Raw genomic sequence first — 72,089 nt, 5'->3', positions numbered from 1 at the left:
TCAAAATTTCCCGAGCCCTTCATGACGGCGCCTCTCAAAGCTTGAATTGCTTTGTGACGTTAAACCCTCCATAATCCAGATGTTAATGGACTAAAAAAAACCTTAGGTGCTCGAATTTATCCGGTACCCTCCAGTAAGGATTCCTTCTCAGCCTGAGTCGTCATGGGGCATTAAACCCCCTAAAACAACCTTCCTTTTCTTGACAAGGTAAAAAACAGTTGCATAACACCACACCAACAGGCTGACAAGAAATGGTAGAAAAGTCTCTTTAATGTGACTTCTTTGTCAAGAAATACCGTAAATTGTTTGACATACGTCCAATCTGATTACAAGCTTTAAAATTTGAAGTCACCCACAAGTACACGATTAATGATGCGTGCATAATTTTACACAAGACGAGTTACTAATAGTTAATAGGAACATACGAGCCGCCGGAGAAAACAATTTAGCATTCAACAAACGCTCACAGCCACAGTGCTGAAATAGTCTGTATCATTTTCCTTGTAATTCAACTTTCTAGTGTTAGCGAAAGTTATCAACTATTCATTAATTTTAAATTCTGATGCTGTTTCCCGGCTCAAGGAAGAACACAGATGGAAGATTCTAGTAGAATGTTGTACGCATCGAGTTTCGTCACTAATGGAGTAAATTGAAAGGCTAAACTACTTAAATTACCACATGTGCCACTGGAACTCATTGCATTTCTCAATGTTATATGTATGCCGTTTATAGGCAATTCACTTAAGCCGTAATAAAACCCAAATAGAAGTTTACGTGCACACACTTATTACTCAAAAACTTATTACTGTAATTATCCGCCTGTTTGTTCTCTGGAGACAGGAAAAAGGGCAACAATTTAGGTGGTAAGGTTTTTAAAACACTTTTCATAATACGACGGTGATTTCATCACCTTCCTCTGGAAGAATCGTGGAACCTTAATTTTTTTTTGCTGAATACACAGCCGAACACAATATGCTTTTGCAGGCCAAGCCAACATGTCTCGCGCTTCTTCTCAATGAATCTTCTGGTTGTCGTGTCAGCGTGAATGGCAAGCTTCACGATATAAATATTTTTTGTCGGATATAATTTTCACTCTAAATTTCGGCTACCTATAAAGAGCATCGTCCCGAAATCGAGGCGAAAATAGCGTCGAAAATTTTTCAGGGCATCAATCCACACTGCCGCTGTAGAAACACCTGCCCTGATTAGCGGAAACACCTAGTCTGTCTTAAAGTGACCATAATCGCTGAACTACGGCTCCTCTCTGCTTTTCTCCGCTTTCTCTCGGCGAGCAACTCACATTACAACACTGGCGGAACACAAGGCACTAAAAGGTGTAATTTAAACAAGCCCATTCAACTAAACCTTTAGCCATAAAGGACTAAAAGTGTCAATAAACACAATTATGTTTCATCTCATAAAAAGCACTGCAACTTAAATGTATCAGTAAAGCTTATCACCTGGTCGTTGGTATTCATTTGTTCGCTGTTCGGCATCTAAGATGACATCATAAACTTCTGTCATGTGTATGCATTTTTGTACCGCAATATATTAAACTATCCTCTCATTCATAAAAACCAACATGACTCAATGCGGTTTTTTTTCATTGATCAAAGTCGTTGTGATATGGCAAATGACGTAAATGCCACATGCAGCTTTTGGTCAGATTCATTATATCAACTTTTTATATTGCATTGCACAGCCGTGAGTGAAAGAGGTTATGTCCGGTATAAATATCTATATAAAAACATTGTTCTGAAAGTGCTTCTATATGCAATATTTCCACCTCTTCGCAAAATTTCGCTGTCATTCGCTGTAAATGCATGCCGTGGATCCTGCAGGAAAATTTACACGAGAGAGAGAGAGCGAAGTGGTAGAGAAAAGGCAGGGTGGTTAAGCAGTAAAATGTTCCTGTTGGCTACCCTGCGCTGGGGGAGGGGGATGAGAGGTGCGTAAAAGAAGGAGAAGAAGAGCAATGCGGTGTTCACACGAGATTATTACAGAAGTGTGCACTATGAACGGCCGGAATAAAGCAGAAAGAATAAAAACAGGTTGATGTGAACTTGTTAACACAGTTTTGCCTTTGTTTTGTCTTTTTTCCTTTTTTTGTCTTTGTTCTTCAATGATGGATGCTTTTCTTAGGGCTTTGGACCGTCGGATGGAACGGCTAACAACGAATGAAGATCTGATTAAATACGGGTGGTTAATGGCATTCGCTTTTTCTCGTTAAGATAAAATATAGCCCACAAATCAAGGTTTCTAACCCAAAGTATTGAATTTTTATTCTCACTCTTCTCAGAAAGTATAAAGAGATAGATCAGCGCTCTATGATAAGAAACGTGCTTCTTGATAAGTTTTGAGCTGTGCTACCACATTCACGAAATAAAGAATGCTAACACAAATGACGCTCACGCCTACAGACATCGATATGAATGCCACTAACAACTGCGATGTGGAGAAAAAAAAAACCCAACAGTCAGAATAGGAGGGGCATATTGAGGCAAAATGTGGAGCACTTACAAATTCGTTTGAGTGGTTTCTTTTGTTTTAAATTTGTGTTCTTCGCAACATGGTCCAAAATTTTCTCATAGAGCATTCCTTATTACTCTTTGAGTTTATTACTTCTAAAAAGTGTCGATGTCTTCAGATTTATTATCTCAGAGTTTGGACGACGACGGCGCTTAAAAGGCGTTCGTTCACTGCCTGACTCTCTCCAGATTCGCGCGCCGTAGCTCGAAATTATTGGCCGCAAAGAACCTCCTATATGAATGGAACTGCACATTACAAACTACTACATAGGTTGGACTGATTGATACCACGTATATTACGGGACTGCGTATACATCTCTGTCGGTCGGAAAGCAATCGCCGTGCCCAGCACTCAGAAGAAGGCCTAGGAAAGGCGTTTTCATGCTCTGTATCTGTACATAGTTTGTATTACCGCCCTGCCCCTAACCTTTTTCACTATCGCTCCGAGTGTTCTTTTGGTCTGCGTGTTCTCTCGCTGTCCTTTTATTGCCGATAGCCGCAGCTCAGGTGCTTCAGGTTTCGATGAAAAATTCACGGCTAGAAACATCTTTTTGTCCATTGTTATTTGTATTAATGAATAACCGCTAAAATCAACTTGTTTAATGTGAATAAGGCGATCTCATGTGAAAATTTATTGTGCTTTCACGTAATGATTGTCGGGAATAATGCGAGCTGACGTTTGTACGAATGCTTTAAAATAGCACGGGCAAGAATTACCAACCGCTTCAGGAGTCCCAATTGCGTTCCTTGATAGGGCGTATTGCAGATATATTTTGACCGGCAAGGTACTCCAAGTATTTTCGAGTGGAACGCCGGTTTTGTAACGTTTGTCCGGTATGCTGTTTTGTATCCATAGTTATTTATTTGCGACATTGTGCCTGCTAGAGTAAAGTCTTTATCTACAGATATAGGCATTCTTAAAAACGCATTACAAGTTCATCATGAACAAAGCTTCATTGTATGCGCCTCTGTAACGCCAATTCAGGCAATTATGACAACTGAATAGGAATGAGCATATGACACTTTTTTTCCAAACCGAATGGAGTCCGAATAGTGTAGTTATATATCGATTTGAATATGAATCGAATACTGATATAACGGAATGAAATATCCGTCGAATATTCTTACTAATATTTAAATCGATATATAAATACACTATTCAGACTTCATTCTGTTTAAAAAAGCGTATTATATGATCATTCCTATTCGATTATCATAATAACCTGAATTGGCGTTACAGAGGCGGATACAATGAAGCTTGTGAATAATAATATGCCCAACACACAAAAATGTTCGCACAGGATTAAGAGAAACGGAGGTAGACCAGACGAGAAATGTAGCTTGCCACTTCTCATTGAGGGAAAAGGGGTGAAGCCTTGTAAGTCTGAAGGAGGGAAGGAAGTTTGACAACATGAAAGGGAGTATGTAAAAAGAAGTGTGCATGAAATAGGAGCGTCATCAAAGGCAAACTTGTGGTACTCCAAAAAGATTCGGAGCCTGAGAGAGCAGTTTAGGTTGTCAACAGCTAAGAGATGGTTCCTCATAGAGATCAAATTTTCCCCGAATGGACTTCAGTAACAGATGGCAAAAAGAAACGGGGAATAAACAAAAAATGTTCTGGCAAAAACGGGCTGTACTACGTGCTGGTGCTGCTTTCGCGGAAACTCTAATGGGCTGGTGGAAATTGTTGTGTCGGATAGCATGAATGCCATACAGAAGCCTTCTCAAAGAAGCATGAAAGCTACGTTTCTCAGAGTTATATAATATAGGACCTAACATTTCAGTTATGGTAGGTATTCGAGACACGTTTTTTGAGATGAACAAGAAAGGATTCTATTGAGCAGATATAAGCACATTTTTTAGGTAGCGTAATGCGGAATCATGTATGAGATGAGTGTACACTTTCTGAGTGAACGAAAACTGTGGAAGAGGTGCGCTTCTTGATCTGTTCTCGAAATGCACGCTGCGAGTAATGAAACCAAACGCGGTCGGTTCTTTTCTCAAGATACTACCTCATTGAATGCTTTATTATGGGCTAGATAATAAATGAAACAAAAACATTGAAATACAAAAAGCAAATTTCAAAAATCTATGGTATTTAATTCAAAAGAAGATAACAGTTTTTTATATACACATAGCTGTAAACCTGCGAAAGAGTCAGCAACAATATTTGCCTAGCTCTTACAAGACGAGCTGAAATATCGTGCAATTTCTTGTGGAATAACATGCAGTTTTTCATTTTGAGGGGATTTTTATATTTTTCAATGTTTTCTGTTATGTATGCGAATAGTGAGGAGAAAAATACAACTTTATTTGCTCCGATTGTTTTTCTTGTTTTTCGGCGATTATGAAGTCAATCTTGAAAGGTACATTGCATTTCAGTGTCCTGCTTCCATTAGAACAAGGCATTTTGAAGTATTCTAAATTTAAAAGAGTTTTTAAGACACTCATTTTTCTGATACACAAGCTTTTCAAACGTTCTTATCAAATTATGTATATTTTGATTTACGCTTAGTTATCAATTCACAATTTTGCTCTTTCGATTTCTTTGTCAGCTGTCAGTTCACGTGTTAATTTCTATAAACTAAGTCAACAAGTAATTTCAAAACTGCGGTGACGTGAACAACGTTGATATTATTTGCCGATAAGAACTAGATTTGCGTGTTTTTATAAACTGTGTCGTTTTGTGCTGATCGGTGTGTAGTGAGCTATTTAACTATGTACAAAGAATAATTCATAGCAGGATTTTCGCTTGCAATTGTGTGTATTGTTGCTTTGTAATTTTTTTACAGATATACCCGAAGCTACTATGCCGTCATTCGCTCATAGTGAGAATAAGTGAATGTATATGTAAATAATATAAATTATGGCTAGAAATACATTTAATCCAATAATAAAAAGTATTCTACCCATCTATTCTAAGAACTTAAAATGAGTGTTTTAAACACTGTTCTTAAATTTATTGGTGTTATGTGTTTGAAATGCTTTGTTCTGGTAGTAGCAGCACACTTAAATGCAATGTATCGTTCTAGATCGACTTTAAAATCACCTTTAAACACAAGAAAAAAAGGATTCTTGAAAATGCAGTGGAATTTGTCGCTTCACTGTGTGTACAAATTAAATAGAAGAGGTAAAACGATATAAAAATTTCAATCTAAACAATAAACTTTTTAATATTTGCATGCTATATCAATAGAAATTGTATGATCTGTAAGCTGCTCTTGTAGCGGCTAGGCTACTATTGTTGATTATTCGTTCGCAGGTTTAGGGCTACGTGTATGAAAACGACTGTTATTAACTTGCTTTGAAATAAATAGTTTCCATGATTGAAATTTGCGTTTCGCATTTATTATTTATGTTTCATTTGTTGTCTAACCTATCAAAAAGTCTTCAGTGAGATAACGTCTCCACGAAAGAAATAAAAGCGGTTTGCTTCATTACTCCAAGTGTGAAGTACAACAACTTATCAAAAAGCGTACTACGTCTTGAACTCTTTCCGTTCCCTCAAAAACTCAGTTCTCGACTCATACATGATTCCGTATTACGCCTATCCAATAAATGTGCTCAATTCTCAACACAATTCAGTCTTGTTCATCTCAAAAACCCTGTTCCGAAACCTAACGTAACTGAAATATTGTCATATGATATGCCTCTCAGGGAGAACCGTATCTTCCTTAAATTCAAGTCCTTCATTGAGAAGATTTTTCGTAGTCATTCACTCTTTCCGACAAAATTGTTTGAACCAGCCTATCAAGAGTTTCCGCGACTGCAACATTAGCACCCAGTAGAGACTCGTCTTAGACAGTCTTTTTTTTTTCAATCACGTTTCTTTTTGTTGTCTGTAACTCGTCTGTTACTTTTTGCCGTCTGTTACTAGAGGAAATCTTGGGGCCTGTTAGTAACCAAGACTTGCCTGTTGACAGCCTAAAGTGCGCTTTGAGGTTGTGATTGTTTTTGGAGTACCACATGTTTGTCTGTACTGACGTCCTTATTTCATGAAAAAATTCCTTTTGCCTAGTGATTTCAATATTCTCAAACTTCCTTCTCTCCTTCAGTTCTACATTACCTCGCCACGTTCCCCTAGTGGAAGGTAGCAAAGTACTTTTCTCCACTGGTCAGTGTATATATATATATATAAACACACACACACACACACACACACACACACACACACACACACACACACACACACACACACACACACACACACACACACACACACACACACACACACACACACACACACACACACACACACACACACACACACACACACACACACACACACACACACACACACACACACACACACACACACACACACACACACACACACATATATATATATATATATATATATATATATATTGTACCGCGCCGGCGGACCCGTCCAGATAAATAGACAGGAGGACACAGCATAAACACTACCGATTTGTGGTGATTCTTTATCGCCCTCTCTCTCGCGCTCGCTCCTCGCACTCCCTCCGCACCTCGCCTTCGTCGATGCAGTGCACTCGTGCGATGGTAGGCTGTCTGCCGGACGCTCTATCCCGTTACATATTTCCGCCGAGGGAGAGGGGGATCGTTCCAAGAAAGTCCAATGCAAGTCCGAAGTCAGTCCATGTCGAATCCGCGTAAGCCAGCCGGTGGGTACGCCAGTCTCAAGTGATGCCGTCCCACGGCAATGGTCGCAGACTGCAGTGCAGCAGGGCATCGACGCTTTGCAGTAGTTGCGTAGTGGCGCTGCACTCCTTGAGAAAGGCATCGAGCATTTCCAGATGAGCCACTCGTAATTCCGGGTTCAGGTTCTCAGGAGCAAAGCTTTTTTCGCGGTAGGCATCATCACGCGGTGATGACGTTCAGGTGCCGTTTGATACCGAACTGTGCAGGTAGATGACGGAGCTGCTTGTAGGCGGCCCTGCCGCGTACGGCAACACCGAGTGGTCCGGCTCGGGTTCAGACGGAGGTTCCCAGCAACCACTGAACTATTCTTTCCTCTCCTCCGGGTCGTCACACCCTTGGGCATGTCTTGCGCTTTCGTCTTCATCGCGTTCGATCGCGCATTCATCCACATCTATAGCAAGAGTGTCTACACTAGGATAGACATTCACCTAATCATCTCGCCGTGGCTCATGAAAAATGTGTTTTCCATTGTCGTCCCGTACCATTTGTTCCGCCGAGGAAACTTCATCAGTTACCACCGTCCCCGCAAGCTGAATGGAGTTGCCTGCAAAAGCAATTTCATCCCACTGGCTCTTGTGTCTCGTGTTTGTTTCTTGAGGTGAACGGCCGTGCGTGGCCTCTTCCTGTGTTCCCGTGGTAAGCAGGGTGTCTTCCACATCGGCAGTTTGGAGCGACAGACTGCAGTATACTGAATGGCGCCACTCGTCTTTAGGCGGCGATGTAATATTGGTCATTGATTCCGGGTCACTTGGGATGATGCAACGTGGGCCCACAGATATGAAGTTGTCAGACTGTTCGCTGACGTTAAAACTTATGAGCTTGGGGAAGGCCTCTGCAGTCGCCGAAGAACGTCCCACACCGGCTAGGTTCACTCCGGTGAGCGAGGCGAACAGCATAACATGGTACGGGACAACCGACCCCACGCCGACCTTCAAGCAGGCTGCATCGACACTATGTGCGTTTGTGGGACAACTTGTGCGCCAGGGGAACAGTCACAGGCATCCAGTTCGCTTCCAACTCCCGGCCGATGCATCATCTTCTTCCGCTCACGCTCACGCACGTCGCCACATGCAGCCAGCTTGGTCCTTGCCACTTGCTCATCTATGGCCTCAACCATTTGCGTACTTGGTTGGTCCAGCGCTGCCTCATCGCCGCATACGCCAAGTTCTCGCTCCAGGACTACATCCTCTGTCTTGCTCTCGTCCTTTGACTTGGCTTCCGACGTCTGACCCATCTCCACGTTCGCGCCCGCGGCGTCCATTTGAGCCGAGGCTTTGGCGCCGTCTTAGAAAGAGTGGATACAGTGATACTCGACGTCGCGCTCCCTCTTCTCCGGCCGCCCGAACAGCCGGTCCAGGCGCTGATCGATACGCTCGAGGATGGCCGCCAGCCTGCGGGAAATGGTGACGCCCGGATGGCCACGCCTGTCGTCTCCGTGAGCTGCGCCGTGGAAGGACTCGGGGCGCCCGAGGAATGCCTGGCGCCTGACCTCGGGATATCGGATAGCGTCCCCAAAAGCATCAGTGCCGACCAGGGCCACGGTGGTCGGTGTCGCATCCGGTAGTGACAGAGACGACAACCGCTGGACAGCTGCCGAGAGGTTCTGGCAGGTTTCCTCCGCTTCTGCCGGCGAGCACGCAGGCGCTAGTATTGGATCCTGGGTTGACCCGATCCGTAATGGTCGGCGAGGAGCCCCGCAATGGCGTCGTACTGGCCAAAATCCTCCCGGGGAACGTTGGCCAGCAGCTCCACTGCTCGGCCCCACAGCTTAGTGATGAGCATCACGGCTTTCGTCTGAGCGTCCAACCCCTGCGCCTCCGCGATGGTGTGCAGCTGGAGCTGGCAAGCCTCCCAAGGGGCAGTGCCACCAAAGTAGGTAACTACTCCGCCATCCCCAGCGGGCAGGCTGGATGTGACGCACCTGCGCCGTGCACCCCAAGATCGGACTGCTAGGCCAGCCTGCCGGGCGCGGGATTGAATTCAATGGTGTTGATGGAAGGCCCCGGCCCGCCGCACTTCCGGTCGGTCGTCACAGCATGATTTACCCCGCGCCCGAAAGCATCAATCCTAGCCTCCAGATGGTCCAGTCGCGTGCCGAAGCGCTCGAAGACGGCCTCCATCGTCTTGGAAAGGGGTAGGTCGTCCGGACGCCCGAGATCAGCGAGCCTCCGCCGAGCTCTGTGCCTCATCAGCCGATGGTGGCCCATGGTTCTCAGCCGCGTCAGCAGCCTGTTTCTGGGCTCGTATGAGCGCCATCCTATCGCTGCCACCAAAATATGAAGAGGTACGGCGGACCCGTCGAGATAAATCCACAGGAGGACGCAGGAGAAACACGACCGGCCGGCCAGTGATTCTTGTTGTTGTTTGCCTATCAAAAGATGGCACATACCCACTCTGGGCGATCGGCCACACACACACACACATACACACACACACGCGCACACACACACACACACACACACACACACACACGCACGCACGCACGCACACACACACACACACACACACACACACACACACACACACACACACACACACACACACACACACACACACACACACACACGCACGCACGCACGCACGCACGCACGCACACACACACACACACCCACATATATATATATAAATTCACCAAAATTGAAGAAACATAACAGGAGGACCACGCTGGTCCTCCAGCCGAAACGTCGTGAATTAAATCCTGTTATGTTTCTTCAATTTTTGGTGATTTTATATTATATTGACCAAATCAGCTGCCAGAAATCACTTTTAGTGTATATATACATATATATATACTGAAATCAGCTGGTGTAGACTTGACAGGCACGGGACGCAACCAACCACCTCGTTCTCCTCTTCTAGGTACTCAATACACTAGGCATCCGCTCTTCATGGACGTCACATTCCCCCTACGCAGCAGAAGCCCGCAGGGCGAGTCAAAAAGCACCGCGTGAATGGTAGGGCTTCAGCCGGGCAACGTGGGTCACTTTAGTTTTTACAGAACGAAGACAGCTTGCCGTGAGACGCACTATGCGGTAGTTGATCTGACTAATTTTCTCAATAACAACATAGGGTTCATCGTAGTGGCACAGCAGCTTCTGTATCAGTCCCCGCTTTCAGACCAGCTGCCGCAACAAGACCAAACCACCAGGGCTATAAGTTACATGACTGCGGTGGGCATCGTAGCGCGCTATGTACCGATCTTGGGAGGCGAGGATACGAAGGCGGGCGAAACGCTGGGCCTGTTTGGAGAGACATGGTGTCACGGCTACGGAGGGGCCTCCGAATTTGTACTCTCCGATTCTTTTTATTGTGGGATTTGAGTGTGGTGTGCGGTTAGTTGTCAACGTAAAGTGAATGATGCAGGGGTCTCTTGGCCTAGGAAGTGTGTCATGCAGTGTACGAGATGGGAGGGTAATATCACTGGTATAAGTATAATAGCTTAATTGGAACCAGTTCTTCTAGGGTGCAATATCAGATAAGTAGGAGTTCAATTCTGGAACAGACATTTGAAATGCACATTTTTCTGCAGATAATTTGGCGAGGGGTGTTCTTTAAGACCATACCTTCAGCAGCATTTGAAGATGCCGTGCTGGACCAGGGGTACTTGGAAGCAGCAACATTAAATTATCAATTCAATCAATTAACTATCTTAAAAATTTAGAAACCTAGAGAGTTTTTGCTTCAAAGCGGGCAGGGTGTCCTGTACATAATAAAATAATTATGGATGTATGGAGGCTTTCGAAGCTAATCTGGACGGAATAAATTTTTAATAGCAAACTCATTTGGAAACCTCAGTGGCGCCAAAGCAGAATCTCGCCCGTTTAGAATCTATGAAATATTTAAAATTAACATCTGTGGCTCAAGTTAGCCCGAAAAGTATAATTTTTGTATCTCAATTTTAAGAGAATAAAAGTATTGCTTATTTGAAGAGACGAGATCTAGCTTTGCAGCGATCAAAGAGATGTTCCCTTACACGTAATATTTACAGACCGTTGCGGGATCAGCAGATTTCTCATCATTGCTTAAAGAGGAGCTGCGCAAAAGGGACAATCACATAAAAGAGGACGGGACAAGCGCATCATGTTTTCACAATGAATAAACTTACCCGAGAGCTCATCGTGACGAACATTTCTCCTGATGTTATGTAAGTACAACGCGCCTGTGATGTCTGAGAGAGCAGCGTCCCAAAGAGGGAAGCCGAATATTTTGCAGGGTGTCAAACGGCGGGTGGCGTCTTCGTTTTCACTTTGTGCCACCAGCGCTACAATTATCGTAGTGAATAAGACAAGGAAACCGTTATTTGAGAACGCTGCACTACTCTCCTTACGGTAAGCGCCGCCTATAACGAGCGTTTACATTCACTTTATGTGGATTGCGATTAGTATCTGCTGCCATCTGGTCAAAGGGGTCGTTCGAGCATCGTTTCCATCATGATACCATTCTGTTTGAATTTGGCCACCTCCATTGGCACTTTACATACATATATTTTTTTTATCACAAAGCGATGGTTGTAGACTGCAAGAGGTTCAGCTGTGTAGTGGCGTTTGAGAATAGTTATTGACAAAAAAAGGCAATTTTTCCCAGTGAAGACTGCTCTTTTCATTGTATGTTACGAAATGAGCAAGCATGAATGTGGTTCACTGCCCGTGTTTATTCAGCAACCGGGGAAATTCATTCCTTGCTAGCCTTAACTTCCGCCCTCCCCAGAGCCTTGCTGATAGCATCTATAACGAATGGAGCCGCCTCTGCTCCATTGGGTGCCATAGTCAGCAGAGCTGAAAAAAAAAGACCACAGATATGGTAAGGAAGTTTGCATGGACGTGTTTTAAACATAGCTGCTGTGTTCTGGCCGTTCATAGGAGCGCACTTGCGTCATAATTTTAATGAGAGTCTTCCTTTAGGATGAAATGCATGCATTTGAAATGATCCGCGATGAAAATGTGACTGTGTTGGGAACAATGTTATATAGGAAAATTTTCAGGACGCAGTTGCTTCCAATAACTTTGATTTTGAACCTATCAGTATATACACTTCTAATATACAAGGCCATCAAACAAACTGTCGAAAGTTGAAACTAATGAGAGGACCCTGATTAGTCCTGCGATTAGGCTTATCGGGGCCCCACTCAATAATTTCAACTTTCGACAGTTTACTAGATAATCTTCTAATCCGCATATGCTGATAGGTTTATAATCGACTTTATAGAAGTATTTTCGTGGTAAAAATTTTCTTTTTTATTTGGTTGCTAGGGAAATCTGCATTCAAGCTTGTTGGTTAATTGGATGCGAGTGTAGTTCACTGCCGCGCCGATATATAGAAAGGATATATCAGTAGCGGTGCGCTTTTTGAGAAAAAAAAATTAGCTGACGATTTCCCTTGTGAAGTTTTTTCACGCTGATAGGCTTGAGCAATGGGATTGAGTAAACTAGAGCAGTTAAGGCCTTTTCTTCCGCGACTGTGGCAATGATGGTCGTTTGCTGACAGAAGGAGGAGAGACGGGTGGGAAAGAGTTAGAAACTCCTGCAACATTGACTACTGTTCAGAAGTGTGTCGTTTTCGCCAAAGGCAGCTAACGTAACTGCGGCGGCAGCGGGCACTGGTAATTGGAGAAAGCTTCGGTGAAATTTTCGCCGCGGTTACACGATTGTGTGCCCCCTATCTTGCGAAAGTGATAGTACCACGTATTTCACATCTAAAATTTTAATTTCGTAAACTTACACAGCATGGTGGCCACCAAAGCCAGAAGGTTGACTCCAAAGATGTTGGACATGTTGGCTTGAACTACAAAATAATAATTTGTCGGTAGCTTAGAGTGCGGAAAAATAACCTAGGCTTGTACACTCGTTCGCGACGATTATGATGAAGTAATTCATCTTTTGTAGTATTTTATACAACCTCGCCATTAGGAATAGTTGCTTCAGGGTGTCTTTGACAACGGCCGTGGGTTTAATTCTACTCTGAACTTTCTGATGTACTGACATGAAAGGCAAAGTTTCGAAAGTTTCAACATGTGCCCCTGCGATTTGTTCGGTTTTGTAAAGTAATGGGAATATCAGTTGCAAGCCATTCGCATAACACATATCATGGCTGATATATAAATGAAATGAACGAACGCATATTAAATCGTACGATCCATACCAAAGGCTTCAGCATCTGCGCTACTCACAGGCTGCAGTGCGCACAAACGCACCCCTTTGAAGTCTCAATGAAAAGGATATGCACCAGGATAGAGGCTGAGATAAGAACTGAAAAGGTTACAACTCAAGAATTCTAGACCCAGTAGCATGTACGGTTTTCAATTTATTCCACAGAGAAACGTGCGAATTTTTTTATATAGTGTTGTGTTTAATTGCAAGAAATGTTATCTTGATGACTGCAAGGACGCTGCTTAACCCTGTGCCTGAAATACAGCATATTAAGCAATCTAAGAGGCAAACAATGACCGCGGTCATCATGCAGTGAGCTGTAGTTTTGGAAAAAATGTTTTTGGGCTGGGTGTGGCGTTGCCTTTTTAATGGGACCTGCAGCCGTGGCTCCTTGCTAAGGCGCTGAGCCGCTGGGTCCAGCCCACCGTAATAAATCAAGCGCAGTAGGCACTACTGAGTCTGAGGGCATATTTTGGAACAGCAGTTGGTAATAGGCCTGCAGACCGGTACTTTCGTTCTTTTAATCGCGGAGGGAGGACTATAGGAGCAGTTTCGCAACAATTCCTGAGGTTTTTCTTTCTTACAAAAAAATTTTTCCATCGCGTTTGGAGTTAAAGTGAAAGATAATTTATTATCCTCGCGGTCGGTTCGGTCTTGTGGGCAGCTAGGAATTCCTGGCGTAGACGGGAGTTTCTTTTTTTTAAATTTTCAGTCAAGCTTGAAGTGTATCAAATACTACGATTACCAAAATACTGATGTTGAGAACTTTCCGGCGGGGAGATTCACCTGACCAGAATTTGGGTGCCAGCACATAGTGCACTGCTCTGTCGGCATATCGCTGTAGGCTTGTTTGCTTTGAGGTCGCACTTTCAGGCAGCGAGATTTACCAAATGTAGCTTTGAAGAGTAGCAATGAGCTTTAAACGTCGGGGTTGCTCTGTGAAGCCGAATTACGCAACAGCCTTAGCGCAGCCCCAACATTCATCTCAGATAGGAGAAATGTAAGAAATAAAACTCCGAATTGTGAAACTACAGAATGTACAGTGAATGTGCAGTGAAGGTTGGCATTGTTTTACTTACCACTCTATAGTCTTCAGGTAAGATAGAAAGAAGCTGTGCCAGTTGTACCAGTTATGAATCAGAAGCCTGCCGTTTATAGCTTATATAGTGCGAGAAAAATGCAGCGGAGGAATTATCGAGCGAGTGTGAAGCGAAACAACTAGCAAAGAACAACTACAGTGACGAGCTGTTTGGCCTTGGCATAGATGCCTGAGAAGATGGAAGACAGAAATGTCGAACAAATTGTTTTTCGAACATTTCAAAAACATCGCATCGCTGAGATATATTGCAGGAGACATAGGTGAGCGTAATTTTTACTGCAGTGATATGAAATACCACAAACGACGTGTTGGACGCCATGGGAAATGGAGTTCGTCATGTCGTGCAGATTCCTTGTTGTGATGGACACTTTGGTTTCTCTTGAACGAAAACACGTTGTGCCCTTGTCGATCTGCCAATCTCGTGATTCGAAAAGAGGACAAGGCTATCCCATTGACCTGAGCGAAATTCCTCGTGCTGCTCCCATTTGCAAGAGTATTATCGGTGGCATTTCTAGGTCGCTATAGGAAATAAGCCTCATGACGCGATGCATTCCAATTCCAGACCCAGCGTATGTGCTCAAGAGCTGATGCTTTGTTTGCGTATTCGTATCTAATTAGCTGCGAGAATGGTAGTTATTTGAAGAGATTTATTTACCACTTTTATTAGAGTCTAGACGATAGTTCTTTAAAAACACGAGTAATGAAACTATTAGGTAGGTTTAGATTCCAGGATTTCGACATTGTGTCTTTAAAATATTACTACGTATAAAAACAAAAAAGTAGCACACAGGTAGAGGCTGCACGAAACGCCAGCAGACGATAAAAATAGATCCGTTACTATCAGTAACTGGTGCCAAAAAGAGCACACACGAGCATTGGTTGCCTTTTTAACCTCGTTTTCGCTTCGTGTTATGGCGTGAACACATTTCCGTTGTAGTGGAAGCTCTTCACACGTGGCTTTCCGCTGACAACGTGGCAACAAGGAGAAAGTGTCATTACACTGCCACCTAAAAGTGAAAAGTCGCGCAGGGTAAGAGCAGTCTCCAAACCTGTTAGCCCGTCGGGACTTATAAATGTACGAAAATAATTTTCGAAGTTGGAGAGGCAGAGTAATTATGCTACCCAAATAGCAACGAATACGGCCTTTAGGGGGCCGATGAAAAGCCGCCATCAAGAACTGGGCTGAGAATTGGCTGAAATCGTGAAATCGCAGCCTCTAACACACACACACACATATATATATATATATATATATATATATATATATATATATATATATATATATATATATATATATATATATATATATATATACTTGTTTTGAGAAGTGCACACACAGAGCTCCGGCTGTTGCCTTTGTCCCTTTGTACGATTTATGGGCATAATAACCCGTCTCTTTGTATGGAATTTATGTATGTGAAAGCGTTTTTACACGCTCTGCTTGTACGAGTATCTGAAAACCAGCCCAGGAGGGCTTCCTTCAAAAAAAAAATTAAATTACTTTAATTTCATGCAGCTTTTAAATTAGAAAAAGCGCTTTTTTGCTTTACTCTAGAGAATTCATTGCCACACTACGCAGTGGGTGTCTGCGTATAGGAGATCCTAAATCAAGCGTACTTAGTGCAAGTGCTTTCCCTAAGCCGACATTGTGAGCAATTTTTGCAAGGTCCAGAAACAAAGCAGTGGCCTCGTAATTTGCAATTATAAGTTGCGCAAGCGCGAAATATTAGGCCGCCGCTACATAAACGCACGCGATCACGCGGTAAGAGATTCGTGCGCTTCCATACGTCGTTCCCTGCGATGGCAACTTCCCCTGTGTTTTCCGATTTGCTTTTTCCTTCCCTTTCTGCAGATCGTGATGTTTCAAAATGTTGTTTTTTTGGGCATTTTATTGTTCAGTTGCGTAATTTGCACTGAGGGCCATAGCTCTTGCTGACTTCTTTATTTATTTGCTCGGAAAATAATTTTTTTTTTGCTTTCGAACATTACTTTTATTGATGAAAAGAATCGGAAATACTTGTGAGCCACAATTCAACACGGTTTTGTTTGTTTTAGCTTTTTGCATGAAACTTCCACACCAACAAAAAGCTGGAAGATTGTTCGACGACCAGCGAATTAATCTACTGACAAATGGTGTTAGACGCATGTTAACCTAGCTTGTGTGCCACATGTTCCGTATGTAATACTATGATAGTGCGCGAATTTGCTTGCATATCATTTTATTGATTGTTTTATGCTTTCGTTATTTCATCATATCATTTTAAGGCATCATGAACTGAAGTCGTTTTGGTGAAATTCATCTCTAAGCTCCACGTTTTTCGCTGCAAAGTTTTCGGTCGCCGGACATGATGCTTTGCAAGAATACTTTGACGCTTCCACGTTTTCCAAACCCTTGCCTTCAAAACTGCTTATGACTCATTCTCTAAGAATTCCTAACCTCTTTAACATGTTTCGGCCCCCATCCCCTCGTTCTTTTGAAGTCCCGTATCTCCCCAACTCATCTCCCAGACGTGCCATTTTCAGGGCAGCACGCTAACCCCCTACGCCACGATGCGCTCTTTGTTTTGCTCGCTTTCTCCTAGCTGTTTTCCGTGCGCCGTTCGTGCTCCCCCCTTACCTCTCCCCCCAAGATCTTTCTTTCTCTCCCCTCCAGCTAGAAACTTTTTTCCGACCACAAAAGTTGTGTAAAAAATAACGGCTCTAACCCCTGCCGCCATCACCTCTCCCTAACCTACCATCGTCGGGTCCCCTGTTACTCCTCACAGCGCTATGCGTCGCCATGACACATTCTTGACTGGACGAGCCCTGCCTTGCATGGCACAGTGGCGCCCAACCGAAGAACGAGCGCGACGAAAGAGCATGAAAGAGGACCTGGCCTGCAATACTTTATTCGTAAAAAACGAAAAATATTTCATCTTGAGATACGTTCGAAAACAAATGTAATTTTGGGAGTAAGTGTTGTTTTGGCTACATGGAGCTTTATTTTTTCCTGCAGGAAAAGAGAACGAGACAAAGCACGAGGACTCTTCAAAGTACGTGATCTTATTGCCAAATGTTTGGCTTGACGTCGTGCGCAGTGCGGATCTGCCCGAATGGTAAGAACTTCATTTTTCGTGTTTGGTGCAATGAATTCAGCAAACATTCACAACTTTCTCGAACACCGGGTTTGAGTTCAAGTGACCTGACATACGATGCATTCAAGAATACGTTTGTCATGTACAGCTTATGGAGGATAGGAATCGGAACTGCTTTGTGTACCACTACAGACCAGTCGGTAAGGAGATGTGTACTACTTCCGCGTTGTTTCTCTTTGGATAACACACTTGCAGGTGCAATAGAAAATCCGCAATTTATGGTTAAAACTTTTGCCAAGTTATCTCTCATTGAAAAAAAAGGCAATCCATCTGGATTGTCAGGCGGATGTTTTGTGTGGTCTTCAAGTCAGTTTCGAATCTGTATTGCATCCATTGGAAGCGACTCTGATAAACTGGTAAATTTCAAAAAAGAATAAAGGTCTTCTGAGTTTTTTTTCGTCTAGCATATTTATTTCTATCCCCATCCAAAAAAACAAGCTTTGCTCAAAACTGTTGTTTTCACGTTCATATAGAAGAGATGCTTCAACCTCTGCATATTGCCAGGTGGCGTTCGTGGCGCTCGGAAAGAAGACGACACTCGTGGTGCTCTCGTTTTGAAAGACGTTGAAGTTCGCCGTCTCGCCAACTGAAGGACGTGCTGCCGAGCCCTGCCTTCTAACAGGTCCTCTCTTGTCACCAACACCGTGACAAATCTGGTGGAGGTCGGATCGATCTCATGTCCCGTACCCCAACCGTTAGTCGGAGTTCCAGTCCAATTCCCGTCACGACGCCTGTTCACCGTACTCGCCGCCGGATTCGAGGCTTACCCCCCGAGCCTGTTCCATCCGGTATGTCCACGGAGCAACCTGCCTTGAGCATCCCAATGCCTGGGGCGTCGACACCCTACTTCACGCTCCAGAACCCCCGCATCCCGAAGTCCTTCCACGGCGACATCTTTGAAGACGTGGAAGACTGGTTGCAGCACTACGAGCGCGTTGCCGCATTCAACTAGTGGGATGACGCCGCCCAGCTCCGGAACGTCTACTTTAGCCTGGAGGACGGCGCTCGGATTTGGTTCGAGAACCGCGAAGATCAGCTGGTCTCTTGGAGTGAGTTCCGGCGTCGGCTCCTAGACACATACGGCAGCTCGGATCGTCGCGAACGGGCAGAACGCGCTCTGCAATCTCGCGTTCAGCTGCCCAATGAAAATGTTGCAGCGTATGTCGAGGACATGACGCGCCTTTTCAGACGCGCGGACCCTGCAATGCCCGAGGACAAAAAACTGCGCCATCTCATGCGTGGCGTCAAGGAGCAACTTTTTGCCGGCCTTGTCCGCAGCCCTCCGAAGACTGTCGCCGAGTTCCTCACTGAGTCTTCCACGATCGAGAGGGTGCTTCAGCAAAGAGCATCCGCGTACGATCGACCCGTATCCGCCGCCTCCGTTTCCAGCGAGTTACCGTTCCACGGCACCGATGGCTCCCGGATACGCGATCTCATACGGTCGATTGTGCACGAAGAAATCCGGCAGCTGTACGGGGCCCCTACCACAGCTCAAAGCTCCATGGCGACCTTTGTCCGCGAGGAGGTGCAGCAAGTGCTCCGGCCGTCCTTACCTGCCGGTGAGGCTCGTCCATCCCCTCCTCCTTTCGCGCCTGACCGTCGTCTCACCTACGCCGAAGCCCTGCAGTCCCCTGCTCCAGCACCGGCGTCCTTCGTTCCGGCTCCTGCTGAAGTGCCGGGGCCGTCTGCACCCGTGCTGCAGTACGTGGAAGCTCCCCGACCGTCCGCGCGCAAAGCCGACGTGTGGCGCACATCCGACAGACGCCCCCTATGCTTTCACTGCGGGGAACCAGGTCACCTGTATCGGCACTGCCCCTACCGCCGTCTGGGCCTCGAAGGGTTTCCCCCCGATTTTCCTCGACCCCGCTATGGCGAACGACCCAGGGCCGTCGCGGATTTTCTTGAAGACCAACGTTGGCAACAGTCTCGTCGCCAGCGGGCTCGATCCCCATCGCCCGGGAGTCGTCCTTCACCTTCTACCGCGAGTTTTTCCCGGGCGGCGCAAGGCCGGTCGCCCAGCCCACGGCGGGAAAACTGCAACCAGCGACCTTAGGGGGTGGGCTCGCTGGACGTCGTTCTGAGGGGGACCCCCCATCGCCGCGGGCACGACATGCCGACGCCTCGCGGGTTCCGAAGTCCGCGGTCACCATTCACTCCGACACAGCGACACTCCCTCGACATAACGACGCTTCGACGGTTCCGAGGTCCGCAGTACCCGTTCGCTTCGACACATCGACACTGACACATGACGGCGCCTCACCGATTCAGACGCCCGCATTCTCCGATACTTCCGACGCACTGACCCCATTAGAAAGCACACGCCACGCCGACGAACTACCGGTGGCACAGCCTGCAGACAACGACGCCTGTGCCCGATCATCCTCTCCGGAGCCTGCATCTCGTGAGCGGCTTTCCTTAGACATACCTGTGATGCTGGATGGTCGCCACGTTCGAGCGTTATTAGATACTGGTGCTGATTATTCGATTTTAAGCAGCCAGCTCGCCGCCGTCCTCAAAAAGGTTCTCACGCCATGGGCTGGCACACACGTTCGCACTGCGGGCGGTCATTTGATTGCACCTCTCGGCATGTGCACCGCCCGAGTTCAAATCCGGGAGTCCACATTTGTCGTCTGCTGTCTTGTTCTGAATAACTGTTCGCGCGACCTGATCTTAGGTGTCGACTTTCTGCGTGAATATGGGGCGATTATTGACCTACGCGATAACAAGGTCACGTTTTCAACTGAGAGTGCTGTCGCCCTCCCCAACGCGCCGCGACCAAGCCAGACACTTCGAGTTTCTACGGACACAGTCACCCTGCCGCCCCGAACCAGCGCCTTCATTACGGTTGAGTGCGAATCATTTCAAGACGGTGACGCCATCGCCGAAACCAACCTGTCATTACTGTTGACGCAAGGCGTGTGCGTGGCCCGCAGTCTGATCCATCTTCACAGTGGCCAGTCACAGGTACTTGCTACCAATTTTTCGCACGAGCATCGGCATCTTTTTCGCGGCACTTCCGTAGCCTTTATCGAACGCATCTCCGATGTTTCCGAGTGCTTCTCCTCAGAACCAGTGCAGCCTCCTTTTCCCCTCGAGAGCCTCGATGTCAACTCCGCGCTGTCAACCAGCCAACGGGAGCAGCTGTGTGGGGTCGGGCGTGAAGCCCGACCCCGACATGCTGGCCGCGGTTGCGGAATTTCCACTGCCACGTGACAAGAAAGCTGTTCGGCGCTTCCTAGGGCTCTGCAGTTACTATCGGCGTTTTATCGAAAATTTCGCTGACCTCGCAGAACCGCTGACTCGCCTCACCCGTGACACCACACCTTTTGTTTGGTCCCACGAGCAAGAAATGGCTTTCGCCGAGCTCCGCCTGCGACTTCAAACGCCGCCCGTTCTTGCCCATTTTGATGAGCGAGGTGACACTGAGATACACACCGACGCCAGCAACATCGGCCTCGGCGCGGTTCTCGTGCAACGCCAGGATGGCGTTGAACGAGTCATCGCTTATGCAAGCCGCGCTCTGTCACGCGCAGAGATGAACTATTCGACGACAGAAAAAGAATGCCTCGCCATTATTTGGGCTGCTGCGAAATTTCGCCCCTATCTTTATGGACGCCCTTTCAAAGTGGTCACTGACCACCACTCCTTGTGTTGGTTGACCAACCTGCGTGACCCGTCTGGACGCCTGGCGCGATGGAGCCTTCGCCTGCAGGAGTTTGACCTCACCATTGTTTATAAGTCCGGACATAAGCATGAAGACGCCGACACCCTCTCTCGTGCGCCTGTCGAACTCGCAACCCCCGACACGGACGACGACATCAGTTTCCTTGGGGCTATCAATTCTTCTGATTTCTCAACCCAACAACGCGCCGATCCAGTGCTACGACCCCTCATCGATTATTTGGAAGGCCAGCCAGCCACCGTTCCTAAATGTTTTTCTCGACACCTGTCGTCGTTTTCCCTGCAACGAGGCGTGCTCTATAAGAAAAACCCTGGTTCCAGTTCGCGCGCGTATCTCCTCGTCGTGCCGACAACACTTCAGGAGGAAATACTTTCTGCGTGCCATGACGAACCAACCTCTGGCCATTTAGGATACTCTCGCACGCTTTCCAGAATCCGCCAGCTGTTCTACTGGCCCAAACGCGCCACTGTTGTCAAACGCTATGTGCAGAGCTGTCGGCAATGTCAGCGCCGTAAGGCCCCGACCGCCAAGCCTCCGGGACTCCTCCAACCTATTGCACCACCACGCGCCCCATTCGATCAGGTCGGCATTGACCTTCTCGGTCCGTTCCCTTTGTCCTCGGGTGGCAACCGGTACATCATCATTGCCACAGACTACCTCACTCGATACGCCGAGGCCAAAGCCTTACCCCGTGGCACAGCGTCCGAGGTTGCGGATTTCTTCGTGCATCAGATCGTACTTCGGCATGGCGCCCCGACCTACGTCATTACCGACCGAGGAACCTCATTTACTTCCCAGATGATGGCCGAAATTTTTCAGCTAAGCGGGACGACCCACCGGAAAACTACTGCTTACCACCCGCAGGCAAATGGGCTGACAGAGCGGCTTAATAAGACTATGGCGGACATGCTGGCGATGTACGTCGATGTACAACACAGAAATTGGGATACGATCGTACCGTACGTGACATTCGCCTACAACACAGCAGTTCAAGAGACGACCCGTTTCACACCGTTCCGCCTCCTCTACGGCAGGGAAGTTCAGACGATGCTCGACGCAATGCTCCCTTGCGCAACCGATGACCATCTTTCTGCTGACGCTGAGGAGTTTACCCACGAAGCCGAGCAGGCTCGTCAGCTAGCCCGTATTCACATCACCCAGCAACAAGACAAAGACTCGCGGCGATACAACCTCCGGCACAGACAAGTCTCCTACCATCCCGGCGACCAGGTTTGGGTATGGATACCTGTTCGACGACGCGGTTTGTCCGAAAAACTCATTTGCCGCTATTTCGGTCCCTACAAAGTCTTGCGGCGCGTCAACGACGTTAATTACGAGGTAGAACCGGACGCTGAACTTTCCCAGCAGAGAACCCGTCGAAAGCCCCGTCCAGAGATCGTCCATGTTTTGCGCCTGAAGCCGTATTTGGCACGGGGACCCACCCAGAATCTTCGTGCCTCTCTTGTGTGATTAATTGTGCTTGTGTGTGCTTGTGTGTGTGTGCTTGTGTTCGCGCGCTCTTCTGCGCGTGTTTTTTTTTTTAAGAGGGGAGGAATGCCAGGTGGCGTTCGTGGCGCTCGGAAAGAAGACGACGCTCGTGGTGCTCTCGTTTTGAAAGACGTTGAAGTTCGCCGTCTCGCCAACTGAAGGACGTGCTGCCGAGCCCTGCCTTCTAACAGGTCCTCTCTTGTCACCAACACCGTGACAATATTTACCTGAATAAAAAATGCGCTCTCAATTTGGAGATACATAGATATGATATTAAAACAAAATAACACATTATTTCCTTTCAATATCACATTGATTTGTTATTTTCACATTGAATATCTTCACTGGATGTGCGAAACGGCTCATTAAATTAAAAATAACCAATTTGGAACAATGCAATATAAATTTCACTTTATGCAAAAATTCTGTGTTGCTTGTTAGAAATTATCCTGTAAAATGTGTGTCGAGTGTTTTCACGCCGACTGTGCCTAACAAAATTCAGTGTTATTTATTCATTTCTCTTTCTCCTGCGACGGCCATATTTATGTTGATCATAAAAACATGCCTATCTTTGCAGGCTCGACGCATTGTGAGGTCATCGCGCAAGAGCTGGGCGAGGAATTTGACTGGAGTTCAAGAATCCCCTCGCAAGAGGAATGCAACGATCACTTCAAATATGACTGATCAGCTCACAGGAGGACAGCTCCGTTAAGCACTTTATAGATGTTTTAACTGTGCTACAACAGCTTGCCGAGCGGCGTTGTCCAACCGAATCGTCGACACGCAGCAAACTTGAAAATAAATGATTATCCCAGAGCCTCTGCCACCATGGTCTTGGGTCCTTCTTTCCTTTAATTCTCAGGATGACTGGTAGCAGCGTTAGCCATTCTGCGTGCACTAGAAGTGTGATCCTTGTAACTCGATGCAATAAACCGGACTTTTTTTCTGAAATTTTAGGCATCGTTTTTCATGAATATTAGCTAGGTTCAATGATACATGCACAGTTCCAGTCATTGGACAGTGGGTTATGTTGCATGTGCCAAATTTCGAAAGCAGGATTCCAGCGTTTGAACGCTGGCTATTAATGATTGAAAGCTGGATACCAATCTGCGAAAGCTGGATGACAGTTTTCGAAAGCTGAAAAGCTAATCTGAGGCCTTTACTGGCCATGTCGCAGAACGAACCCCAGGCCTGCGTTGGCCGCTCGATCGGCCGAACGTTAACCCAAAACTGGCCTGAAAGTGAGGACAATGTGTCAAAGTGGTAGCGCTTAGCCTAAATGCCAATGTAGGACCACCGTTCATGCAACTTTTTGCCAATGATCGCCCAGTGTTCGCCCAATACTGTTGTGCTGTGTACACTGAATTTTGTTAGGCACAGTCGGCGTGAAAACACTCGACACACATTTTACAGGATAATTTCTAACAAGCAACACAACACAACACGACCTTCTTAGCTCCTTAGATCTTTCCTTCGCTATAATCTCATAGGCCACAAAACTTTTGTCTCTCACTCCACTCCGATTCATCATCTGCTTACGGGCATGTTACCGACTAATCATGAAAGAAAAACGAAAGTCTTATGATAGAAATTTGTCTGCGTCGATTATGACAGTGAAGCTTAAGTGGTGAAGGTCACAGGAAATTGGTTTACCTGGGTTTTTTCTCCTTGAAGCCCACACAGAACCATGAGTGGTAAAGGTATTCACAGCTTGTGCTTAGAAATAATTTTTTTAATGCCGGACTTCCGATTCTTGTATACCTCAGCGCCTTTGCCAAGCTCCTGTTGTAATTCGAATATTGCACTGACTGTATTCCTACACGAATACTCTCTAGTGCTTGTTACTGGTAAAAAGCGTCCAGTTTTGCAATAGGTCGACCCAATACATATCAGGCCGCTGTGGCAGCAAAGCATGAATTCAAAAAATTAGTGCCCGCAAGCAAAAGAATGTTAAAGATAATTAAAGTTAATGTCTTGGCAACTAGCGACGAAATTTACTATTGTTTGGGTCATTGTGGTACAAAATACGATAGCATGCCAACCTAGCATGTATTAGTTGCCTGCAATGAAATCGTACTAATAGGTGGCAAAATCGAATCGAGCTAGTATCATCCATGGCGTGTTGCAGCACGTACTGGTTGGTTTGAAAAACCCTGGAATTCTTGATGCAGCGTAATTTCAATGCGATGAGTCTCTCTATTTTCGAATTTACTTGCCTCTTGCTGACAGACTTCAGCCTCTGGTCATGCCTGTTGCAGCGTACTTCGCTCCTTTCTCAGACACAGCTCAGTTTCGGTTTTAAGAATAGTTTGCTTCATCTCCAAACACTATGTTTTGTTTCTGGCTCCAGGCTGGAGAGTGAACGCTTATATTTAACGAATTTTTTTCCTAGACTCGTTCTGTTGTTGTTAGCCTCGCCTTGGAAGCTTTTTATTTCTGGTACAGTAAGAAAGGTATCGCCGCTCTCTCTGATGACACATTCTAATTTCTAATTTTGAAAGCAGTGCTCAAAAATTTTGCTTAGCCCGAACGAAGTGACCTCTCTATAGCTGAAAGGATCTTGTGCTCTTCTTTTATGCCATCTTAAATGTTTTTTGAGAGAAACGCAACTTTACCCGGACCTCGCAAAGATGTGCACAATTTATGTCATCTTTTCAAGCTCCTGTGCATCCGACGCGATTCCGTACATTGCACTGAGCTCTTGACCGTCCGTCCAGAAGGAAATATTTTTTGACATTTCACATGGCTAAGATTCTATTTCGTTTTCTTAATACACAAATTCAGAGAATATAACGGAGGTGTACATTTGTGTGAAGCAACGGCTAAGGTGGCGGCATGCTTCACAGTAAAGGGTTGGAAATGGCTTTACATTAGACACTGCTCTAAAGCTGGTAAACTTCATGAAACATTTTTTTAAGGAACGTAGGACAACTTTATTTGGGTGAAAAAAGGCGAACACTGTGTTCGTTGATTGCTAACGGGTGCTTCAATGCCGCACGAATGTGCACGTTATAAAGGTGTGTCCGTAATGCAAGTCTGGCGTGTTTTTTTCTCGCTTTAATTGCTTCGTTTTTATACAACAGTTCATGTTCTCTTTAATACAGAAAAAAAATATGTCCGCCACAATATGTATTAGGATATCAAGAAAATGCAACTAGGAATAGAGAAACTTCTGCCTTTGGCTTTCAGAAAATTCCCAAGTGAAACTGAAACCTGTGGTTTCGGTTAAGACCAATGTAAAAGCAACTGACTTTAGGGATGTTGGATGTTAAGGTGCAACTTTAACCAGCACGATATTCAACTTTAATTGTGAAAATATACGTTTTATTTAAATAGTATACTTGGAATAATCTAAGGTGTATTCATACAATTAACCTCTTTTATATGTTATAAATCAACTTATGGTGACAAATACACATTTGTAGTTAACATAATCAATGGTTCGACGAAAGTTGCCTCACGCTCCCTCTATTGCTTTTGCTGCGGCTCTATGTCGGCCATTGCCATCCATGCATGCGCCCTCACCCACACCAACCGCATGCCCAGCAATGCCATCCAGTGCGCTGCGCGCGCAGAAGCTGCCCTCCCGAAGTAGTTGGGCTCGTCAGGCATGAGATGGCGCTGCTGCGCGCAATTTCAAGAGCTACGAGACGCTTCATTTAGGTCACGGTCGCCACTACAGATTTTGCTACTGTAGCTAAAGTGTGGCATGAAGAGAAATCCTGTATTTCTTATATAAATTGCTGGATTGGGCAGCAGAGACTGATATCACGAAGTGAAGGACAAATTGACAAAGTCTTCGTGGACGCACGTTCATGCGATAAACAAAACAAACACGTTATTTCAGCAATTATGAGGAAGAGTATATATGATGTAAAAAAAAATATTTTTCGGAGTTTCAAGATGACAGTGAGAGACCTGTAGTTAAAATAACACTATTGTAAGTGTGCATGCACTCAATTCCACACTTCATCTGCCTTGTGTCTGGCTACACATACATCCACACATCATAGCAGCGTAATTATAGTACTTGGTCTACTCTATTTTATGCACAATTCTCGCAATTTTGAGCGTAGTAAATGATGTTCGCTTTGAAATGATACCGGACAGCTCAAGAGGGACTCTTTCAACAAAAACTTATTGTATAGCGCTGATAAATCCCAACGGCCGTCATAAAATTTACGATACAAATATAAACCTTATAAAAATCATCTCAGGGCCGTTTATGCATGCTGCAGAAGGTAGATATGCAGCGCCGAGGATCAGTTTCGTTTCATAAATGTCTGTTTAGTTGCTGGGTAATGAATGGAAAGAAAGGTGGGCTGTTCCGTCCTTGGGCACCTATAAAGTATAAAGGAATGACTTAGACAATTTGTTTATGTTAAGTGAACATTTCTGATTGTCATGCTCCACGAGCTTACAAAGTGCAGAATTAAGTCCTAAAAACAGATTGAGTCATCTTCACTAAACATCAGTACAGTTTCTACGCTTAATACTTTTAAGTTGTATCCAGCAAAATTAGCGTTTATCCAGTGCTCGCTCCTTTCATGAATTTTGTCGTAATAGAGGGTGTAACTTATGAAAAAATATCGTTATTCTAGATTGTCTTAACCAAGACATTTAAACTGCTGCGCATCAACCGGAGAACAGAGCTGTTAATAACTGCGGGACGAACAAATCATGTTTGCACCGCTGTAGCCTTGAAAGGCAAGCAATGCACTCGAATAAAACATCCTGTCGTATAAAAATAAGGGCATCAGGCTATGTTAAAGGCAAAGAATTTAAATGTTCGCCAATGTACATAAACACACTGAACGCACAATACACAGAGTGGACGCTCTTCAGCAGCAATGAATCTGCGATATTTTGCGCAAACACTCTCATCTAGGAGGAATTTTAAAGTATTTTACGAACAAACCCAAGCTGCTTGAAACATTCTTGATACCCCGTATCCGAAGCGAAATATAAAAAATTCGGGTTTCTTCTCCGAAAGATGGTGTTCACTGCCACCAGCAATCCCTACCAGCACATCGTAACCACTCGACATCGACATCATCTGTGTGCTCAGCTGCGGGGCGCGTTCACTTTCTTTTCAGTTTCGCAAAGTCGACAGCAAGCCCCTCAAGCATGTTCATAAACAAATGGCAGAGGTCGTGACTCGCCTTAATCACGTAATGCCATTGACGCATATTAACATTCTTGTATCTCACAGGTGACAGTCGTACGTCTCTGCCGAAGCATTAGCATTCGATAATAGCAGCATTAAGTGGCGGCTAAAATTAGATTGAAAAATACACTGTTCGGATATAGAAATCGCAAAGCAACTCATAGATTAAAGTGGCGTAAGAAAAACACCTAACATGCGAAAATATCTAGCGCTGTATCCACAAAGAATGCATAAGTTGAAGGGAGATTTACTTGGGCTAGGCGATAGAATGCATTCTTGCTCCTTTTGATGCTTCTGCTGTTTGAATTATTCAAGATGTGGACTGTAATATTGAGCATACCAGTGTTGGCAGCTATGAAAACTAATGTGCTTGGGAAGAGCGCGGATTTATTGATGCTGTGAAGAGTTTATTTCATTACTTTATAGACTGGACCAACTGACTCTGAAAGGGACAGAAATAAGTACCTGAAATAAAGATAAGGCCTAAAATCGCAACGAAGATATATTATTCCTGCGAATAGGATGAACTCCACTGCAGAACTCTCAGAGTGGTTTTCTAAGAGCAGTTATTATTTTTCTCTTCCAATTAAAAATTAGACAGGAAGAGTTTCTCCCAGTATTGCGTTATTTTACCCTGCCGCTGCCCAATTATGAAGTGGAAGAATGACAGGAGACATAAAAAGACCATCTCTTCAAAGTCAGCTTAACATCTGTTCAGTCCGACTGTGCTGACTTAGACCACCAAAATACAGTGTTCTGTGATTTTACTTTGTTTATTGTCGATTAGCTTTTATTGATCTGGTCATCATGTCTGGCTTTCGGTGCGTAGGCATGCACCATTAAGAGCTTGTATCTCTTATTAGCATAATTACGATAGCTTCCAAATTATCGTTAATACTATAGAACTCCTCTATGTTCCAAGCCATATCCTGTTTGATGAGGAATCCCACAAATAGTTCTTGTTTGTCTTCTAATCAATGATAGCACAGTATATGCGAGCCCCTTAGTACTGCATACGTTTCATCTGTCCTAATTGACCGTACTAAGCCCTATGGCAGCCAATTTAATGCCCTCTAGTTCCTCGAAGAAAACATTTAGGCTATCCTTACTGGATAACGTTCCAGCGTTAAACGTGTCCAGGTTCAGTTTCCAATGGCGGCTGGTCCGCAGCAAGAGATTCTTAGCACCTTCCGGTGCGTCGACGGTATGACCACCGTCTTGGCCAATTGGGCCTCAGCTGCTGGGAACTTAGGGCCGGCGCTGAATACGCGTGCTAACGCCTTAGTTTCAGGACTCCGGGAATGGAACGGCGGGCACCAAGGTCTTTGCCACCCGTAATGGCACCAGTCCCAGTTTGGTGACCCGGCGGGGCGGTTAATCGGTCGCCTCGAAGTCTGGCAGGACGTGGCCGGCAAGAGCACAAAAAAGCTGTCCGTCCTCCATGCATCTGCTCCGTTATCCATTTCTTACGCTCGGCGCGCTGTGGTTGTTTCCACGCCCCATGCGGGCGTCGTCAACTTCATCGTTGACAGCGCTGGTTGACAGAGTATGTCGGTAGTTTCTTAAACTAGTTTTTAAAAAACTGGAATAATTGCATTTGCAATCGTGACCAGTTGATTACTAATCCCACCTCGACCGCCAGCTCTCAACTTTTGGAAGGCGATCGTCTTGGGTTTGTAGTTTGAACCAGACCTAATTTATAGTTAACGGTAACCTTTCTATGATAGCTGTAATGTTTTATTTGTAGTTGAGCTGATGTGAATAAATGGTCGGAAATCAATGATTGCTTTAATTCCCAAGACTAGGAATTATGTAGGATGATGGCTACATTTACTATGCCTCCGGAAGCATCAAAAAGCACTTCCCTTTCACAACAGTATTATATTTTTTGATGCAGACACAAAAAAAGAACACTATGTCATACAAGACCCAAACGCAAAACAATTGCACGTAAAAAAAGTTCTTGATGGTTTCGACAACTTAAAGGTATTTAGCGTAGAAAAAATACTGATATTTAGTGAAGATGACTCAATCAGTTTTTAGGACTTATTTCTGCACTTTGTAAGCTTGTGTAGCATGGCAACCAGAAAAATTCACTTAGCGTGACTAACTTGTCTAAGTCATTCCTTTCTACTTTATAGGTGGCCCAGGACTAACCAGTCCACCTTTCTTTCCATTAATTACCCAGCAACTAAAAAGACATTGCTGGAACTAAAATGATTCTCGACGCTCAATATCTGCATTCTGCAGCATGCATAAACAGCCCTCAGATGATTTTTATAAGGTTTTTATTTTTATCATAAATTCTGTCACTGCCGTTGGGATTTTTCAGCGCATTACAACAAGTTTTGGTTAAAAGAGTCCCTCTTGAGCTGTCCAATATCATTTCAACGCGAACAACATTTACCTGCCTCAAAATTGCGAGAATTGTGTATATAATAATGTACACCAATTACTATGAGTACGCTGCTATGAAGTGTGGATGTATGTGTAGCTAGACACAAGGCAGAGGAAGAAGGCTGGAATTGAGTGCATGCACGCTTACAATAGTGTTATTTTAACTACAGCTCTCTCACTGTCATCTTGAAACTCCGAAAAATATTTTTTTACATCATATATACTCTTCCTCATAATTGCTGAAATAACGTGTTTGTTTTGTTTATCGCATGAACGTGCGTCCACGAAGACTTGGTCAATTTGTCCTTCAATTCGTGATATCAGTCTCTGCTGCCCAATCTAGCAATTTATATAAGAAATACCGAATGTCTCTTCCAGCCACAGTTTCACGAGAGCAGCAAAAGCTGTAATGGCGACCGTGCCTTAAAAGAAGCGTATAGTCGCGCTTGGAATTACGCGCAGCAGCGCCATCTCATGCCTGACGAGCCCAACTACTTCGGGGAGGGCAGCTTCTACGCGCGCTGCGCACTGGATGGCATTGCTAGGCATGCGGATGGTGAGGGTGAGCGCACGTGCATGGATTGCAATGGCCGACATAGAGCCGCAGCAAAAGCGGTTGAGGGAGCGTGAGGCATCAGCAGCAACCGCGTCCCTCGCGCGCCGCCGCTTTAAATTGTGAGAGGACCGTCGTCTGCTTTGGAACTTGGCGCTGTGTGCGCTTTTGAAAAAGTGTTCCAACTATGGGTGGTGCAGTTTGAGAAAGCTCCGCCACGAGTGGTTGCAAGGCATCGAAGTGCTGCAAGCAGCAAGGGGAAGCTGCTTTGCAGGCTATGGCTAATCCCGGGTATCTAACCGTCGGCGATGCCCAGCGTGACGCTTGGAGTACAGCTGATACCAGAGAAGAGCGTATTCCTTAACCGCACAGCGTGTTTTCGGCGCGATGACGTGCGTATCGGGCGTGCTTGCTTGCCGTAAAATCCAATGCGCGAAGCCAAACGAGAGAACACTGCAAAAGAGAAAACTGCTCTACGGGTCGAGATTGTCATACCTGTTTACTTGTTAGTGCCTAGTAACAAGCGAGTTGTTATGCTAATTTCAGATGCATCAAATCACATTGCAAAAACAGTTTTGCATACTGGCTTTTTATTTATGGATAATGAACGCAATCGTCGGCGAAAACCTCAATAGATCAGGAAATGCGATCACCATTATTGCGATCATTGTGTATATTAGCAATAAAAAAGTGCCCCTTATGGTATTTTGTGGTCCACCGCATGTTAAAACACATGCACACGAAATATAACCATCGGCTGCTAAGAACAGAGCGCTGTTAGTGAGGAATCACTAAATCAATGATGTGATGCGGGGGTGAACGGATAAGGGACTTGTTTCAGACGGAGCAGTCATGGGCCAATTTGCCACAGGTTCATGAAAAATTTAAGAAATTCCCGATCTAGTCCCTATCTAGGGTATAGAGAGGATGATCAGCAGATATTAAAAGAAAAAGAAAGGGCTTCGCGTATAGAGTGTAGGCGAAAATCTTGTCGTCCGGAACGAAGAAAATCCAGGTCCAGTTGATGAAGGTTATAAAGGTTGAAAATAAGATATGTGCCCTAATGATTAGCAAATAATGCTAATAATCCAATAGCGCTGCAAATAAGGACAGAACGAGCGTTACATTATCTGAAAAGCGTATCCGTGTTACATTGCCCACCAGCGGCAGGGCGCTCTCCGGCAGGAATTGTGTACAAACCATGGCCGAGTCAGTGCTGACTTTAGGTCCGTGATTTAAAAAAAAAATTAAAATATTTTCATCACTACCACAACTGAAGGAAATCTTCAATCTTGGAATATATTTCACCAGTTCAGTTAAGCATATTACTGTAGGATGCATCGGGAAAAATGTGCGAGTGCGCATTTTGTGTATTACAACAGCAGCGGCGTCTATAAACACTGCAACGACTTGATAAGACCATTCGTCAACGGAAGCCTCCTTGATGGCTTTTGGTTATGGTGTTCGGCTGCTGACCCTCAAGACGTTGTTTCGATACCGGCCATGGTGGTTGCATTTTGATGGATACAAAATTGTAGAGGCCCGCGTACTGTACGCTGGCAAGGCGAACTTAAAGAAACCTATGTGGTAGAAATTATCCGGAACCTTCGGCTACGGCGTCCCTCTTAGCCTGAGTCGATTTTGGACAGTAACACCGGAAAAAAAACCAGGATATTCGTAATCAGGGATGACATTACTGCTTCTATCAGCAAATGATAAAGCTTTCCCATAAGGAGCCTTCATACCTGACCAAAATTTGAAACATTTCCAGAAAGAAGGATCGAAAGAGCGTCGTATTATAGAATCACGTTCCGGCGCGTTGAAACAGACGTGCATAATTTCGAAAGGCCTACGTAGAACTCAAGGATTAGGAACGGGTTGTTGACTTGCTTCCGTTTGCGGAACAGCTTTTTTCTTTCTGAAGAGCTTCTGGAAAGATAATGTGATAAAAGACGCGGTTTTCTACTCGAATTGATATAGAAGAGGAGAATTATGCTCACTAATTTCAATTACTTCTTATTAAAACTCATTATTCATTGACTCTAGGGTCAATGAAATCATGCATACATGTATTGAGGTAATTTCACGTTATTAGTTAATTGCAGTACTGTTACCGAATCTGTACTCTCCAATTCTTTTTATTGTGGGATTTGAACATGGTGTGCAGTTATTTGACATCGTAACGTGAATAAAGGAGTGGTCTCTTGGCCTAGGCTGTGTTTCATGGAGTGTACGAGATGGGGGAGGATATATCTAGTACAATTAAAATAGCTGAATTGGAACCAGTTCTTCTAGGTTGAAATATAAGATAAATAACAGTTTCTTTTGACGAACAGACTTTTAAAATACACATTTTTCTGACGCGCATTTGGCGAGTGGTGTACGTTAAGAGAAGGCATTTAGCAGCAATTGAAGATGCCGAGCTAGATCAGGGGTACTTGGGAGCATCAACATTAAATGAACACTTCAGTCAATTAATATTCTTGAAAATTTAGAAACCTAGAGAGTTTCTACCTCAAAGCGGGCAGGGTGTCGTGTTCTTAAGAAATAATTATGAACCTATTGGGGCTTTTGTAGCTAATCAGGACGGAATAAACATTTAATAGCTCACTCATTTGGAAACCTCAGTGGCGCGAAAGCGAAATCTCGGCCGATTAGAATCTATTCTATATTCAAAATTAACATCTGTGGTTCAAGTTAGCCAGAAAAGTATAAATTTTGTATCTCAATTTTAAGAGACTAACAGTATTACTTATTTGAAAAGAGGATATCTAACTTTGCAGTGATTACAGAGTCGTTCCCTTACACGTAATATTTTCATACCGTTGCGGGATCAGCAGATTTCTCATCATAGTGGAAAGATGAGCTGCAAAAAAGGGACAATCGCATGAAAGAGGACGGGACAAGCGCCCCTTCTTTTCCCGATGAATAAACTTACCCGAGAACTCATCGTGATGAACATTTCTCCTGATGTTATATCAGTACAACGAGCCTGTGATGTCTGAGAGAGCAGCGTAACAAAGAGCGAAGCCGAATATCTTTCAATGTGTCGAACAGCGGGTGTTGTCTTCTTCGTTTTCACTCTATGTTACCAGCGATACATTTATCGTAATGAATAAGACAAGGAAACCTGATTTGAGAACGCTGCACTACTTTCCATACGATAAACGCCGCCTATAACGACGGTTTCCATCCAGTTTATATAGATTGCGGTTAGTATCTGCTGCCATCCGATCTAAGCGGGTGTGCGAGCGTCGTTTCCATCATGATACCATTCTGTTTGAATTTGGCCGCCACCATTGGCACTTTACATACATTTTTTTTTTAAAAATCGCAAAGCAATTGTTGCAGATTGCGAAATGTTCAGCTTAGTAGTGGCATTTGAAGAAAGTTATTGACAAAAAAGGCAATGTTTTACATTTAAGACTGTTCTTTTGTTTGTATGTTATGAAATGAGCAAATGCGGATGTCGTTCACTGCCCGTGTTTATTCAGCAACAGGTGAACTTCATTCCTTGCTAGCCATGCCTTCTGCCCTCCCCTTGTTCATCTCATCCATAATGTATAGAGGAATCGCCTCAGCTCCATTGGGTGCCATAGACAGCAGCGCTGAAAACAAAATATCAGAGAATTGTGTTAGGAAGTTTGAATTGAAGTGTTTTAAACATTGCTGCTCTAATCTAGCCGTTCATAGCTGCGCAGTTGCGTCATAATTTTCATGACACTGTTTATATAAGAGCAACCGCGTGTATTTACAAATATCCGCGATGAAAATTTGACTTAGTGGGGAACAATTTTACATAGCAACATTTTCATAACGCAGTTGCTTCCAATAAATTTGATTTTGAACCTATCAGTATATCCTGTCTGGAAGGCCATCAAATAAACTGTCGAAAGTTGAAACTAAAGACAGCACCCTGATTAGTCCTTTGAACATACTAATTAAGGCCATTCTCAACAATTTCAACTTTCAACAGTTTACTAGAAAGTCTTGTAATCCAGATATGCTATTTGGTTGATAATCGACTTTATTGAAAGCATTTTCGTGCTGAAAATGTTCCTTTTCAGTTTCGTTGCTAGGAAGATCTGCACTCAAGCTTGTTGGTTAGTTGAATGCAAGCGTAGTTCACTGCTTCGCCGATATATAAAAGGGATATATAAGCAGCAGTGCGCTTTCTGGAAAATAAATTTAGTTAATGATTTCCCGTGTGAAGTTTTTTCACAGTGATAGGCTTGGGGAATATGATTAAGTTTACCAGAGCAGTTAAAGTCTTTTTCTTCCATTACTGTGGCACTTAAGATTGTTTGCTGACAGAATGAAGAGAGACGGGTGGGAAAGGGGAGGAAACTCCTCCAACATTGAACACTGCTTAGATGGTGCGGCGTTTCCGCCAAAGGGAGCAAATATAACTACGGCGGCAGCGGGGACTGATAATTTGAGAATGTTTCAGTGTTCTATTTGCCGCGGTTACCAGATCGTGTTCCCCCTATTTTGGCGAAAATGATAGTAAAACGTATTGCACATTTAAAATTGTAATTTCGTAAACATACCCAGCATGGCAGCCACCAAAGACAGCAGACGGACTGCGAAGGTGTTGGACATATTGGCTTGGCCTGCAAAATAATAATTTGCCTCTAGCTTAAAGTGCAGAAGAAATAATATACTCTTCTACACTCGTTCGCGACGATGATGGCGAAATAGTGCGTGTTTTGTAGCATTTTATGAAGCCTCTTCTTTAGGAATAGTTGCTTCAGGGTCCATTTGACATTGGTTCTGGGTTTACATCTACTCTGAGCTTTCTGATGTAGTGACATGAAAGGCAAAGTTTCGAAAGTTTCAACATGTGCGACTGCGATTTGTTCGCTTTTGTTAAGTAATGGGAATGTCATTTGCAAGCCATTCCCATTACACATATAATGGCAGGGATATAAATCAAATGAACGAACATATAATAAATCGTACTCCACACATCTCATTTTTCAGCATCTGCGCTACTCACAGGCTGCATAAAGTCTGAATGAAAAGGATGCGCACCAGGATAGAGGCTGAGATAACAGGAACAGAAAAGGTTACTATTCAAGAATACTATACTAGGCGCAGTAGCATGTACGGTTTTCAATCAAATCCACAAAAAAACAAGCGAATTGCCTTAAATAGTGGTGAGTTTTATTGGAAGAAATGTTATAGTTATGACTGCAAGGACACTGCTTAACACTGTGCCAGAAAAACAGCATATTAAGCAATCCATGAGGGAAATCAATGACCGCGATCGCCATGCAGGAAGTTATAGTTTTCAAAAAATTGTTTTTCGGCAGGGTGTGGCACTGCCTTTTTGATGGAACCTGCAGCCGTGGCTCAATGGTAAGGCGCTGAGCCGCTGGGCCCAGCCGACCGTCGTAAATCGAGCGCAATAGGCACTGCTGCATCTGAGGGCATATTTTGGAACAGGTGTTGGTAATGGGCTTACATACGGATAGTTTTGCTATTTTAATCGCGGACGGAGGACTATAGGAGCAGTATCGGTAAAAATTGAGATTTTACTTATTTACAAAAAAAATCGACATCGCGTTTGGAATTAATGTGAAAAATATTTATTATCCTCGCGGTCAGGTCTTTCCTGCGGGCAGCTATGAATCCCAGGCGTAGGCGGGAGTTTCTTTTTTAATTTTCTGTCAAGCTTGAAGCGTATCAAATACAACAATTACCAAAATACAGGTGTTAAGAACTTCCCGGCGGTGAGATTTTCCTGACCACGATTTGGGTGTCAGCACACAGTGCACTGATCTGTCGGCACGTCGCTGTAAGCTTGTTTTCTTAGAGGTCACATTTTCCGTTAGCCAGATTTACCAAATCCAGCTTTGAAAGTAGCAACGACCTTTACACGTCAGGGTTGCTCTGTGAAACCGAATTACGCGACATTCTTAGCGCAGCCCCAACATTCATCTCAAATATGAGAAATGTAAGAAATAAACCTCCGAATTCATAAACTACAGAATGTGCAGTGTATGTGCAGTGGACGGTGGCATAGTTTTACTCACCACTCCTTAGTCTGCAGGTAGGAAGTCACAGCAGCTGTGTAAATTGTACCCGTTATGAAACAAATGCCAGTGGTGTATTGCATATATGTTGCTCGAAAAACACAGCGGAGCAATTTTTGATCGTGCATGGAGCAAAACAACTAGCAAAGAAAAAGTACAACACAAGCTGTTTGGTCTTTTCATAGATGTCTGTAAAGATGGAAGACAGAAATGCCGAACAAATCCTGTTTTTCGGAAACTTCGAAAACATCACATCACTGAGATACTTTACAGGAGACATAGGTGAAAGATATGTTAACTGCAGTGATATGAAATGCTATAAACGACGTGTCGGACGCCATGTGAAATGGAGTTCGTCATGTCGTGGCAGGTTCCTTGTAGTGATGGACACATTTTTCGTGGACGAAAACACGTTGTGCCTTTGGCGATCTGTCAATATCGCGACTAGAAAAGAGAACAAGGCTATGCCAGTCACTTCAGCGAAATTCCTCGCGCTCTTCTCATCTGCCAGAGTATTATCGGTGGCATTTTTCATTCGCTATAGCAATAAAGCCGCATGACGCGATACATTCAAATTCCAGACCCAGCGTATGTGCGCAAGACTTGATGATTAGTTTGCGTATTCTTATCTAATTAGATGTGAGAATGGTTGTTATTTGGAAAGATTTATTTACCACATTTATTCGAATCTAGACATTAGCTCTTAAAAAACACGAGTTATGAAACAATTATGTAGGATTATATTCCAAGATTTTTGACGTTGTGTCTTTAAAATATGAATACAACGCATAAAAACAAAAAAGTAGCACACGGGTAGAGGCTGCACGAAACGCAAAAAGAGAAAAGCAATGTATCGGTTACTAACAAGAACTGATAACAAAAAGAGCACACACGACCGTTGGCTGCTTTTTTGACCTCGTTTTAGCTTCGTGTGGTGGCGTGAACACATTTCCGTTGAAGTGGAAGCTCTTCACACGTGGTTTTCCGCTGACAACATGGCAACAAAGAGACAGTGTCTTTACACTGCCGCCTTCAAGTGAAAAGTCGCGAAGGGTAACAACAGTCTCGAAATCTGTTAGCCCGTTGGAACGTGTAAATGTATGAATAGAATTTTCACCGGTGGAGGGGCAGAGAAATTATGCTCACCGACTAGCAACGAGGATGGCCTTCAGGGGCCGGAAGAAAAGCCGCCATCCAAAACTGAACTGAGAACTGGCTGTGTTCATAAAATCCCGGAGGTCAGTGTCACTTCCACTAACCAGAGAAGTGCAACAGGCCTAAAGGAGAGCGTTGGCAAGAGAGCCGGGCATTCCACCGGACCAGTGGAACACTCGAGCTAACTCCAACATGCTTTATGAAGCGCGTGTCGCTAACAGTTCGATTGCTGCAGCCTGAGATGACATCCCTCAAAACTTGGTTGCGCGCTTGCTGCGAAACTTTAGCATTTAGAGTGCGCTTAATGGCATAGAAGATTGTGAACTGTATGAAGAGGGCAGTGATAATGAGGTCAGCGATTTTCTTTTGCGTGTTTTCTCCGCTGTCGTTCTCACTTGCAAATTCCCCCGGCTTGTACTCGAGAAATTTTTTTTTCTTTTTGGCAATTAACTTTCTCTTCTGGCCTTAAAATATTGGCTGGACAAGATTCGAATCAATGTATTTCCGCAGCCTTACACTCCAAGTAAATTCCCCGCTCATAGGTGCTGTTAATCAGGAATCATCTTCGCTACAAAGCGAACCTGGATCCAAGACCAATAGAAACTCAAACGTCTTGCTTGTATTTTAGAGCGGGACTGAACGAGTCTATTTTCTAGCGGCATGCTCTGAGAACACACGCTCTTCATCGCTCCTTAGATCTTTCATTCGCTATTATCTAAGAGGCCACTCAAGGTTCGTTTCTCACTCGACTTCGATTTATCGTCTACCTACGGGCATGTTACCGAACAACTATGAAAGAAAAACGAAGCTCTTATGATGGAAATTTGTCTGTGTCGATTGTGTCAGTGAAGCTTAAGTTGTCAAGGTCACAGGATAAGGCGTCACCTCGTCTGTTTCTCTTTGAAGCTCATGCAGAGCCATGAGGGGTAGGGGTATTCACTGCTTAGGTTCACAAACATTTTTTCGAATGCCGGACTTCCGATGCCCCTATATCTCAACGCCTTTGTCGAGCTGCAGTTGTTGTAATTCGAGTATTCCACTAACTACCTGCCGACACGGATATTCCCTTGTTCTTGTTACTGTTAACAAGCGTCAGCTGGCCAATTCTTCAACCCAAAACATATCAGGCCGCAGTGGCAGCAAAGCATAAATTCCAAAATTAGTGCGCGCAAGGAAACGAAAGTTGAATATTAGTAAAGTGGATGTCTTAACAACCATCGACGAGATTTACAGTTAATTGGGCCTTTTTTGTACAGAACACGAGAGCATGTAAACCAAAGCAGGAATTGGTTGCTTTGTATCAAACCATACTTATAGGTGCCAAAAGTGAATCAAGGTATTATCAACCCTGGTGTGTTGCTGCACGTACTGGTCAATATTAATCAAGCCTGGCACTCTTTCTGTAGCGTAATTTTAATGCGATGAGTCTCTCTATTGTAGAATTTTCTTTTTTGTTGCTGACAGGGTTCAGCCTCTGCTCATGCCTGTTTCTTCGTCCTTCGATAATTTTTCAGAGACAACCAAGTTCCGGCTTTTAAAGAATAGCTTGCTTGATCTCCGAACACTGTCTTTTGTTTCTAGCTCTAGATTGGACACTGAAAGCTTATATTTCAGGCTTTTTTGCTAGACCTCTTTCTGTTCCTGTTAGCCCCACCTTGGAAGCTCTTTATTTCAGGTACAGTAAGAAAGGTATCGTAACTCGGTCTGGCGAAACATTCTAAGTTCCAAATTAGAAGGCTGTGCTCAAAAATTTTGCTTTCCCCAGACTAAGTGGCCTCTTTATTTATGAGGAGATTTCGTGCACTTCTTTTACGCAATTATGAATGTTTCTTGAGATAATCAGTATTTTACTCAAAACTCCCAAAGATGTGCACAATATATGTCATCTTGTCAAGGTCCTGTGCATCCGACGCGATTCCGGACATTGCACTGAGCTCTTGACCGTCCGTCCGGCAGCAAATCTTTTTTGACATTTCACATGCCTAAGATTCTATTTAGATTTTTAAATACATAAATTCACAGAAAATAACAATAGCCAACATTTGTGTGAACGCAACGGCTATGGCGGCGTCTTAAACCTCCTAAAACTCCCATAAAATAAGCTTCATTCTCATGGCAGGGAACAAAAATTCATAGCATAACATCTACAGGGTGCCAATGAAGGTTGCTGAATCGAAAGGCTATTATTTGTTTCAAGGAAACAGTAAAACATTTGTTATAAATCTACTTCTGTTACATGCTTTAAAGTTTCAATTGGCCTACGAGGACACGATTATAAATTGTGACTGACTTTAAGGAAGGCGTCTAGCCCAGAATAATTATTGCTTTTCCTTACTTGACAAAAAATATCTGTCCACAGAATATCTTTTGAGCCTAGACCCAAATACCCAAAAACCCTTATTGTTCGTCCCAAGGAATACAGCGTCGCGACACAGATAGTGGTGAAATCGGTTAGGGTAGTCTACGCAGAAGCACAAAAAAGGTAGCCTGGCGAAGCATGCATATAAATAAGAGTACAAGACCAATATAGATCGCTTTTACCAGAAAATATATGCCTTAAGCTTTCTATTTGAACGTAATTTAATGGCTCGCCATATGACTACGTGTCACTGTGAACTTTGAGAGTGGTTGTCGTAGAAGGCTCTGGAGCTGGGATTCTCATCAGTTTTATTCTATTTCCTATTTGGTTTTTCGTCATTTTTCTCTGAGCTTTTACTACTCTACATTTATTTTTGTTCATATAAACCGGTCTACATACAGGTTTCCTTGCAAGTGCCGCTGAGGCAACGATCGGATCATGTACATTGTGCATCAACCAAACATTATAGCCTTTGAGGCAATTTTGGTATCCCCTTAAGTTCATCAGATAAACTGCTAGTATTACTATTTTACTACGGAGACGAAAATGCTGTGTCTATTTGTTAGTTTCCTGTTCGAATGCATGAAGAGATTTCTTGGTTTGTTGTCTACCCTACCAAATCTAAAGCACTGTAGAAAGTAAAAATGAGCTTTTCCGAGATCAGTCGCTATGTGAGAACAAACTCGGCAATTGTAATCGCTCGTATTAGTATTAACGTTATCTTGCAGCATCGCAGCGACCCGACATTCAAAACTGGGATTGGTATGCGGTACACTTTGAAGAGTCACGAAAATAGGCATTCAGTCCACTTGTTGTGCAGTGTGGACAAAGAATTCGCGTATTACGGGGAACTCATGGCTTTCGCGTACTTACCGTTAAATGCCTCAGATTACAAAGTCAAAGATTTTCTGCTTCTGATGGTGATACAGCAGCAAATGCATCCAGATGGGGTATATATACTTGTAGCTGGGACGAAGCATCCTATACATTTGCTTCGACTGTCAGAAATTTTGACGGTAAAGCAGCGCATTCATGACAGGCAATTTAATCAGCAGCGGAGTTCCATTCGCACGCACAGCTGAAGTAACGAGAAAAAAAGCTGTTAACTCCGAGGAAGGATGAAGCGAAGAGCAGTACTGACCGGAATGTTGGAAAGTCTGTAATGAGAGCAGTGTTTGAATGACAGCCATTTTACTGCTCACCAGATTTTAATTACCACACAAAGCTGAAAAAAACAGCACAGTCTGACAATTTGGGCGTAATAGACGCTAGCTCTACACACAGACCGCAACAATATAAGAATAGTTAAGATAAGAAAATTTGAAGATCTGATTAAACAAGCCAACGCGCAGGAAACTGCGCATATGGTCTGCACTTTCTATTCATTTTTGATGGTCGCACGATTCGCACTTTTCCTTGCTCTGTCTTTCTCTTATTTATTGAGAAACACAGTAGCAAACATAAAGATTTAATATTTCCAATGTTTTTGTATAATCGGAAATTACAATTGATGTAAGAAACCTGCTGGGCTATTTATGAGTATAATATGACGCAATGATGTCCTTTTCCCCAGAGCTCTTGTTGGGACATTAATGTCCGCCTGCAGTTCGTCTTTCATTTGTGTTCTTGCATGGACGCTTTCCATTGCGTTAATTTATCATACCTTGTGAATTATTAATAAATTTGCTGCCGTTTTCTCCTGGGAGATTTCTGCGGTTGCATGTAATACTCTCTATTTTTATAAGCAATGGGTGGAGTGCAAGGTTAACATAATGTCATTAGGACTGCTCAAGTGGCAATAAGCCGTGCCTCAAATATAGAAATATTCACCATCCGGTTTCCCTTGATTTCATACTTGCACAATCCACACCTTCAGAAGATTTGAACACATATAGCTCTAGAGTTAGTCTGTCCTTTCAATCATGTGAGGTGAACGCCAGAACGGCCAACCAGGTTGCCGAGGAAGACTTATTTCACGTAAGCTTTGAAATCGGCATGCTCTGAGGAAAAATGAACACTTACCAACTCCCCCAAATTTGCTCTTTACTCGATGTCTTATATAGACATTTGCGAAAATTGGGCCTCTCATCAGCCTATACCATCCCTCGAAGGATTGTGAGACGTCATGTGAAATATGCTGAACAAAACCGCAGGACTTGAGCTGGAGACCAGCGCATGTGTGAACTTAACCTATTAGGGACAATCGCAATTTTTAAAGTACAGTTCAGTTTTGAAAGGCTTCAGGCCAACGATTGAATGTTGCTTTCCAAGTGGCTCAAGCTTTTGCCACCAGAGGTAGGGTGAAGCCCCTTAACTATGAAGGCGCGTTTCTTGTCCTGTGTGTCATATCTCCATGAAGCAAGTTCAGTATAGTTGCTTTGCACCAACTACAGCGGTAGTCGCTTGCTTACATTATTCCTGCGGCAGCGTTTATGTACATATCTTCATAGTATTAAGTATACAGCAGCGCGAAAGACCAATAGTGTATGCTTTGAAATTCCTCTCATCTTTCAATTCTTATACGCTGCGATGAAGTATATGCTGTTGTACGTTTTATAGTAGGCTTGGTCTTCCAGTGTGCACGATGCTGCCTATCTTTTCCAGGTCATAGATCTTATGGTTTTTGCAATTTCGTTCAAAGAAACTGTTTTCTTCGCACAAGGAGGCCTTAAAGCTTGATTCGCCTGTCTCTTGCTATCCTGAATCTCATGTTGATGTGGTTTTAATTGCTTTTATTAAAGATATTTTTATAAGAACTCTTGTGGTGCAGTGTAAACGGATGCGGTTATGCATTTGACACGTATTGTAAAACTGTAGGGATTCCTCCAGTTCAGTAAAGAAACCTCTAGAAGCGCGTGTTTTCTTATCGTTTCCTGAAATGTTTTCAACGCCTAGTGACCATATCTTCTTTTTAGGCAACTTTTTATCTTACCAGTCCAAACATTTTAACACACTGCTGGAATGGGTTGCCGGCTACAGGGACCGTTCCCAAAAACCGGCTTAGGAAGTGTCCACGTGTGCCTTTAATAAATTGATATAAAAACATCGAGGAGAAATTATCTGTTGTATCAATAGCGTAGGTCACCTGTTTTCGCGTAATTTGAGTACCACAAGGCGGTAGCTGTGATGTGCAAATATCTCAGCATTGAGCCAACATGTTTTGAAAAGCGGTGATCGCCTAAAGCGCACGAAACTGGACTTTTGGCAGTCAAATATTTTTTCTTTTTACTATACTGGCATGACAAGTGTCGCATTTGCAAATCAAGCGTTCAGTTGCTACTAGATTGACATCAGGACCGAATGTGGTGGCGGCTATTGTGGACACGAAAGCTCAACTTTGCAAATGTGGGTGCCTCGATAATATACCAAGAGAAGGGCTAGTTGTCATTATCTACGTCTCTCATTATTTTTTACCAAAGGAGAAAATTTCGTGCTCAGATTAGATAAACAACCGCGGTTCCCCGATAGGAAAAAAAGATTCATGAGGGCCTGTGAGAAATGTTATATCACCCTGCCCAAAATCATGGACATTGAAAAAAAAATCATACCGCGAAGCAGAAGTGCAGCCATGTAGCCGCTTGTGTTACAGGGAGGACCCACTGTACTATAAAAAGTAGCCCTCTAACTTCGAAACTATTAAAGGAATATTGGCGAAATTTCAAGTATCTGTTTTGCGTTATAAGAAGCTTTATGTGCAAAAAAACACTGTTGGCATTTTCTTTGTCCCTAATAGGTGAATTGGGCTTCCAAGATGACGTAAGGTGATCAAGAACTGGTATAAATAGGTGGCGAACAGAAACAAGTGATTTGACTAAACGAACTGAAGTCGTCTTTGCAAGGAATAGATGGGATATCTTCAATATGTCGCCCCAAACGCAGATAATTTGATCTCATAATGATGTTTGCTTTGTAGACCAGGGCTGAGTCTCCACTCGTGGCGTTTGTCACTTTGACCAGATTCAAGGTACTATAAGCAACGATGTTTATCGTGGCATTCTTGTAAAGAGTATGCTTCTATATTCACGCAAAAATCTGTGTTTTGTATGTGCGTATGGAACGAATTAAGTTCCGCGGTACCGTTCTAGGCTTGTGAAAAAATGAAGGGAAAAAGTGGACTGCGGGTTCTTATGGAATGGCGAGGCATGGCTGATAATATCATTTCAATTGAACATCTTTGCATGAGCATCGCATGTGGTCAGAGACAACAGAAATAATTTTCGGCACACAGAAATTCAAACAAATGCTGCTAAATTGGGCACACATATTGTAGAACGTTTTTTGAAAGCTTCCTGAATACCATGATTTGTCTGTGCGATATTCTTTAATTTTTTACTCGATTCCTTTAATAACGAATCTTATAATAGTCAATACCTTCACGGAGCGCAGTAACGAGTTCTACAGTAAAATTGACTTCGAAACAATATGTGCCTTAATAGGATATTATCTCCTTATGTGCAAAAAGTCGGAGATCGCAGTACCAGTACCTAAATGCGCATTTTTTAACGCGGTACAAAAAGTTAAATTCCAGGGATCGTTTTATGGTACCTTTTGTTCACGATTATATGAAGAGCGTCGCATGAACTGTTCGGTCTATAATTTTGTAATATCGAGACATTCTTTTTCTCGATATTACAAAATTAACAACTGTGTCAATTTTATATATAGTTATAATATAACGGGTGCATCAATTTAACAGCGTGTCTCTCAGACATAGCGGCATTGTCGCTGGTTATTTGAGGCTACTATCAGTTTGGACTGTTTTTGGTTAGCCTGTTTCAGTAGTTTATCAGGTATTACGGTTGCCAAAAGGGCTTCATTTTTTAAAGGTGAGCAGACTATGGCCTCACTCTCCTGCCGTCCAATTGGCAGTAAACAAGGCATTTCGGAGATTTGTGCACCTGTGTTATCTGTGTCATTCCTTTGGCGTGGGCGGACGTGTAGCGGTGACTTCTTCACAGTCAACCTCTTTTGCTGGAACTTGTTAGGGTGTCATTCCTATGAACACTCTCGGAAAAATTTTTTTGAAATTAAATGCATCGTTGTTGTTCGCAGAAACGCTGGTACTAAACATGCAGCTATCGAGACTACGCCAACGACAAGTTCAGCTCATCTCATTTGCCCTGAATTGAAAATTACTGTGATGGATATAGATAAGAGCCAGGAATAATTCAAGAAATAAGACATATCCACTGCTCTTTAAAAGTGTTGACAAACATTTCAGCCCAGAGAAATTAGAAACCACTCTTCTATTCTACTAACCTAAAGGCCCACATGGGCCTTACGTAGGCTGGCGCAATAATGTTCAGATTAAAAAGTAGCATAACCGACAAAAATTAGTAGGAGGACACAAGGAGGTGGTCCCTGCACAGGTTCAAAGCAGTGAGGGGATGTAATGGCAAAGCATAAAAAGAAGTATGAGAATATTGAAGGCCGCAAGCAATATGAATCAGAACAAGGAGAACGACGCCTCTACAGTGAATCAGGTTTGACTTCTGCAGCATTCATATCTTCAAGGGAGCACATAAGGCTGTCAAGAAATGAATCATTGCTAGTGGTAACGGATGGATTTATGTCTTCTTATTGCTTCGCATGTATTGTTATTTTCGTGTTCTCTGTCGCTTCTTACTTGTCTTGTTATATTTCTTTTTAAATAACTTCAAGTATTTAGAGTACTATAGTGATGTTCGCAGATTTGATATTTTAGACTATAGTGAATTACGCTTTGTGGGCTTTGACACATTGTATTTTCATACTGAATGGTGTGTGATGAGCTGCTTAATCATTTGCTTGGTGTGTGGCTAACTTCAATGTCGTTTATTACTGTTCGCATTGTTGCTTTTTATTCTGTTACGTTTAAAACCTGTGTTGGTATTCATTGACAATGTGAAAAAGTAAATATATAATAATAATAATAATAAACATTATTTTCGACCACATAGATTTTGTGCCGTGCTTAAACGTCGCCTGATAGATAATCATGCTAATATGTTTTAATAATCTCTTTTAGTAGTTTAGAACAGTAGATGGAGCCCCTAATATGTCATTAAGTACTTACTTTCCCATTGTGAGATATCCTGGTGTGATGATTATTTTAAACTCGTTTTCACTAATCGAATACAACAGTGCCGCTTTGCTAGTGGTCAGTTTAATACCAGAGAGGCCTCGTCCGTTTAAGCTTCTCTCCACATTCTGGTAGCGATATCCGTGGGTTTGCGTCACGGCCCAGAACTAAACTGTAGTTAACTGCAATCTTCCTGAAGTAACGCTACTCTTTTCCTTTTAGCCTTGAGGCTGCGTTTGGAAGGGTACCAGTCAATTATTACTGCTTTAATTTTGAAAACAATAACAAAATAATTAGGTTGATGGCCATATTTCCTTGCTGTTCTGATATGTCACGGAGAAAAATAATTCCATATCAGAAGTCTATTTTTTGAAGCCTATGATCGAGAAAAAATGTCACCAAGAGAGGAAATGGATAGGGCTTGCCTGTCAAAATTTGCACGGAGCTGTCCCGGTGACGTATGATTGCCTCATGATGATTAGGTCATCTTGAGTACGACTGAAGTTTTGTTTCAGTTTGCAATCAATTGCATGTGGGCCTAATTAGAAAAAGTAAAACTGCAAAAATAAAAGATGTGGTCAGTCGTTTCAAACAGCCGCTCTTATTGCGCTTGCTGTCAGTCATGCTCCCAGTACTAAATGCTGTAAAATGACAGCTATACTGGGTAAAGTTTTCTTTGTCTAATTGAATAAGAGAATGCACTCTCAGCTCAAAATTATCCTGAAAGTTTTGTGTGTATAATTGAAAAAGAGAATGTACCTTCAGCTCAAAATTATCCTGAGAGTTCTGATAGGTCGTTTTACACAATGAAAAGAAAAATATGAAGCCAATTCGCTTCCAGGTCGATTTCTGCGTTTCAGAAATGTATTCCAGGTGCATGGAGCATCAGTTCAATGCGTCTCCAACTGCAATCATATAAAATTATTCACAGCACCAAACCATTGCTCTCTTACCATGCGTCTTGATTTTCATAAAAGTAAACAGTGGTGTTTTGAATGTAGCAATAAGGATCCTATGTATATTTCTTATAAAGACTGCATTAACGACTTGCTCCATGCTGCATAAAAAAAGCGACAACGCATTCTGGCCCCTCACGGAAGTCAGGTTGCTTACAAACTATTATACGTTCCTCTTAGATGCAGCAAAAGCGATTTCCTTTCTTAGGTTTATTTCCGGCAACGCCTACATCTGTGCATGCTGTTAAGATTTCAGCTAAAACCTCTGGCGAACATTTCTCTGGACAGCTACTTATTACTGCTACAATGCGAATCTCATGCCCGACAAAAAATTGCACAGGACACTTTAGATCGTCCTCGAGTGTATGGCTCGATTGTGTAACGAGCGAATTATTTTATATCTAATATATTCCAATATGTACTTGACATTCATAGATCACTGGTAGTCCTCCTCATACCTTTGCTGACGCACTGGTGCAGAGGTTGGATGATGCTGCACTTCCCTGCGATCGCAAGTGCTCCGAGTGCTTCACCCTGTGCGTTCCAATTTGCTCCTCCTTCGAGACCAATCATTAATTTAACTACCACCTGTCAAAGTAGAGAGTTTGCTAACTATACTGTGAACACGTTGTGATGACACCGCAAGGTCACGTAGCCAACCTGAATCCTAGGTTGAAGAGTTACTGTATAGAAACACAAGAAGAGCTGCAGGTTTCTTTTCCCTCGCCGCTCACGTCTTTATTGGATAAACGCGATGATATGGTTGAAAAGCATTCATGCATTGCAGCAAAGCCAACTTGTTTGCACGTTTATCAATAGGTGGTTTCTGTCGGTCAATTCGTACACGTGCTGGCCTCGTGCTATGCGGCATTTTATTTTGTCCCAGAGGATATGTTCACTGTAAGTGATGTTTTCTTATTAATAACACGAAATGTTTCACAAGTCTTCGCCAACTATTAAGAGAAAACGTTTGTGATTGGTGACGCTCACAACAGCCGCCGCCAACCAACCACAAGACCGATATTTCGTTCGTAACGCAATAAGATAGTCCCTGGTGAAGCCTACTCATTATTAGGATCCTATTTAAAGCGATGAAACTGCAATGTGCCTAGAGTAAAATAACTTTGGGAGCCAAAATAAATTCATTGAGCTTGCAACCGCACTAACCACTGCTGCAATTTCCTCTCCTGCATGCAAACGCTGCGGCTTTCTCATGATATGGGTCTTTGGGGCAACAATATGGCGGTCCTGCAGGCAACTCTAGTTACTTACAGAGTTACTCGACAAGACCGCTTTCCGTAGCTACCTGGCAAAGCCATGCTCTCTAGTTACTTACAGAGTAACCCGACTAGGCTGTTATCCGTAGCTTCCTCGCAAAGCCATGCCCACGATTTTTCGCTCACAATGTGGACGACGACAATGCCGACGGCAGATTTTCTGAAAAACGGGGCCTTTAACGCTATCGCGTAAAAATTCATCTCTAATCGGTGCACGCCTGGGAGACGTGTACCACAATCACCTTAGAATTTCACGTGAGACAGACCAGTAGTCTGCACTGTGCTTCGCAAAAGCCTGCTGATACAAAAGAAAAGTTGGCAGAGACACTTGAAGTACTTACGTGTGGGAATGCGTAAAGCGTATTGTCCCCGAGTGCCTTTTTTATGCTAATGTGTGTACATGTGTGCCAGCACAAGCCAGCTCACCCAGCACACGTGGCAGCGGGCGCCGCCGAAGGCGACACCGAGGAGCATCCAATCCTCCACCGAGGTCGTTTGTCATTAAGCCTGAATAAATCATGATAGTCATCATCCCGGTTGGCCCCCCTCCTTGCGCTGGAGCCTCACGCGAGACTGTTCCAGCTGGCTTCATGCAGCGCAACAAACCCTGCCACTACTGTCTATAAATCAGCCGATGTTTGCCACATCTCGGCCTCGTACTTGACGCAACAAACTGGTAACTCCGGAAATCAGCTAGAAAAAACTCACGCAGCATGGCCAATGCCGACGGCAATGCCTCCGCCTTGTCCATTGAAGACGCCTCTGGCGATGTCTCTACGCTGTCTGTGCGCATTACCCCGTTCCTCAGCTGTGGCTCGCATAAGTAAGCAGCCAGTTCTCTGATGCGCATCATATCGCAGACAAGAAGTTTCACCTCGTCGCTCATCGCTCCCTCCCGAGGTTGCCGCCGAGATACTCGATGTTCTTATAACGCCACCCGCCTCGGGGCTGTTTGAAACGTTGGCTGCAGAGCTCATCAAGCAAATAAGAAAGACAGAGCATCGCTGCCCGCAACAAGTAATGTCTTCTGAAGAACTGGGGCCGCAAACCTACCCAGTTGTTGCAGCGACTCCCACAGCTCAGGCGACAAGACTGCCACCTTCGCCAGAGCCTTCCTGCGCGGACTGTTTCTTCAACGCATACTTTCGTCACTCCGAATCTTGGTCGTCACCGCTCACGGCATGTCATTGAACAATCTCGCTGAGCTAGCTTGCGAATTCCGTCATGGGCGTATGCTGTACGCTGGTCTTTCTCGGCGCTGTGTCGCGCCTCCTCACCGCCGTCATGTCTTCTCTCCCGATTGGAACTCCAGAGCGTCGGTGAACAGTTCAACGCCGAATTACCCGTCTATGTGATAAACTCATCACGAGCACATCGAATCTTCTTGGAACCTTCGGAAAAACCAAAACTGCCATTATTACACCCTTCGGCCTCTTCGAATACATCCCCAAGCCCTTTGGCCTCCGTAACCGTATACAAACATTTCAACGCTTTGTGGAGATCTTGTTTCGGGGTGCACTCTTCGGCGCGGATTACATCGATGATCTCCTCGTCTTCAGCGTCGATGCTGACCAGCGCTTGTAACACCTCCGCCAGTTTTTGCAGCGCCTCTCCGATCATTGTCTTTTCATCACTAGTGCCAAAGTGTGGCTTGGAAAACTCGGAGCTGGACTTTTTCGGCCACCGTGTTGTCTGTTCGGGTATCCGTTCTCTTCTATCCAAAGTCAATGCCATTCAAAAATTTTTGCAGCACACTTCACTCTGCACTCTCTACAATATTCTTGGCCTTAAAAATTTTTATCGCCGCTCAACTTCTCTCTGTGCAGCTCCCTCAAACCATTCAAGGCGAGAAAGCCGACTGTGCACAACTTACATGGTCTTCCGCAATTTTAGAGTGTTCCGAACCCGCCAGAATGAAGCTATTCGATGTCCCTCTCTTGGTCTACCCGCGTCGTGATGCACCTCTGCGCCTCTTGTATGACTGTTCTGACACAGTGTTGGAACTGTACTCCACGAGCTCAAGGAAGGTGCCAGAAACCTTCTGTCTTCTTTCTAGCGGAAATTTACCCTGCAGAAAGCCGCTACAGTACATTTGGCCGTGAACATTTAGCCACCTATATGAATGTTACCGGTATTCACCTATGGGGCAGAGGGGTGCAGGCTAACGAAAAGAGTTCAGCTTAAGCACAAAGGAGGAAGCTATGGAAAAAAAATAGGTTTACGTAAGAGAACGGAAACGGAAGCAGGCGGAATTGGTGAGGGAAGGAACGTGGGTATGGCATCCAATTCTAAATCAAGAGGAAGAAAAGGTCTTGGGCAGAACATGCAGTGTGAAGGCACGATAACCGTTAGTCATTAAGGGTAACGGAGTGGATTCCAAGAGAACGCGAGCGTAGCAGGGGAAGACATAAAGCCAGGTAACCGGATGATATAAGATGTTCGTGGGGATACGGTGTCTGCAGCTGCCAAAAGACGAAGTTCTTTAGAGAGACATGAAAAAATCATTTGCCCTGCAGTGGGCGTAGCCAGGTTGATGATGCTGATGTTGGTTCGCTATTTCAAGCACCTTCTCGAAGGTCAGCAGATGCTCATTGCCGATGACCATGATACACTCTCTTGCCATTAAGTCGAGGGGCAGTAATTTCTTGCCATGTGAAATCCGTCATCTCTTCTGCGTGGCGGATTTCACGGCAGACATTAGACATGTGCAGGACCTTGACAACGCCCCGGTGTCTGCACATCCGCGTGGCACCTCTTTCCTCACTATCGGCGCCTGGTAAGCTTACCTCGACCTGGCCGCCCTCGCCAGAGCACAGAACCAAGGCGCGGAAATTAGGTACCATCCTAAGGTCCCCGGCTCATTGGTCCTCCGTGAAGTTCTCCTCTATTCGTGCCCCGTCCCCATCATTTGCAATACTGCGACAGGCACTCCCTGCCCTTTGGTGCCCTCTGCGTTTCGTTACCCAGTTTTACACGCCCTTCATGATCTCTCTCGTCGTGTAATACGAAGCACGCAGTATCTCATTTCACAGCGTTACGTATGGCCTGGTATCAGCAAAGACATTCGCTCCTGGGCCCAAGCCTGCCTGGCCTGTCTACACTATAAAACACAGAGATCACGACATCTCCTTTCGGCTTGGCCCATCCGCAATCAGCACGCTTCGACAATGTCCACAGCGATGTCACCGACCCTTGGCCCCAGTCTGCAGTATATTGCTATATGCTTACGTGCATCGACCGTTTCATTCGCTGGCCCGCCGCTTTCCCTCTCCGAAGCAACTAGTGACACCATCGCCAGAATTTTGGTCGCAGGATAGGTGTCAAGATACGGGGCTAACTCTGCTGTCACCACCAACAGTTCCCCTCAGTTTGAATATTCTTTGTTCAAGAATCTTATGACTGCTTACCATTCCTTCATCAACGGCATGATTGAAAGGTTCCGCCTTTCGGTAAACGCAACCCTCAGAGCACAACTGGATGCCACTCACTGGAATACATCCCTACCACTTGTTCTGCTTAGCCTGACGGTTGCATTAAAACAAGATCTCCGCTGCGCTCCGGCATAATTTGTCTTCGGCAAGCCCCTCTGTCTTCGTGTCGAATTTTTAGATATTACTATTTCCGCTCCAAGCCTCGATTAATCCAACCGTTATGTCATTCAGCTTCGCAGATTTAGCCGTCATCTCCGAGCTCCTGCAACTCGACACCAGACTCGTCCTTCTTCGCACGTTCCTTCTGACCTTTTGACGTTCTCTCACGTTTTTGATAGGTAAGACTCCGTCCGCAAACCATTTCAGCGACCCTACAATGGCCCGTTCCACGTAATCGGAGGACAGTCGAAGATTTTCATCGTGGACGTTCACGAACGACCTGACTCCATTTCTATCTACAGCATGAAGCCAGACTTATACAGGGCGTACTGCCACAGTAAAACTTGCTATGCAGTTGCTCGTTCACTAGCGGGGGTGGCGGGGGGAGCTGCTTCAGCAACACAACCTGTCTTACCTACCACAGGCGACAGCTGGCGCTGATGTTGACGACACCGTGGAACTTCATGGTTGGCCAACCTCCTCGCGTTGGACCCTCGCTTGAGTCTGTCCGGCTAGCTCAAGGCAGTGGATCGAACCCAGGCCCTACAGCCTATAAATCACCCGATATTTGCATCTTCTCGCTTTATACAGGTTAAGGTGACATATAAATTAGTTTTTTCTATGAGTTTGTGTCCGCGTGCTGGTATGGAGCAGTATGACACCAGCTGGAACGCTGTGAGGTGAACGGTTGCAATAGACGTTTGATGCGAGTCACTAGGACTGCATAAAAAGAAAGTGCATATGTTGTTGATTCGAAACCCTGTAGAAAAATAAACCACCAACTTAACTAGCGCATGTAAGCTGTAGCAACGAGAACTCGTGCGACGTCACCGGGAACTTTGTACGACAAATGTTTGTGTCGCAGTTTTTGTACAAATGTCGAGAATAATTCCACCACACGGAAAAACGTCAGTGTCGAGTGCGTATAGGCAAGTGACATGTATAGTATTAACTGTCGTTGCGGTGCTCGGCTTGCTCTGCACGTCATACGGCCGCTTTATGGCGTAACTCTATTTTGTTTTGGCCATCGCAAAGGGTTTTCCGCATGATCTGCAATTATACACACACACACGCCGCCGGCTTTTTTCGTAGTGGGAGTAGCAATACTTACGCATAGAATTGTTATAATAGAGAGGCTATTCTGACACTGGAAGGAAATTAAACATGCGTGTACGACGCAGCGGAGAATAAGAGATTTTCTGTCGACGCCGTAATCCTTCGGGTACGTTTCTGCGTCGCAAATACTATTTATAGTGGCCTCCCTTCTTGAATCCTGTGGTGCAAATTTGGTGACTGGTATAGACAACCTAGTAAGGTGTTGACACAGCACCAGAGGTGTACAGAGACCCTCTGTATTCCTAGAAGGCGCCCATGTGCTCTGGAGTGTAAGTGCATCTTTAAGATCCCCAGGCAGTCGAAATCATTCCTAGTCTCTCTTAGACTCGACTTCTTTCCCTCTATTTTATTTCACTCCCACCATACCTCATTTTCCACCGATAGGCTTGAGGGCTCTATCTTGACGTCTTTAGTAACGGCGCCTTTTATTTCATCGAAACCAATTTTAAATTTTTCTTGCAAGGCTCTAGCCGACTAGCCTATATGAAACCCATGGCGCGAGCGAACCCTAAAGTGTGAGTCTTCTCGTTGAAATCTTCAAACTTCTCAAGTATTACTGGCTCCTAAAAAGTGAACACCACAATTCTCAGCTTGTAGCAAAAATGTTTTTACTTATGAAATGTTGGTGCGATGTCAGTGCGCAGTAAAGAACCTTGGGCAGTCGAAATTATTCGCACAACAACATAACGGCGTCGCTTACAGCCTGATTCGTTTTGGGGCGTTAAACCCCATGTAACGAAAGAAAGAGCTAAGGAAAGAACGAATGAATTGCAAATGATCAAATATACACCACCAAGATGTGATTATTGGCATTGATGCGAATGTGTATTCGCCTTATATATTTTAACGATGTTACCAACTGGGTCAACACAACAACAAACAGAAAGTAAATTTTGAAGAATAATAACAGAAAACTGCCTTAAACATACCTCACCATGTCTCTACCCACAGCATTATTTGAATGCAGCCTATTTATTTTTCCTCTACAATGTTCACATAACAAATAAATTCAATGCTCCCCCCCCGCCACCATGGATTTCAACTAAAAAGGCACTAATCGTGGATATTACTTTTTATTGAAGTGGCTGCAGTAGTCTTTTGTGCACAGAATGATTGTTACAGCCATTACTGTAAAAACTTGTTGCTGTAAAAAACAGAAATTTTCCGTTAGCTCCACATGCCTGAAAATTTTTGTGCTGTTCTCTTTTTGTGTTTTCAGTCTTTTTGTTTCTGACATATATATCCAGGATTTCATATAAAAGAAATCTTTGCGTGAACTTTCTCTTTTTTCTTATTTACCAGACTTTGGGTTTTCGGCTAAGTGAAATGTAATGTGAAACTTCTGTTTCTTCTTGTTTAAATATGTATTATGCATTTTTGTTTTCAAATTTTTATTTCGGTAACGCAATTCAGGATACCTTCGAACTAGAAAACTCTGAAGAGATATTTTGCAGGAACTTGTCGTACCAGGTAGTGCCAGCGCAATTTCGTGAAGGTAGCGCCAGTTCACGCACGCTCTTCCTTGGTTCCACTCTCAAACATCGAGAAATAGAGTGGCTCTCGCGGAAAGAAAGGACACGTTATTGAATAGCGTACGAAAATATCTAAACCATTTCAGTAATATAGGGTAAAAGAAAAATATAAGTAGCATTTCTAATGCATATAGCCAACGACACAGCACTTTATCGTTTAAGAGAAACCAAAGACCGCTGTTAGGAACCTGCAATTTAGTGAGGTTCTTGAGGGGACAATTTGTATCCCTCAATCGGTGCGTCGTTCAGTTTTTTACTCATAATAGTACTGCATATCTTAGAGCAGGAGTCAAAAACTTAGGATTGAACTCTCGGCGGCTTATAGAATAAAGCTTCATCCTATCGCCATTGATGTGAACACGCAGAAATCTTTTCTTGCTGCTTCGGAGGCTTCACAGTTTGGTCTCCAATCGAAACATTTATTTACCTTCAAAACGGCAACAAAGATGTAAAGATCATCCGTTTAGTTTTAGTACTCCATGTTAATTCTTAGTGCAGTTGTTGGGCACTAGTTAGCGGGCATAATTGGGACGGGCAATGTGAATCACGGACGCGCACACTCTTGCAGAAGGTGCTGTCCAGAGTCCGGCGACCACAATTTAAACAGCATATGTTTCGTCGTTCCTGAAACAGTAGCAGCACCAACGTGAGAATGGACCACAGTTTAGATTATTTCGCCAATAGTCCGGTCAGCAAAACCAGCAGCGAAAGGATACGCGGCATATTAGGTGATCATCTAGGAGAATGCCGACTCGCCGGAAAACAGTGCAACCTAGGAAACAAAATACATACATTTCAGTGAAAAAAGTCGTTGTGTTCACAGTTTTCATATCAGGAACACACACTATTTTATGCTTATGGCGAATTCCACTTGTGGATCCGAAGCAAGGCGCTCGAATCGCAAAAGAGCGACCCAAACCGCTTCGGAGCAAAGCGACCGTTGTCGACCAGCGGGGCCTATGTAGAGTGCGCAGCGGATGTACTGGTTCCGGGAGTTGAGGTCTGGAAATTCTGGCGCCAAAATACGCGTAAGCAGACGTCGAGAGGCAGGCACTTCTTTCGCGATGGAACCTACCAGTCGCTTTGTTCACGTTACGCCTGAGGTACAAATCATTTTGGTGAATCTCGTAGGCAATGAGGAGCACAGTTATGCTCTAGGTAAGTTCATAAATGAATATATATCGCATGTCTGCAGACTGCCTACGGGGCAATTTCCAACGAGGAAATTACACTTCGCAGGGGCTTCTGCGAAATTTTCCTCGAAAAATGCTTCGAACAGGTACTTTTTGTTGTCGCTGCTGCTGTCCGAGTGCGCGGATCCAGATTCCGACTTGCTCTCGTCTGAAAACGCTTCCATACGATGCCATAAGGGAGAGTTGTAACCGCTAAGATGCGGGTGACGAAGACGACATACCCGCGCAAAACGCGCCCGGCGGAACAGCGCTCGTGTTCCCGCTGACATTCCTGCACGCGCTAAAAATAACAAAAAATCGCAAGTGGGTTTCGGAAGTGACGACATCGCCGACTACAATTTCCGGTGAGATCCGCCGCTGGTCAGCGGATCAACCTAGTGCGCTCTGTATGGAACGGAGTTGCTCCAAACGACCAGCGAATTTCGCGCGGTCGGTCCAAGTCGACCAGTGGAACGCGAATTCGTCGTTGTGGAGCAAGAAAAGCTGCTCCAGCACGACCAGTGGAAAACGTCATTAGTCGCATGCATTTTCAAATCGATGTTTCATATAGGGGACGGCAGAATTAACTCGACTTCTACTGCATAAACGGAAAATTGCGCTCTTTTTTTCAACATGTTTTGATAAACGTGTTTGATATCCTTTGTATGACGACCGCATTTTTCTGCAAGAATATGGGTAATTTTCACAAATTTCTCTACAGTGCATACAGCTGACGGCAAATAGCAGTACTTCCAGAAAGAGTATAATAGAGAACAGAGTTTTCGTGTTTTCTGTGTCAACTGCCTGGCTTTAACAGTTTATTGCCTCTTGTGAGCAGCGTCATTGTTATATGCCGGAATGAAGAAAATATATTTTATTAACACCGATCCTAATTTTTCTTGCTGTTACAATGCATGAGAGCTAATCAGCTCCGTTGGCGAAAGTAGCGTAAAACCACGTGAGAGGCGCCAGAAAAGAGGCAAAGAAACGAGTACAGCGCCAGCGGTGCTGGCAGTGGTGTTGTACTCGTTTCTTTGCCTCTTGTTCTCGTCCTTTTTGCGCATTCTTTAACCTTTTCAAGCATGAATGAACTATCTCGCAAAAACGAACTCACATTTGGTTCCTATTTCATGTTTTTTCCGCACATATGCTCTCAACATTCGACCTAGCTGATAAGCTTGTGGTTTATGGTTTATGATGGTTTAACGTCCCAGAAGGACTCGGGCTATGAGGAGCGCCGTACCGAAGGGCTCTGGAGATTTCAAGCACCTTGGGATCCTAAACGTGCAGTGACATCCCACAGTACACGGGCCTCTAAAATTTCGCATTCATCTTAATTCGACCGCCGCAGGCCTGATTGAAATCGCGTGTTTCGGGTGAGCAGCCGAGCTAAACGATAAGTAGGCATATCCTCTACTGCGCAGTGACTCTGGCTTTGCTATTGTAAACTGCTGGCGACATGTTATGAATATTAGAATGAAGCTACCATACACAAAACCTAGAGAACTGGTTATGCCATGAACGTCTGATGAAAAAAAAGCATGTGTAAAGGAACTAGAAATGAAAATCATATTTCACGGCATGAAAAATTAACGGGTCACTTCAAATTCGAATTAAGGGTATCACGCGATAGCTTTTTGGGGTGATTCCGATTTACGCTGAAGGCCCTTCTGCACTATGTGCATATATCCCTGGGAGTCCTCATGCCTCTCCTGGCGCCGTGGTGCAGCGGTTAAGGCATGCGGAAATTATCTGCCATATCAGGTGCCCGCAGCGGTGGGACCAGTGCGACCAGTGTTGCTCTCCCCGAACAACCAATCATTTCTTTACCCGTCGCCTGCCTCGGAGAGTGGTTTTCTGCTTATAGCTGTATATATGTGTATTTATGTGTGCGTTCTTATTGCTGCAGAAAGTATAATATATATCTATGTATTTCGCATACTGCTGCTCTTATTTTCTTATTTAGTGCCAATCTCTGAAAAATAGCGATTTGTCAAAGGTGCGCCTCTGATAGAGGCACACTACTGTTACTTAAGCGGAACCAGAACACGAGGTAAGTCCACCGTAATTTCTTCTATAAGGGCTCATTTCGGCCTCTGCTCCGTTGGTTATGACCGTGCTTGAGTGGTTTTGTTGGCGACATTGCGAAAAGGAAAAAAACAACGAGCCCTCCAGCGGAAAGAGCACCCTAATATGTCGATGGTGATGTTTGGTGAGGCACCGCTAAAGAATTGTAAAGTTCCGTTCAAAGCAACTCTGACTGAAAAAAACGAATCTTCTTTTTCGTATACGTAATGAGTACCAATGATATTTTACGTAACCTTGCTTTGTTACCAGTGTAATAAGGAACGCCTTACAAAGCACTGCGTCGCGAACAACCAGCGGTAGAGTCCAGGTGCAGACAAGAGGCTGCGGTCAGTCCAGAGCACGCACGAGGGACGGAGCGTTCTGCGCTCGAGCTTCGGAGAGTTCGGCGCTTCTCGTCGGCTTCTTCGTTAAGCGTCAGTCTCTGAAGATTCCAAAGCCGAAAGCCAGTCTTACAATTTTCCCCGGGCTAAAGGGCGCCATCCTGTCGGCCTAGGACGATTTGACGACAGCGGAGTCGTATTTGAGGCGGGTCGTGTGCACAATGGCGCGGCCTCGGCGACGATGATCAGGAGATGGCGTAAGGCGTTCGATGAGGTAATTGACTGGGTATGTCTGCTGAAGAACACGGTAGGGTCCCTGGCACTTGCTATTAAGTTAGGAGGAAAGGCCGGTACTTGAGGAGGGTACCCAGAGCCAGACCAAAGAGTCAGGAAGGTAGGCGGGAGGAAGTGCAGGGGGATCACGGGTACTTTTGTGCTGCTGCTGGGCGTGAGAAGTGAAGGACCGGGCAGGCTCTCGGCATTCCTCGGCTTAAGTTGCGGCTTGAGAAAGAGTTGTTAATTCGGAAGCATCAGGGCGGTAAGGTAGAATGGTGTTCATTGTGAAAGAAGGCTCACGGCAGTACAGGAGAAAGTGCGGAGAGAATCCGTTGGTGGCTTGAGCAGCGGAGTTATACGGTTATGAGACAAAAGGGAGAACGCGGTCCCAGTTACAATGCTCGGAAGCAACATACATGGCCAGCATGCCGCCGAGGTTGCGTTGAAACGCTCAACCATGCCTTTTGTTTGGGGATGGAAGGCGGATCTGGTGCGGTGAACTATGTCGCATTCCTGAAAGAGAGCTTCTACAGCTTCAGAGTGGAAGGCCGCACCTCTATCACTGAGCAGCTCTTTGGGCGCACCATGGCGAAGAATGATGCATTGGAGAAAGAAGGATGCAATGTCATGGGCTGTAGCGGAGGGTAAAGGCGACGTTTCAGCGTAGCGTGTGAGGCGGTCGATGGCAACGATGATCCAGCGGTTCCTGGTCGATGTTTTGCGAAGAGAGTCGTAGAGGATGATGCCAACAAGCTCGAAGGGCTGCGCAGGGCAAGGCAGCGGCTGCATAGGAGCGGCGGGTCGGCGAGGTGGATACGGTGCAGGACTGGGACATCCCATAAAGGGACATCCCACGCCAGTAGCACCGCTGTAGGAGACGGGTGGAGGTCTTCAGGAAACCGGGACGGGCACACTGGGGATCATCATGGTAGGAAGAGCAAATGAAGGAGCGCAGATGTGTCGGAATGACGAGTAGCCACTTGCGACCATCCGGGAGGTAGTTGCGGCGGTAAAGAAGCTTGTCTCGGATGGCGAAAAGGTGGGACTGACGACGGAGAGCACAGGTAGGAAGTCGAGACGATAGGCCAGATAAGAGATGTGAGAGAAAAGGGATCCATGGGTCTTTGCTTTCCTCAGAAGCCATATCAGCGGACTCAAACGTCACAGAAGGCAGGGCGGATATACAAGGCGCTGCCTCAGATGTTTGAGGGGAACGTGAGAGTTCATCAGCATCGGTACGTTTGCGGCCGGAACGATAGATAACGCGAATGCCGTACTATTGAAGTCGCAGAGCCCAGCGCGCCAGTCGACCAGAGGGTAGTTTCAAAGAGCACAACCAGCAGAGTGCGTGGTGATCGGTGACAACGTCAAAAGGGCGCCCGTACTGGTAGGGGCGAAATTTGACGATCGCCCGAAGGATGGCTAAACACTCCTTCTCGGTGACAGAATAGTTGGCTTCAGCTTTTGTGAGTGTTCGGCTAGCGTAAGCGACAACGTATTCGTCAAAGCCTTGTTTGCGCTGAGCGAGTACTGCACCGAAGCGGACGCCGCTTGCATCGGTGTGGAGTTCCGTCAGAGAACGAGGGTCGAAGTGACGCAGAATTCGTGGAGTGGTCAGGAGGAGACGGAGTGTCATAAACGCTTTATCACAGGCTGGTGACTAGACCGAAAGGGCTTGGATGGAAAGACGCTTGGTCAGGGGGTAGATTATAACGGCGAAATTGCGCACAAAGAGGCGGAAGTAGGAGCTGCGGCCGACGAAGCTGCAGAGATCTTTTACAGAAGTAGGCTTTGGAAATTCGGCCACAGCTCACAGCTTAGCCGGGTCTGGGAGAACGACAGCCTTCGACACGACATATCCGAGAATAGTAAGCTACCGATCTCCGAAGCGGCACTTTATCAAATTGAGTTGGAGGCCAGCGTCGACCAAGCAGCGAAGAACACTCTCAAGGCGCTGGAGGTCAGACTAAAGTCCGGGGAAAAGATCACAACGTGGTCTAGGTAACAAAGGCATGTGTGCTATTTGAGCCCTTGGAGTATGTTTTCCATCATGCGCTCGAAGGTGGCGGGTGCATTGCAGAGGCCGAAGGGCAAGACATTAACTTCATAGAGCCCGTCGGGTATGACGAATGCAGTTTTCGGGCGATCGGCCTCTGCTATCGACACCTGCCTGTAACCGGAGCGCAAGTCCAATGAAGAAAAGGACTCAGCGCCCTGCAGGCAGTCGATGGCATCGTCGACACAGAGGAGAGGGTAAACGTCCTTGTGTGTAATGTTGTTTAATCTACGGTGGTCGACACAGAACAGGATAGAACCCTCTTTTTTTAAGACCACTGCCGAACCCTGAGGCCTGTGCGACGGCTTTATCACGTGGCGCTTGAGCATGTTGGTCACCTGCTCGCCAATGATGTGGCGCTCGGCGGCTGACACGCAGTATGGACGTTGGCGCAAAGGGGCATGGATGGCAGTGTCAATACGGTGCGTAATGGTGGTGGTGCGGAACAAGGAAGGCTGCTGGTAGCCAAACGAAGCTTGAAAACGATCCAGAATGGCAACAAGCTGGTCTCTTTGGGTAGAAGTCAGGGCGGCATCGACAGAACGGTGAACATTGTCGACAGAAGAATGATTGGTGATGGAAACAGGCGTAATGACGCTGACGTGAAGGCCGGCCGTGCTATCGACGAAAGGGGTATGCTGAGGCGGGATCGAGAAAAGCAACACTACCAAGCGATTGGCCATGGAGTAACCTGGCAGGGCAGGCGAACTGGTTCACCACATCAATTGCGCTAGAGCCACAACAATTGTCAGCACGGCATGAGGCAGCAAAATAGATATCTGGTCGACGCATCGTAAAAAAGGGTATAAGTGACAGTTGCATCTGAGAAAGCAGCACAATTAAGAGGCACCAGCACTGAAGAGAAAGGCGGAAGGTCTGTGTCCTCTGAGACGACCACTGTAGCGGCAGCAGCGCTGGGTACGTCCAAGGGAGCGTCACTGTTGGGCGGCAAGTCAAGCTGAGCACGGGCGCAGTCAATAACGGCGTGATTTGAGGAGAGGAAATCCAAACCATGGATAACGCCTTTAGAGGAGCGGGCGAGGACGATGAACTCAATTGCGTAGGGAACGTTCTCGATAAGCCGGCAAGCGGTGCGCATGGCTAACGGTCAAATTTCTTGAGCGCTGGCAGTGCGGAGAGAAACGGCAGGAAGGGGCGTCTTCATTTTTGAGTCTGCGACAGAGGGTGTGACTGAGAACAGAAACGGCTGCGCCAGTGTCAAAAAGTGCTTCATCGGCGACTCCCTCAACGATCACGGTAATAATATTGGCAGGCACAGAAACAGGTCTTGAGTGAGTCGCTGATGACGCAGTTCTTGCCTCCGGAACAGCAGCCGTTAGTTTTCCCCGTGGACGGCGGGTTGGCAGCGGAACATCGGAGAGCGGGAACGGCGGCCAGGAGACGGCAAGCGGTAGGAGCAGGGTTGGTAACTGGGAGACGAAGAATCCGGAGGCGGCTCGTGTGACGCAGGCGAGGACGACGGCGGAACGTCATACATCAGCTCACGCCTGTAGTAGTAGGGACGGGGGTCACGACTGCGACACAGACGAGCCCCGTGGCAAGCGACGCTACAGGCGTTGCAAATAGGGTGGTTGTCTTGTGTGCGCCAGGGGTTGAGTGGCTGCGGCTCTGATCGGGGACGGGCAACCGGACGGTAAGATGGGGTTGCAGGTCCCTGGGGTTCTAACTTCCGGGTAGGTGGCCTGTAGACAGGACAGCAATTGAGGGTTGCAACCGCACCACGGCATCGGCGAACGTCAGAGGAGCCGCGATCAGGGGTGGCTGAGGAGCAGTTGGCAAGAGTTTAGCGACTTGCTCTTCGATGACACGCTGTAGGTTGGGAGTGAGCGACGGCGCAGGCGAAGGTGGGCAGGAGGACAAAGACAGCTGGCATGTGACTACCCCATGTACAAACTGCTGGATGCGATGGAGGAGCGACGGTTGGTCCAGACCACCGTCCCCTTTTAGAACCAAGCTGGAAAGTGTGGCCTTCAGAAAGCCTGCACGCCGGAGAGAAAGGCGCTGTTTGCGCACCTGATCGAAGCTTTGGCAGTAGCCGATGACACCGGGGACAGTCTGGGGATCCTTGACGACGAGCATCTAGAAGGCATCATCCTCAATGCCTTTCTTAATATGTCTTACCTTGTCGGCCTCGCTTATAAAAGAGTTGACACGCTTGCAGAGGTTGATGACATCTTCTATATAACTGGGGAATTTTTCACCGGTTCGCTGGGCCCGACTTCGCAAGCGTTGCTCGGTGCGAAGCTTACGCACTGTGTGACGGCCAAATACTTCTGTCAGACTTGTTTTTAGGGCTTCGCAGCTTGGAATGCTGGCCTCGTGGTTTCGAAACCAGAGATTGTCTACGTCGCTCAAATAAAATATAGCGTTTGTGAGCTTGATGCTAACGTCCCACTTATTGTATGCGCTTACGTGTTCATAGGAGGCCAACCAATCCTCCACATCCGTGTCATCTGTGCCACTGAAAATCGCCGGGTCACACTGGCGCGCGGCGCCGGAACAGAAGAGCGCCGACGGAAGTCGTGAAGCGGTTTGGGTGACTGTCTCAGGCATTGCAGATGCGATAGGCAAAGCACGGGTGCGAAGCTCCAGGGCGAGTGGATCGTTAGCACTTCCACCATTTGTAATAAGGAACGTCTTACAAAGAACTGCGTCGCGAACAGCCAGCGGTACAGTCCAGGTGCAGACACGAGGCAGCAGGCAGCCCAGAGCACTCATGAGGGACGGAGCTTTCGGCGCTCGAGCTGTTGTTGTTGTTGTTGACCTCACACAATGGCTCGAGCTTCGGAGTATTCGGCGCTTCTCGTCGTCTTCTACGTTAAGCGCCAGCCTCTGAAGATTCCAAAGCCGAAGGCATGTCTTACATCAGCATGATTTCAAAGTACTCCGGCTTGACTGTTTGTGCACTATATTGTAGAGGCACTGCTGCTGATGGCACTCGATCTGTGTACTGGGGTATTGCGTTCAGTGTGTTAAACACTCTGGCGAAAACTGAAATACCTTGGCTTAAAGTTATCCTGATGTGATTACACTTGAGGAAGAGGATTTTTTATTCCAATACTTGAATTGTCTCTCAAGGCCTAATGGTAACAATAATCATTTTTGTGTCGATCTCAAACTGAGAGCTATATTCCGCGCTCAGTGAAGCTGAAAAAAACCAGTTTCGCCGAGGTGCGTCATGAAGATAACTTAAACGTATTGACGTTTCAGCACAGATACGGGTGCCACGTTAAAAAATGAGCCAGAAACAGATGGGCCGTTCGTTATGTGACGAGGTGTCCTGGTTATTTCGACTTTGTGTTACGAGCACATTTCTCATACTGAAAAAGACCACACAAATGTGATTTCAGAACGCTCCACTATCTTCCTCACCAAAAGCGCCGCGTTGCAAGAATGATTGCTTTGATTTCATATAGATCGCGTTTCATATCTGCCGTCCAGAGATCGGAGCGGGCAAGTATGAGCCACTTTATGGCTTAAACAACTTCGCCTTCATGCGCTCTTACCGCATGACCCTTTAGAACCGGTACATTTTTTTCGCAAAACGATGATTTTAGGCTGCAAAAAGTTAAGCTTTGAAGTGAAGTTTGAGAAGAAAAATTTAGAAGAAAAACGTAATATTTGGCAGTTCAGCCGGACGTACGTACCCGTACTTACAGAAAACAAACACGAATGTCATTCATAGCCCGTGTTTATTAAATAACCGGGGAACTTCACTCCTTGTTAGCGGTTTCTTCCGCCCGTTCGAGTGACTTGGTGATAGTATCAAGAACATCCTTAACACCCAGAGGAATAGCGTTTGCTCCATGGGGCAGCATGGTCAGGGTCGCTGAAAAACAAAAATAAAAAAAGAGGTGTGTTAAGTTTGATCGATTTGTTTAAAGCATTGGAGCTCTTCTGTGGCATTTAACTGGGACGCAGGTCCCCGATCTCTTGCATGAGGTTTTTTTCCTTTACGATGAACCACATGCATTTATAAAACGCCGCAGTGAAAATATGGCTAAATGGGAAACATCGTTAAAAATAAGGTTTTCTACACAAATTTGGTTGAAATAAATTTCGATTCTGAATCTAGTAAAGTACTTATTTAAAATGGTTATCGAATAGAATGCCAAAAGCTTAAATTATTAACAGTGACCCCGACTACCTACACGCGCGCGAGTACTGATGTAAGTACAAGTGTCTGAGATACATTAGTTGCCACAGAAAATCGGAATTCAACACAGTCCGCATGCATGATTACGAGCATGGTTGTCTGACGCGCGGGTAAATTAATGAATATGCCAGCTGTAAGGAGCGAGTATTTTAGTGAACGCTAAATTTTGTAGCGATGCGCTTTCGTTGAAAAAAAAAAGTTCCTCAAAGATTTCCTGCCTGAATTTTCTTTACGGCAAGATGTTTACAGCTGTATGGTTGGTTAAACGGCGCCTGTTGAAGTCTTGTCTATTGTAATTATAGTAATTATGGTGATTCGATGACAAAAAGAAGAGGAACTAGTAAAAGAAGGACAAATATTCGCTGAGTATTGACGACTTTTCTGACGATGGAGCGTTTACGCCGAAAGGAAGAAATGTATCCACGGCAGCAGCGTGGACTGATAATTAGAGATAGTTTCGACGAAATTTTTGCCGCGATTACAAGACTCTGAATGCCCTACCTTGCCGGAAATCGAAGATTAAATTTCACTTCTAAACTTTTTTCGTACGCTTACCGAACATGGCGGCAATCACAGCCACAAGATTCACTGCAAAGATTCGGGATATGTTGGCTTCGCCTGGTAGGTGATATTATGTCTTTCGGTTAATGCAGAGAAAAGAATAATTTGGGATTGTCCGTTCTGACATTTTATTCAGCGTAGCGGTCAGCAAGAATTTCTTTAGGGTCGCTTTGGTTGTGACTCTGGGTTTGATTCTCAGCTTCCATGTTAAGTCGTCCACTTCGAGCTTCGCCAAAGTGCGATGATATTATGCAAACCTTCCTCGATTTTAATATCAGCAGGACAGGGCACGGAAAAGAGGGTCACGTTATGATATATAGGACGTGTGTTCGGATCCCACTGGTTGCATGTGCTGCTTTTTCTTCTGCTTCGTTTATCTACAACTCTGATTAACATCAGCAATTAAATAAGAAAAACATCAACAGTGGTCCTTGGTTTCTGTTACTATTCGCTTCCTTCACGCTGATTTCCACATGTGCACCTGCGCGCTGTTGAGAATAGCGAGGTGATTTGAATCGCCCTTGTAAGCTATTTGCCTTACGCATATAATGTCTCCAACGTTAGTGGAATGAACGAACAATATATTGAAATTTACTTCCCATGCTACACGTTACTGCATCTCTGATAGACTTGCAGGTAGCGGTGTGCACAAAGGCTCGTATTTAAAGTCGCAAATACCGAAAAGAATATTCAATAAGGTTGAGGGCGAGACAAAAGCAACAAGGAAGGTAAAAATTCTGCAAGTTCAACAGTAGACACAGTAACTTGTGTCGTTTCTTTGAAATGGGCAAAAAACACGTGCGAATTGTTCTGAATGGTGGTTAATTTTATTGAAAGAATACTCACATTTACGACAAGAAGGTCAACGATTAACACAGTGCTTGACTTAGGCACTCCAGAAGCCGAATCAAGGATTGCAGTAACAATAAAGTGAGTTATAGATTTTGAAATGGTGTTCCGGGCCTCGACTTCAAGGTCCATTTTGGATGCAGCCTGAGTGGTTAAAGCGCTCAACCGGTGAGCCCAAGAGCACCGGAGCAAATCACGCGTTGTCGGTGCTCTTGCGTCTTAGGACACGTTTTGGAGCAGCTGAGGGTAATACACTTAGAGAACCATCGTTTTTGAAGCGGAAAGTTTCACAGCACCAGCTTTTCGAGGCGTCAGCGGGGCCGCAAGTATCACCTTGAATGTAGCTAGAGGTCAAAAAAGGACATAACGCCTGCCCCATATTTCTCGGTGGGCACCCAAACCATGCCTGTAAGGAAAGGACCGCGAAATCAAGTTGGTTTCAAGGAAACGCAAGGACGCCTTTTTCACGTTGCCCCATTTTCTTCCCCCAAAAAACCAGTTTCTTTTTCAATTTCGCTCTCTGAAGTTATCTGCAGGGTTGGTGCGTCGTTTAGAACCAGATTTTTTTCCATATCTCCGCATACAACGAGCAACAAAACAGTTGTAAATATCACCGAAGCTTTATTAAATATATGCTGTATTGTGTGAGAGCTTGTAATGCCGTTTCGAGGAAAGCGAGATGTTTAATAATAATAAATGCCTACTACTGTGGGGGTGTCAATATGGCTGGCTATGGAAACCGCCGTTCGCTCGACCACAAACGTAGCCAGGGGGATGCAGCCTTTCGCTTCCGACCATGGTTCATCAGAGCTAAACCACCATCACTTTTTTCTGTTTTCGATGCGGACAGATGAACTTGAGAGCTATTTCGTCCATAAGGTGAGTTTATCATTTTTTACGTGTATTTATATTCCTAGCACCCTCCCTGGAATAATTTCTTTCCCGCATCGCCCATTTTAACGAACTTGCGCGACTGAGCACGGACGCTTGACAGGTCTCCCGGAAACGCAGTCCCTTGCACACCGTGCATTTTTTTATTCCCCTGGTGATTAGGTTTTACTGTGGATACACGTGAGAATAAGAGGGTTATGTGAATAACTTACGAGCCACTATATTGATCTCTATACACTGCTTGAACAAACGTCCCTGTCAACTATCGTGCCTCACCAGCATCATCTGTTACTAATCGCCGCTGTCGTGGCATAGATATCGTCCTCCTGTCGTGCTTCAAGCCATTTGCTCGTCGCTCGTCATAACTCTAACTCGTAAACAGGATGGCCGCTTTCGTCCTAGGGGGGCAATTAGTGTAAGCATTGTGCCTGACACTCATCTTCATTCGCCTATATTTATCAACATCTCCCATAGTCGTCTTCGTCACGAACGAAATTGCTGCGACTGGCTAAAAAGGCCTGCTCTCTTATCGGTCAAACTTTCTGTAAAGAAGGTTTACCTAAACAAGCTTTTAAATGAAGTTCCGAGCTGTATACGGCGCGGAAGCTTGGTTGAACAGAGACCACTGCTATAATTTCGAGCTTCTAGGGCGATTGAGTTCAAATTGCAAGTGGACTCGCTCAAAGGATTCCAGTGACTGTTATTTTTGGTGCGTCGGACGACGTATGGGACCATGTGTCCTAAGGCAGCGCAAATGAGAAATGTCGGCAATAGTGACGTCATTACAAGTTTTTCCGCACTTTGCGGCATTGGGGAGAAGCTGAACATCGTCACTGATTTTTTTTCGTGGTTAGGTTAATTTTTAATCTCTAGCGAAAAATCCCGCTCGCATGGTTCACCTATTAGCTTCACTCATTCGACTAGTTGAATGACCTCAAATTCTTATAAAATCATTTCAGTTTCGTTTAAGGGACGGAGCATGTGGTGTCGGAATTAACGCAGAAGGGCCATTACCTGCATATTCAGCTCCAGAATTTCGAGCGGAGGCTCAAGTTACTGCAGGCACAATTTTAAACCGAAGACAAGGCGCATGAATGGAGGATACTTCCTGTGTCCTGACTGTGCCATCAGCACCGGGTTGCTACAGTTCAAGCAGATAGTCGGAGGCTGCTCTCAGGTTTAGTGAAGCTAGGAAAGCAAGTGCAGCAGGAAAGGAACAGGAGAAAGATATAATCCATTAATCTGCGCGCTGGGGAATATCGGCTTGCCGGTGTCACCAGTTATGTACACATGGATGAAAGGCAGGAAGAAGTGTCGCCCTTACACGTGGACTAGAAGTAAAACATTTGTCAAAAGGCGGGTGAAAGTTGAACTGCGTTATAAGCTCTGGCAAATTAGGTTCGGAAAAGCGCAGATGCACTGTCGAGGTAGATGAGGTGGCCAGAAATTTTTGCAGTAAAATACGACAGAAGAGTGCTGAAAACCACTGTCGCAGGTAGGATTCTAAAGGATATAATCGAGAAGGCGAAACAAAACTTCGGAGGGGGGGGGGGGGGCAAATCGCTGCTGAGCTAAAGTGATGCCTTCCGTAACACACTAAACAATGAACAGATCCGATGCCCGAGATATTGTATATCAAAATCTCAAATGGTGGAAATGCTAGCAGGGCTACTTCTCACAGTGTGGATATTGCGATACGATTAAAGTTCCAGGTGTGAGGACTGGGAGAAGCAGTGGAAACAGCTGCGATTCCATTGAACAGGAAAATGCTAAAGCTAAAAAAAAGGAATAAACTTGGCGTCCCCGTGAGCTGTGCAATGTCAGTGCGCGTTAAAGGTAACCAGGTGGTTGAAATTATTCCTGGGCCCTGCACTACGCCACCTATATCTCTTTCGTTTTTCATTCCCACCTTCCTCCCTTACATTAAGGCACCGTTCGGGTGCCCACTGAGATGTTAGACAATTACTGCGCGGTTTCTTGTGCCCAGAAAGCAAGTTTAAAATTCAGTTCCAAGTGCGCAGCCGCGAGATATATTACATGAGCAAGAAGCAGAGTTTCGCAATCGAATTCACTTTCATTGCAACCGTGGCCAATCTGTAGGAAGGCGGCTCGAGTGACTAGTAGGGGCTTTTCAAGGTGGCCCCAGAAGTTAATAAAAGATGCACACGTATTGCGGCTAGCGACGTCACGGCAGGCGAGGAGGTTACATTAGGGCCCATTATAACCTTATAGAAGGAAATACCTCACAGAAGTATAAACTTTGCAGCTTGCCACCAAATGTTTATGGCGCTAGAAACAGTCATAACTAGAATGAGGTGAAAAAATTATTATGAACGCTTTCATTAAATCACACCTTCTAAAAATGCCATAAACAGGAATAATTGATAACAGCAGATAAGCCATCACTACTAATATCTTGTAGTACTACAAGAGTGGAAGTGGACCATTTTATCAAGCAAGGGTAGGAGAGAGGGGGGGGGAGAATCAAGTCGGTGTACTTTTTTTGACAAGGCGCATGACTCTGCCCGCCCCTCATCATGCAGATGGTACGGGCCCTTCACCCCGACCGGAGGATTGCGGCATACCAGCCATTCCGCCGGCTCTCGAACCAGCTGCCCAGGCGGGACCGAGCCCTCCTGCTGCGCCTCCGCATCGGTTGCACGTGGAAGCCTTCCAGGTAGTACGCGTGTGGCACGGCCCACTCTCCTGCCTGCCCCTCCTTCGGGGACAAGGGGACGCTCAGCAACCCTTGCTGGCGTGCCCGACCGATGGTCCCCACAGGCGACGACTCGAGTCGGGATACCGGGCACTCGGTCTCCCGACTACCACTGAGCACGACCTCCTCTTCCCGGCTCGCAGCCAGCTACTGGCGCATCAGGTCCTCCTCTCCTTCCTACCTCGAAAAGTCTGTCTTGAGCATCCTCCTCTAGACCTTCGCCCCGTCCAGCACGAGGCGACGGATCTGAGTGGACCGATGCTCATTCCCCCTGCCCGGTGCTTCCACACATTCCCAGTGCACCGAGGCTCCTCACCCCCCTCCCCGCCTGGTGATTGCACACTTTCCCAGTGCACCGAGGCCCCCCTCTTCCTGCCCGGTGCTTGCACACACTACCAGTGCACGGTGGCTCCCCTCCCTGTTGGACGCTGACGTTGCTGCGGCGGTGCGACTCCTGAACGGCTAACGACTTCCACTGAAACGACGGCGGCAGCCCTCCCCTCCCCGTCCCCTCCTCCACCGGCATTACATACCCCCTCCCCTGGTCCCCAAGAGTGATGCCCAAAGGGCCAACATACGTCGGGACCAGTGGGGACCAGTCGAAAAGTCGGGACCAGTCGGGACCTTCCCCGCTTCATAGCAACAACCACAATCACCACCACAACAGGGCGCATGTTTCTTGCTGATAAAAGAATGAATGAATAAAGCTCTTTTTGCAATAAAGGGATGGTACTCGGCCTCTGTAGGGGAGTTAGGAGTTGAATGGGGGTGCAGAGAAAATTTTCGTCGGTCGTCTTCATAGGCTTCAGAGCTGCGTGTCGTATTTATTTATTATATATTTTTATTTATATATCAAAGCGACTGGACCACTGCTTGAAGGTCAGAGAATTTTCTTGCAAGGGTGACGTCTTGCGTTATTCTTTTTTTTTTGTTAGAACTGTTCGGGACTGGAACAGTTTGCCATCGAGCATTGTATGTATTACATCTAACGAAGCATTTTTCCATGCACTGCAATAATTGCTTTATACCTATAAATGAAGTCTGTACCCCCCTGCTGTAATGCCCTGCGGGGCGATGCAGGTAACTAATAAATAAATAAATAAAATAATAAATGCTCAAAGCGGACGTCTCTGAATACCGTATGCCGCGATGGCATGTTGTGCGGCGATGCTTGATCGTATCTGGTCTGTTAGTTTGGCAATGTCATTATGAAGCATGAACTGAATTTTGTTTCTCCCTTTTGAGGAGGAGAGGCAAGTTCATAAAACATATAGATCTCATCTTCAGAGTTTTTAGCAGTGTGCACCGTCTGTTGTGCGTGTTCTCATGTGCTCACAGAGTGTTCTTATACGAAAAGGTTTATGAGAAGGTCAATTGATTAATCTAGTGTGAACGCAAGCTGGAGCAGTGTAGAGCTGATTTTATTTCACCTGTAGTCGAAAACAACTAACAATAGCACAAAGTCTGTCAATTTTAGTGTACGAGGATGATATCGTACTTTTCGCAGGTAGTGAAGGTGAGGTAGAACTCCTCACGTATAATAGTGGGAAGGAAGCAGATTTTACTGGATTCGAATTCAGCGCACAAAAATCGGTTGTTTGGAAATTTAACAACAGCGGCACAGTAAGAGTTTCTAAGCAGAGAGGTAAGGTAGAGCGGGTAGAGAAGAAATATTGGGGGCTGATTTCGCCTCCATCGAAATTTGACTACCACGACTCAATGCACAACCTCAGTTCTACGTTTGAAAGCTGTGCTGCACAATTTTCTTTGCCCCTATCTTAGTGATCTTAAAGGCGCACAAGATTTCCTGCTATATTTTGCCGCCGTCTCTAGGGTTCGATGGAAAAATCGCAACTTTACCCGGACCTTGCAAAGGTTTGTACAATTTACATCATCTGGTACAGGCCCAGTGTAGCATACATGACTGGGAACTTACACTGTCATTGGCATTGCCATTCGTGTGGCAGGATATATTTTTTTGACATAATTCATGCTTAAGTTTCAACTTAGTTTACTTTTGGA

At 45.1% G+C, this 72,089-nt stretch overlaps 1 long non-coding RNA gene across 2 annotated transcripts; it reads right to left on the bottom strand.

Moving 5' to 3' along the window:
• Nucleotides 1-34,362: 34,362 nt before the first annotated feature.
• LOC144118673 (uncharacterized) lies at nucleotides 34,363-41,340 on the bottom strand. 2 transcript variants are annotated; one of them, XR_013312101.1, is made up of 4 exons: nucleotides 41,303-41,340; nucleotides 36,916-36,949; nucleotides 35,428-35,490; nucleotides 34,363-34,485 (listed from the first exon to the last, which is right to left on the bottom strand). It is a non-coding gene; the product is annotated as an uncharacterized LOC144118673 (long non-coding RNA). The 2 variants fall into 2 exon arrangements; XR_013312102.1 differs by lacking the exon at nucleotides 36,916-36,949.
• Between the last annotated feature and the right edge of the window lie 30,749 nt (nucleotides 41,341-72,089).

This window comes from Amblyomma americanum, chromosome 2 (assembly GCF_052857255.1).
Source record: "Amblyomma americanum isolate KBUSLIRL-KWMA chromosome 2, ASM5285725v1, whole genome shotgun sequence".
NCBI classification, from domain to species: domain Eukaryota; kingdom Metazoa; phylum Arthropoda; class Arachnida; order Ixodida; family Ixodidae; genus Amblyomma; species Amblyomma americanum.
Note: the sequence above shows the minus strand (reverse complement) of the source record. Positions and strands in the feature narration are given on the sequence as shown.